General features: G+C 37.7%; 6 protein-coding genes and 1 long non-coding RNA gene across 7 annotated transcripts; 3 read left to right on the top strand and 4 right to left on the bottom strand.

The window, feature by feature from the left end:
* Nucleotides 1-16,124: 16,124 nt before the first annotated feature.
* LOC130986801 (small ubiquitin-related modifier 1-like) lies at nucleotides 16,125-17,215 on the bottom strand. The gene is made up of 3 exons (XM_057910344.1): nucleotides 16,946-17,215; nucleotides 16,620-16,769; nucleotides 16,125-16,346 (listed from the first exon to the last, which is right to left on the bottom strand). Exons 1-3 carry the CDS (start codon nucleotides 17,012-17,014, stop codon nucleotides 16,266-16,268), a joined length of 300 nt encoding a protein of 99 aa, XP_057766327.1. The 5' UTR covers nucleotides 17,015-17,215; the 3' UTR covers nucleotides 16,125-16,265.
* A 2,550-nt stretch (nucleotides 17,216-19,765) lies between these two features.
* Nucleotides 19,766-22,857, bottom strand: LOC130986776 (elongation factor 1-alpha). Its single transcript, XM_057910301.1, has 3 exons — nucleotides 22,661-22,857; nucleotides 21,574-22,062; nucleotides 19,766-20,864 (listed from the first exon to the last, which is right to left on the bottom strand). The coding sequence occupies exons 2-3, from the start codon at nucleotides 22,033-22,035 to the stop codon at nucleotides 19,977-19,979; spliced, it is 1,350 nt and encodes a 449-aa protein (XP_057766284.1). The 5' UTR covers nucleotides 22,036-22,062; nucleotides 22,661-22,857; the 3' UTR covers nucleotides 19,766-19,976.
* Nucleotides 22,858-38,640: 15,783 nt separating this feature from the next.
* Nucleotides 38,641-39,063, top strand: LOC131025676 (uncharacterized). The gene has a single exon (XM_057955472.1). The coding sequence runs from the start codon at nucleotides 38,641-38,643 to the stop codon at nucleotides 39,061-39,063; it is 423 nt and encodes a 140-aa protein (XP_057811455.1).
* Nucleotides 39,064-45,283: 6,220 nt separating this feature from the next.
* On the top strand, nucleotides 45,284-48,633 carry LOC130986828 (uncharacterized). Its single transcript, XR_009089424.1, has 3 exons — nucleotides 45,284-45,832; nucleotides 47,687-47,753; nucleotides 48,357-48,633. It is a non-coding gene; the product is annotated as an uncharacterized LOC130986828 (long non-coding RNA).
* Nucleotides 48,634-52,495: 3,862 nt separating this feature from the next.
* On the bottom strand, nucleotides 52,496-54,832 carry LOC130986789 (cell division control protein 2 homolog C). Its single transcript, XM_057910322.1, has 5 exons — nucleotides 54,168-54,832; nucleotides 53,999-54,092; nucleotides 53,841-53,910; nucleotides 53,098-53,236; nucleotides 52,496-52,841 (listed from the first exon to the last, which is right to left on the bottom strand). The coding sequence occupies exons 1-5, from the start codon at nucleotides 54,684-54,686 to the stop codon at nucleotides 52,749-52,751; spliced, it is 915 nt and encodes a 304-aa protein (XP_057766305.1). The 5' UTR covers nucleotides 54,687-54,832; the 3' UTR covers nucleotides 52,496-52,748.
* An 831-nt stretch (nucleotides 54,833-55,663) lies between these two features.
* Nucleotides 55,664-61,170, bottom strand: LOC130986769 (splicing factor Cactin). The gene is made up of 12 exons (XM_057910286.1): nucleotides 60,928-61,170; nucleotides 60,747-60,844; nucleotides 60,284-60,383; nucleotides 59,384-59,455; nucleotides 59,197-59,259; nucleotides 58,967-59,107; nucleotides 58,700-58,795; nucleotides 58,054-58,338; nucleotides 57,674-57,970; nucleotides 56,900-57,067; nucleotides 56,529-56,795; nucleotides 55,664-56,399 (listed from the first exon to the last, which is right to left on the bottom strand). Exons 1-12 carry the CDS (start codon nucleotides 61,063-61,065, stop codon nucleotides 56,280-56,282), a joined length of 1,845 nt encoding a protein of 614 aa, XP_057766269.1. The 5' UTR covers nucleotides 61,066-61,170; the 3' UTR covers nucleotides 55,664-56,279.
* A 2,128-nt stretch (nucleotides 61,171-63,298) lies between these two features.
* Nucleotides 63,299-64,138, top strand: LOC131025675 (uncharacterized). Its single transcript, XM_057955471.1, has 2 exons — nucleotides 63,299-63,452; nucleotides 63,535-64,138. Exons 1-2 carry the CDS (start codon nucleotides 63,427-63,429, stop codon nucleotides 64,136-64,138), a joined length of 630 nt encoding a protein of 209 aa, XP_057811454.1. The 5' UTR covers nucleotides 63,299-63,426.
* Nucleotides 64,139-70,204: the final 6,066 nt, after the last annotated feature.

Below are 70,204 nucleotides of genomic sequence, written 5' to 3'. Positions count from 1 at the left end.
ATTAGCGAGGAAAGAGAGGCATTTTAGGGAAAGAAGATAGTGACGGCAGCAGTCGAGATACATATGTGGAGCACGTAGGACCGAATCTGGCTGTCGAAGTTTATGTTAGTGCATGTGCTCCGTGTTCATCTGCGCTTGACGGCAGGGACGGAGCCAGGAATTAATTTCGGGGGGGCTGAAACTGAAAATTTTTTTGGGCATTAATTCTGTATATTTAAGGTATTTTTTTATTAAAATACGAGCATAATACTAATAATAAAGAACAATATTTTCATAGATTATATAATTTCAATATATCACAAAACTTTTTTTGGACATTCCGTATATTTAAGACATTTTTTATTAAAAGGCAAGCATAATAATAATAATAATAACAAAAATGTTCATAGATTATATATTTTCTATATATTATAAATTAGTTTCAATAAATTATAATTTTTTTTAGCATTTCATACATATTAGGCATTTTTTATTAAAAGACAAGTATAATAGTAATAATAACAAACAATATTTCATAGATTATATAGTTTTAAATAACGGAATTATCCTTAAATTAAGTATATATATGAGAGAATATAATAACCAAATACTCTTTTATAAAACAAAATTATTTTATAATAGGTATAAACATATATCTATATATATTTAAAAAAAAAAACTCAAAATTTGGGAGGGGGCTCTAGCCCCCCCTCCCCCCCCCCCCCCCCCCGGCTCCGTCCCTGCTTGACGGACCATTTCAAGTTGGTCCATCCGCGACTAAAGCACTACCATTGCAGAAGCCTTGTTCTGGTGTTACGACCTGCATCGTTAGAGAGCATTTTGTTTGCCTTAAAATGGTCCGACTGTAGACTATTGCATTTTGAAAAAGGCAATGATTAGTTCAACAAACATAGATGAATATTGAGAAAGTAGAAAAGAATAGCAATTACTAAGTTATAACCATAGCCGAAAAATACACGAGATTTTTTATTTTCTGATTTATATAATCACATTTTAATTTGACCCTTAAAATACATCAATTTATAATTTATTTGTAACTATCCCACAAATTATAAATTCGCTCAAATCAAATCTGATTTGGCACCCGAAATGTCAACGTGGAAGTCGGAATGCCAACGTGATGGTCAGAAATGCCAAATTACACTATAACAGCCCGACTCCAGACTTGACGGCTATCCCCACAGACCAACATGAGTTTTTTTTTAGCGTGTTTTGTCCTCACTCTCACGATCCCCGAGAAACTTTCCAAGGGGTCACCCATCATGAAATTGCTCGAAGTCAAGCACACTTAACATTTGAGTATCTTCCATGTGGGCACCAAAAAAGAAGATACACCTTGTTGATATGAGTAGCACCTATCAAATCATTTAAGCTCTCCTCAAATATGCAGTCTCATACCTACATATAACAGCCCTTCGCCGGGTAATTAGTGACACATCAGCTTTGATTTCGCCGGAGGGCCTCGTCCTGGGATAATTGCGAATAAATTAAAAACTGATATATTTTAAGGTCAACTAAAATGTGATGATATAAATCAAAAAATGAAAGAATCTTGTGTATTTTTCGGCTATTACCCATTTTTCTAAACCACATGAAGGAAAGAAATTACTCCCTCCGTCCACGAATTAAAGCCCCATTTGAGGGTGGGCACGGAGACTAAGAAAGCTGAAAAATGTGTTGTGGATGAAATATAAGGGTAGTTGACTAATGTGATAAAGTAGTTGACTAAAGTGTTAAAGGTGTTGTGTGGTGGGTCCACTAATAATAAAGTGTAATAGATATATAATATAAAAATGATAAAGTTGTTGTAAGGTGGGTCCATTAGTGGCAAATGGTAGTAAATATATGAAAAGAAGAAGAGTAAAAAGGTACATAAAGCACAATAGGACTTTAATTGGTGGACAAAAATTTAAGTGCAAATAGGGCTTTAATTCGTGGACGGAGGGAGTAGTATGTTTTGAAACTATCTACATATGGTAGTCCGGGACTGCATAATGGAATAGCAGATGATAGTAAATACTCCCTCCGTCCCCAAAATAACTTTCTATATTTCTTTTTTGGGACGTCCTCAAATAACTTTCTATTCATTTTGGGACATTACTCCACCACTAATAATACTTTACTTTTTTTTTAAGCGAATATTTTACTTATTTTTACTTTTCAACTTTTCATCATTCTCAATACTAATTATAACATTTTTTCACCAATTTCAATACTAATTATAACAATTTTTCTCAACTATCAATATATTTAACAACTTTTTCTTAATATTCGTGTTATCCTCTATTAAAAAATTATTTGGGAGACGAAGGGGTATCAATTTTACGCATGTGAGAACGATATTGGAAACAACAAAGTTTCTTATGATTCATTTCTCACATACCTGTAAATAATCCTTATAAGACTAAAGAGCATGATTAACGGTGAACTAGTTGAAAGGTGCCCGTTCAATCCCACAAGTGGACTGTTTTCAGAAATGATATTCTTCAACTACATATACGCAAAGTTTAAACCATTTTTTTTTTCTTTTATCATTATCTTGAATTTAAAAGTGGACCAAGACCCTACACTTTTACTAACCAATATTTATCCGTGTCTGGAACCTCACAAATCAGATAAAATCTCCATTCATTTGGCATGTAATATGACATACATATTCTTTTTTTATCAGAAAAAAGAGAATTCATTAAGAAATAAGCAAAACGGACCACAAGGTACCAAAGGTACCAAGTGTACAATACAGAAAGGAAAACACTTGGGCAAAATAAAAAAACCCCAACCAGAGCAACATTACGTAAAGCTCCAAAACTCGGACAGCCCAATCTCCAAATGGTAATGTGACATACATATTCACTTAGCAGCAATGAATTGCTGGAAAAATGGTATTGATAGTACACGACTTTTGTGGAAGCGAAAATAAGTAGTAATGTGAAAGGCAACTTGCATTAGGAGGAGCGATGATGCTTCTTGTGATTGCATCATCTTGGTACTGAAAAGGGAGCATTACTGTCATAGAAGCACCCACATCATACATAGATACAGTGGCGGAGCCAGGAATTAATTTGGGAGGGAGCTGAACTTACACCGCCCCCGAGAAACTTTTTTGGACATTCCATATATTTAAGGCATTATTTTATTAAAAGACGAGCATAATAGTAATAATAAAGAACAACATTTTAATAGATTATATAATTTAAATATATAACAAATTAGTTTCAATACATTACAAAAAAATTTGGGACATTCTGTATTTTAAAGCATTTTTTATTAAAAGACGAGCATAATAGTAATTATAAAGAACAACATTTTCATATACTATATAGTTTCAATATATTACAAATTAATTTCAATACATTACAAACTTTTTTTTTTGTCATTTCGTACATTTTAGGCATTTTTTATTAATAGACAAGCATAATACTCCCTCCGTCCCGGTAATCTTGTCCCCTTTCTTTTGGGCACGGAGATTAAGGAGTGTTGAGTTAGTGTAGTAAATTGTAAGGTCCCACTTATTTTAGAAAAAGTAAGTATCAACTAATTATCTGTTTATCTTCTTTCTTCTTCACCTCCTCCGGGCAACAGTAGGCGGCAGAGCCACACCTGCGCCACCTCCCTCCCCGGCGTCGGCACAGCCACCGGCCTCATCGCCGCCTCTCTCCATCCGGAGCAGTGAACAGAATCAAGCAAAAGAACAAGAATAAAAATCAAATCTTTAGCCCAAGAACAATTTCTTCAACAAATTTTTTCATCATCTTCATTAACCTCTGTGTGGCGAAGGCAGGAGGACGAAGGCGGGAGGACGAAGGCGGAATCGAAGGGGTGGCGTTTGGATTTGGGGATTTAGGGCTCGGAGGTGGAGAGAGAGGTGGAGACGGAGAAGGGAAGCTTGGGCGGCGCCTCTGTGTGGCGAAGGCGGGAGGGCGGCGGAGGCGAAGAGGTGAGAGGGCGGCGGAGGCGAAGAGGTGAGAGGGCGTTCCGCGCATCAGAAACGCGTCGATTCCGACAGCTCAGTTCGATTTCGCCGAGAATGTGACGAAGCTCCGCTTCTTCTCCAACTGCAGCGATTCGATGTTTAGGGTTGGGGATGGCGCGGACGAGGCGAGGGGGAAGGAGGGAGGCGGCGACGGCGGCGGAACAGAGGAGGAGAGGGAGGCAGAGGCGGCGGCGGCGAGCCCTAATTCATGGGGGAGCGGATTTACAGAGGGGGAAGGGGGGAGGCGGAGGCGGAGGCGGCGGCGGCGGCGGCGCCGGTGGAACAGAGGGGAAGTGAGCGGCGGCGCCGGTGGAGATGATGGAGCGAAGAGGGAGAATGAGGGAGATGGTAGAGAGAGAGAGAGAGAGAGAGGCAGAGGCGAGTGATGTATTTGGAGGGGTAAGTTTAATTAGAATCATGTTTAAGTTAGAGTTAATTAGCCTTAAAATTTACCCAAAAAGGAAATGGGACAAGATTATTGGGACAACTCAAAAAGGAAAGTGGGACAAGATTATTGGGACGGAGGGAGTAGCAATAATAACGAACAATATTTTCATAAATTATATATTTTCAATAAATTATATATTTTCAATAAATTACAAGCTAGAATGAATAATAATAATAATAAAAGACAAGCATAGTAATAATGGCAAACAAATTTTTTTTGGGCATTCCATCCATTTTAGGCATTTTCTATTAAAAGACAAACATAATAGTGATAATAATGTATAATATTTTTATAGATTATATAGTTTTAAATAACCCAATTATCCTTAAATTAATTATAAATGGAAGAATATAACAAGCTAATCAACTTTTGTAAAACAAATTTCTTTTATAATATAAACATATATCTATATATATTATTATTATATAAAAAACTCAAAATTTGGGAGGGGGCTTCAGCCCCCCCCCCCCCCCTCCGGCTACGCCCCTGCATAGATAACAAGACCTCAAAGATGAAGCAATACTTCCTCCGTCCCATTTCAAATTATCTATTTTTTTTTTTTGGGTTGTCCTACTTCAAAGGACCCAACCCAAATTTAGAAATAAAATTAGGCATTTAATCTATGTGTTCAATATTTTTGTATCATTTGAAGCAGAACGGAGGAAGTGTGATTTATGGAAAATATGGATGGATGAGTAACATGAGTTACATCACTCAAGCCAGTAGTGTTGCACGAAGCATGAACCAAAAAGATGTCAATCCTTATTCAAGGCACCAAAACTTCACTATTCCCCAACCTCATTCATTTCCTATTAGAATTATATCTGGTATAAAGGCATTCAAAGAACTTAGGACTAGCTTTGTGGAGAATGGAAATATGTTTTACTATAATTTCTTATATGCATTTGAAAGGTTAGAAGAGCATCCACATCGGCTAATTCAATGGGCTGACTCGAGTCTGTTGATGTGTTGAGTCGATCGATATGCAGGCCTTGTGACTCGAGGCTTGACTCGATCATGAGTCAAGCTCGTTTTCCTCTTAAAAAAAGGTATAATTTTTAATAGCATGCGCCTATTAAAAAAATCAAAATTTGAAATATAAAATTGGCAACGGTTGGAAACAGCTATTTGGCCCAAATTTATTTATTTATTTATTTTCCTTTTTCTTTTCTATTTAATCCTCACACTCACAATTTCTTCACACTTTATTCACCAATTCTTCTTTATTTATCTTCTATTTTAAATTTTAGTAATTTAAATTAATGTAATTTTAATTTAAATAATTGTGTTATTTAAATTTATGTCATTTAAATAAATAAATAAATAATAAAAATCATAACTAATTATATAGAACCAGCAGAATGAGTCAAGTCAATATAGCTCTTGACTCATAAATGATCCCATAATATGGATGAGTCAATATTTGACTTAATCAATATGGATGCTCGTTTTCAACATGGTTTTCATACATGTCTAATTGCTTATCGAAAATGCATTTCTAGTTTTATTGAATTTGAATAATGTTGTATAAATAGATAAACACACAACTTCATCAGGCATATAGCGATTTGGATCATAAACTCAAATAAAACAAACGCTATGGCACTATAAATCTCAATCAAAGTTGAATAACGCTACAAAATAAGAGCCTCAAGTGCACACAAGAAAATGAAGAACAATGTGACAAATTAAGATCATAGTTGCCCTGCTAAGGTCTAGCTCAAGTGGCAAAACTGAAGCACCAAATGACTTTCCTTTATGAGAGGTTTTGAATTCACCCATTTTTGTGTGTAGTATTCTCACTTTTGTATCGGTAGTGGTCCAGTCTGCATACGATTATTTTTTCACTTTGTGTTAATAGGCAAAAATGCCTTTTTCTTATAAACACTTGTAAAAATGCCCTTTTTCATAAGTGAAAAAGGGCATTTTTACAAGTGTTTATAAGAAAAGGGCATTTTTGCAAATGCCTCCTTCACTTTTGTGTGGTGTAGAGGTTCAGCCTATTTACCAGTTGTTTATTTGATTATATTTAAATATTTCTTATAATTCTAATTAAAAAAAAAAATCATAATTGCCCTTAAAAAATGAAACTTCTACCCATTATAGACCTGAGAATGAAAAAAATTACTTTGTAGCTTGAATAAATCGAATCCGGGAATGTAATCAATTGTTCTGCTCGTCTTTGACGGATTGAATCTGGGCTTTCGCTTGGGCAACACTCCTTCGCTCCGACGAAGAAAATCTCGTAGAGAATTTCACTTTAAATGTCTTTTCTATTTTCCCTCATTTTCTATAAAACATAATTTTATCATTTCTCATTCATTTCTTTTTACTCCAAGGAGGGATAATATTTTGAGCGAAATTTTCACGCGCGGATTCTGCAGCCGGCTAGGGTTTCTCAGCGGCTTTTGTGTCCGTTGGCTTCTAATTTTTTTTTTCTTCCACAATATACATAAATATGATTTTTTTTGCCTTCGTATTGATATTTTATAATACACAAACGTACCATAATTTTCTATTTATTTTTTCTAATATATTTTTTGAAATTAAGAAGTACATATGAGAGAATGAGTTTGACAAAATTTGGTTTATTATGGGGTAATAATACTCAATTTATTGAAATTATTTGATTGAACATAAAATAATAGAGCAACACATAAAATAATAGAGTTACACATAAAATAATAGCAAATGTTTGCTAAAAAACTTCTAAAGTCATATGTTATGAAACAATTAAATATTATATATCTTACCACACAAAAGTCGTGCATAATTCTTAGCCGAATGCACAAGCCGCCCACAAGTATTAGGCACGGCTTGTGACGGCGGATAGTGGTTTATGGAAGGCTTATTACGTATTTGGGTTTAGGAATTTTTCCTGCATTATTTGATTATTTATTTTAGGTTTTTCATAAGTCATAACATTCATTTAATAGTTTTGGCTCAAAATTGATAGAAGATTCTCTTCTCACGGCACATCAACTCTTGTAAAAGTAAGTCAAAGGCTGCATTTAAATTCAAATCACACGGCTGATTGGACATAGGCAGAGGCAAATTTTATTCTTCATGGGTTTAGGAGCCGAATTCACGGCCCATGTACTCCTCTTTGACCACACACATTCAAATTGTTTTCGAGAGAGGGAGAGTGTTTGCGGCTCTTGCGAAATTTGTAGCAAAACTTCATGCTTCATTTCATTCCATGACTTCTTGTTCAAACCAAGTATCTTTTTGTTAGAACCGGGTACACGATCGAGTGAATTACAACTGAAAGCAACTTTTACAATTCGAAACTGGACTAAGGAAAAAGATGAATTAAAAGATAACAACGTGACAAGAAACAGAATTACAAAACAAATAAAACAAACTAGATGAATGCGTCGAGTCGAGGTGGAACTCTTCCCGCAAGAAGATTATCGCCCCAGTAGTGCTCACGGTGTAGGCGTATCTTCCCCAAAGGTAAAACGACGACGTCTCGTTGGATGTAGCACCACAATCCGGCGAGCTCCGGCGAACGTAACAGAATCGAGGACTGAGGAGTATGCAGCGAAAGTTTGTGAGCAAAATGCAGAATTTCGTGTGTCTCATGCCATGCTTCTAGTCCTATATTTATAGGCATCTCAACACTCATGAGGGAGATTAAATCCTCCATGAAGAGGATTAACTGTTATGGATGTTACAAAATCAAAAACATTTGAATTTGTTGTTACAAATTGATTCTGCATCAATGGCAGAAATCAAAGACTTTGCAGTTTCGAAACTGTTCAGCTGCTAAGGCTGAAGATTGGGCTCCTGCGGGTTGGGCTTTTACCAATTCCAATCGGGCCGAAAAGTAATAAGTCCAACAAGCCCAAAGGTATTTTGTCCAAAAAATATATAGTTTGGACCCAAACACCACCCAAAGCACCAATTGCCAAGATCCAAGTCCTTGGCCGCGGCCCGTACCCGATCCGACCCGCCCGTCCGGCGGCGTCGTCGTCCGTCCGATCGATCGTCGGCGGCGGCGCGCGTGTGTGTGTGCGCGCGAGGCCAAGGCCTTCATCCAAGCCCACTAGCAAGCCCACAAGTTATTGGCTCCATGAGCATTGCTATTCTTATACAAGAGTATTCTTCCCTTGTTTTCCAATGTGGCACAATAACACTTCACAAGTGTTATTTCCCTTCTCAACATCCAAACTTTGATATACAATATCTCACTCACCGGAAATCGGTTTTGAGACTTCAAGTATACCACGTTCATCTACTCGAGACGTAGATTAACATCCAATAATTATTTCAATTAAATAACAAATATTTAATTAAATAATTAATTCCATAAATGGTCTAAAAACCATATTTCCAACAATCCCCCACATGAGTGAGAAAGCCGTATGCAGATGTATGCAGACACTTAGCTCAGTCCTCTTAAGAAACAACATTGCATTTGGAAAGGTAGCTTGTGGCTTTGAACCTACCATAGTCAATCTTATCGAGTATACCGGCGGCCTAGTGGATATGGTTCCTTGAACTAGTCCTCCTCGGTGTATACTAAGTCAATAATATTGACACAATATTGCTTCAATCCTCATTCGTTCTTACGTTTGTGTCCATTACAGGCCTTGGAACACCCCTTTGGATTCATAAGTGTTCCAATTGAAGCGGCCACACTTCACACTTATATAGGTAACTCTTAACTCAAGCATCCTGCTATACTTGTCCTCATTGAGGAGTTCTAGAGTTATTAAAAGTCAAAGACTTAACCTCACCACATGCAGGTTTTTCGAACACTCACTGTTCTACAAGGAATAGGCAACTCGAGTGTTCAACACACAGATTCTCATAGCTTAGTTGTCCCATTGAACCAAGTTCTTGGGATCCTCCAGTCATCATGGTTAGGTATCCACTATGATCATCTTTAAGATGTGGATTTCAAACCCATTCCCCCTAACAGTCTATACATTTGATCTCGATGGATACTTTTAGTCAACGGATCGGCTATATTATCAATTGATCTTATATAATCAATTGTGATAACACCACTCGTGATCAAATGTCTCACGGTATTATGGCGTCGACGAATATGTCTCGACTTATCGTTATACAAATTATTTTATGCTCGTCCGATAGCAGCTTGACTATCACAATGAATTATTACGGACGACACAGGTTTCGACCAACATGGAATATCCTCGAGGAAATTTCTAAGCCACTCAGCTTCTTCACCAGCTTTATCCAAAGCTATGAATTCGGATTCCATGGTCGATCTAGCAATACAAGTTTGCTTCTTGGATTTCCAAGACACAGCACCACCCCCCACAGTGAATACATAACCGCTCGTTGAGAACGAGTCTTTGGCATCAGATATCCAATTTGCATCACAGTACCCTTCAAGTACAGGGGGCTCCCTAGTATAATGAATTGCATAGTTCTGAGTATATTTCAAATATCTCAAGACCCTTTCAAGAGCTTTCCAATGTTCATTACTAGGATTGGCTGTAAAGCTGCTCAACTTGTTGACCGAGCATGCTATATCGGGACGAGTGCAGTTTGTTAGATACATCAAGCTCCCAATAATCTTAGCATATTCTATCGCATCAACAGGTTCTCCCTTATGTACATTCAAATGTACACTAGGTTCCCATGGAGTCTTAGCTATTGGCTTGTCAAAAGCATTGAACTTCTTTAACACTTTCTCAACATAGTGAGATTGTGTTATAGCAATACCATCAGGCTTTCTTAGAATTTTAATTCCAAGAATTACATCAGCTAAGCCCATATCTTTCATGCTAAAGTTTTTACTTAGCATATTTTTCGTTTCTTGAATCACTCGGGAATTACTCCCCATGATGAGCATGTCATCTACATAAAGACAAACAATAACATAGCCGTTATTAGAATTCTTAATGTAGACGCACTTGTCACACTCATTGATTTTAAATCCATTTGACAACATTACGCCGTCAAATTTCAAATGCCATTGAAGCGGTGCTTGCTTCAATCCATATAAAGACCGTTGGAGTTTGCATACTTTGTGCTCTTGCCCAGGTACTACAAACCCTTCAGGTTGCTTCATATATATTTCATCTTCCAACTCGCCTTACAAGAATGCAGTTTTCACATCCATTTGGTGAATCTCGAGATTGTGCAAAGCAGCAATAGCGAGAAGCATCCTAATAGATGTTAACCTAGTCACAGGCGAATAGGTATCAAAGAAATCATACCCTTCTTTCTGCCTGAAACCTTGAACGACAAGTCGGGCTTTGTACTTATCTATAGTACCATCAGATTTGTACTTCTTCTTTAGGATCCACTTGCATCCTAAAGCTTTACTACCAGGTGGTAGATCCACTAACACCCAAGTATGATTTTGCATAATGGAATCAATTTCAATATCTATGGCTTCTTTCCATAGAGTTGCATCAGAGCCAGATAAAGCTTCTTTGATCGTCACCGGTTCGCCGTCTAACATTAAGACAACATAATCCGGTCCATAGACCTTAGCTTTTCTAACTCGTTCCCCACGTCTTGGTTCTACATCCACATGTTTAGACCTTGGTCTTTTCCTATTAGGTGGTACAGGATTAGAACTCGTGGCATCATCTACTTGTGTAGAACTGCTAGCTACGTCTAAAGGTTTAGAACTTGTAGCTTCACACTCAACTCCATTGTTTGAGTTAGACATACCCTTATCCTTATTGGGATAGATATTTTCAAAAAATATAACATTCCTTGACTCTATCGTTGTCCCAACATGTATATCGGGTATCTCCGATTTGTGCACTAAGAAACGATAGGCACTGCTATTAAGTGCATAACCAATGAAGATACAATCTACCGTTTTAGGTCCAATTGTAACTTGTTTTGGTAAAGGCACTTCAACCTTAGCTAAACACCCCCACACTTTGAGGTATTTATACGAAGGTTTCCTTCCTTTCCATAGCTCATAGGGAGTTACATCTTTCCCTTTGAGTGGAATCTTGTTCAAGATATAGTTAGCAGTTAAGACAGCTTCCCCCCACATGTTTTGGGGTAATCCTGAACTAATCAACAAGGCATTCATCATCTCCTTAAGTGTTCGATTCTTGCGTTCAGCAACGCCGTTAGATTGTCGTGAATAAGGAGCCGTCGTTTGATGGATTATACCACTTTCGTTGCATAATTCAGCAAACGGAGCTACATACTCTCCACCTCTATCACTTCGAACCATCTTAATTTGACATCCAAGTTGATTCTCGGCTTCATTTTTGAAGTTTCTAAAAGCTTCAATCGCCTCATCTTTACTTTTCAATAAGTAAAGGTAACAATATCTTGTACAATCGTCTATAAAAGTGATAAAGTACTTCTTACCACCTCTAGTTTGCACAAACTTTAAATCACAAACATCGGTGTGAATTAGTTCTAATGGTTTAGTGCTCCTTTCAACCGATTTAAACGGTAACTTAGCCATTTTGGCTTCAACACAAACTTCACATTTCTCTTGTGAGTTATATTCATCAATTTTTAGTAAATTCATTTTTACTAATCTTTTTATAGCATTTAGATTAACATGTCCAAGTCTACAATGCCATAAATCGGAACACTCAATCAAGTAAGCAGAAGAAGTAGATTCTTTCTTATTGATAGTTGCCTTGGCAGGCTTACAAGCTCTCACACCAAGTTTGAAAAGCCCTTCGGAGGCATAGCCTTTCCCAAGGAACTTTCCCCACTTGCGAATTACAACATAATCAGCTTTGAAAAACAGTTCAAAGTCTTTCTTAGTGAGCTTAATGCCCGAAATTAAATTCTTTCGGACAGTGGGAACATGTAGCACATCCTTCAAGGTGATCTCCACGCCCGAAGTAAGTTGAAGAACCACATCTCCCATGCCAAGGACTTGAGAAGTCCGCTCGCTAGCCTCCATGATCGTCTTGTTTTCCACTTCTTTATAGTTGTGGAACAACTCACGATTGATGCAAATGTGGACGGTAGCGCCGGTATCCACGAACCAAGCATTTGGGCTATCAACATGATTCACCTCGGAAATCATCGCCGCAAAGTCGTCTTGGTCCCAATCGCCAAAGTCCTTCTCGATGTTGTTGACGTTGTTCTTCGCCTTCTTCCGCTTTGGCTTGCGGCAATCCTTAGCCATGTGACCATGCTTGTCACAATTGAAACACACACCATCGAACTTTGATGGTTGTCCTCCACCTTGCTTCCCTTTGCCCTTGTTGTTGGGGTTAGGGCGACCACGCTTGTTGGAAGGACCGCCTTTCTCAGTGAGATTGGCCTTTGCATCCATCGGCGCTTTGCCCTTTTGATCACGACTCCTCACGTGATCCTCCATTTGAAGCTTTGACACCAAGTTTGCCACGGACATCTCCGAGCGCTCATGCTTCAAAAGGTTTTGAAAGCTCCTCCAACTTGGTGGCAACTTCTCGATGATGATCGCTACAAGTAGCGCATCCGCCAAGGGCATTCCTTCGGCTTGAACTTCATGTGAAAGAGTTTGGAACTCTTCCACTTGGTCCATCACGGAGCGGGAGTCGACCATCTTGTAGTCCAACCACTTGGCGACGACATACTTTGTAGTATTCGTCTTGTCCACTTGATATTTGAGATCAAGTGCCCCCCACACCTCTTTCGCGGTCTTATGGACCTTGAAGACGTTGTAGAGCCGCTCGTCCAAGGACATGAGAACGGTGTTGCGGCACAAGTAGTCGCCTTGGCACCAATTCGCATACCCGGCACGAACCTCGAAGCTCGTCTCCCCTTCACTCGGGGTTGGAGGTGCATCCTCCGTCAAGAAACCGGCAAACCCCACGGTGGTGAGGTAGAACAGCATCTTTTCTTGCCAATACTTGAAGTTCTTGCCCGAGAAAATGGAGGGTTTCTCGGCAAGACCCAACGTCCTCGACGTTTGCAACGGGGCCATGGTGGAAGTGGAACCACCCGTTGAGCCAAAGGATGACCCAAAGAAGGTGGATGAGGTGGAGCCGACAGTGGCGGAGGCGGTGGAGCCAATGGTGGCGGAGGCGGTTGAGCCAATTGTGGCGGAGGCGGTAGAGCCGTTGGTGGCGTTGCCGGCAGCAGGGATGGACGCCATTTCTCCAAGCAAATGTTTTTAGGTTTCGAAAGTTTTAGAGTAAATTAAAGTCTAAGCTCGAACGTGCGGCAGCAGCACAGCAGAATAATCTTCTTGCGATTGTTAGAACCGGGTACACGATCGAGTGAATTACAACTGAAAGCAACTTTTACAATTCGAAACTGGACTAAGGAAAAAGATGAATTAAAAGATAACAACGTGACAAGAAACAGAATTACAAAACAAATAAAACAAACTAGATGAATGCGTCGAGTCGAGGTGGAACTCTTCCCGCAAGAAGATTATCGCCCCGGTAGTGCTCACGGTGTAGGCGTATCTTCCCCAAAGGTAAAACGACGACGTCTCGTTGGATGTAGCACCACAATCCGGCGAGCTCCGGCGAACGTAACGGAATCGAGGACTGAGCAGTATGCAGCGAAAGTTTGTGAGCAAAATGCAGAATTTCGTGTGTCTCATGCCATGCTTCTAGTCCTATATTTATAGGCATCTCAACACTCATGAGGGAGATTAAATCCTCCATGAAGAGGATTAACTGTTATGGATGTTACAAAATCAAAAACATTTGAATTTGTTGTTACAAATTGATTCTGCATCAATGGCAGAAATCAAAGACTTTGCAGTTTCGAAACTGCTGCTTGGAGAAACTGTTCAGCTGCTAAGGCTGAAGATTGGGCTCCTGCGGGTTGGGCTTTTACCAATTCCAATCGGGCCGAAAAGTAATAAGTCCAACAAGCCCAAAGGTATTTTGTCCAAAAAATATATAGTTTGGACCCAAAGCACCAATTGCCAAGATCCAAGTCCTTGGCCGCGGCCCGTACCCGACCCGCCCGTCCGCCGGCGGCGTCGTCCGTCCGATCGATCGTCGGCGGCGGCGCGCGTGTGTGCGCGCGCGAGGCCAAGGCCTTCATCCAAGCCCACTAGCAAGCCCACAAGTTATTGGCTCCATGAGCATTGCTATTCTTATACAAGAGTATTCTTCCCTTGTTTTCCAATGTGGGACAATAACACTTCACAAGTGTTATTTCCCTTCTCAACATCCAAACTTTGATATACAATATCTCACTCACCGAAAATCGGTTTTGAGACTTCAAGTATACCACGTTCATCTACTCGAGACGTAGATTAACATCCAATAATTATTTCAATTAAATAACAAATATTTAATTAAATAATTAATTCCATAAATGGTCTAAAAACCATATTTCCAACACTTTTGTTATCCTTAAAATTAATTTCGTTAGTTTATAGATTAAGCATGTTTTCGTCAGTTTTGAAATTATGAATCTAGTTGCGAATCTATGTTTTGTTGGCGTTGAGCATAATTTTTTTTAAGCATGTTTTATTTTGAATAAATTATATGGATATATAGATTGAATTCGTAGGTTTATGTATAGATTGAATTTGTTGGCGTTAGATTGTGTTGTTCCTTATTCTTGAATATTTGTTGTTTATTTTATGTCTCAATTTGTTAGAAAGTAGATGGAAGTAGCTGTGCATATTTATGGGGATGGAGGGACGAGTATATATTTTGTCTTCTTTCACTTCAAAACTTGCTTTAGTCTTGAGAGATAGCATTCATTTTATGAAATACTCCTTCAAAAGAATCTTTCCAGAAATGTGTTTTCTTCTAAATATGTGTATACTTGCAGGCTTGCAGCAGCTGTCTTGAGTCTTGACAAGGAAACTCATCTCTCATTGCTTTCAAAATTATTACTACTATAATACGATGGTATTTAGTTTTGTTTCTGGCAAATTTGTAGGTGGTGAGCTGGAGGTTCCTATTAAAAGTTAATTTCTCATAATTCTTTGGCAGGTTTTTAATGTTAAAATAAATTTAAAATATGTTCACTTAAAAGAAATGGCTTTATACATTTTTCTCTCATATATAGTTACGCTAAATATTTGAGGATAATCTTTTTTCAGTATTACCCAAAAATTGTAGAATTTTATAAGTGTTGAATTTATTGCATCCTTTTATGTAGGGCTGTCTAATTGGTTATCGAGTTTTGGATAATCCGTTAACCGATCCGAAATTTCCGGGTTTGGGTATCCAATAACCGAATTTTTTGGGTATTGGTTCGGTTTCGGGTATCATTTTTAGAAAAAATTTGGGTATCGGTTAACCCAATAACCATAACGGGTTAACCGAAATAACCGAAAATTATTTAATAAATTATTTAATATAGTATATTATATATTTTTTAATTATTAATTCATTAATTAATTTATTTTTTATTTAAAAATCGAGTCTTAGCTAAAATAAAATTATGATATGTTTAAAGTTTAAGAATAAGCTTTAGTTTAGTGGATAAGTTGTTTTGTGTATTTTCTAGAGACTAATGTTCAAATCTTCTCTATCTAACAAATTATTTGAATTTTAATTTTTTAAAATGGATATTTCGGATACCCAAATAACCGAATCGGGTAACCGAACACCTAAAACGGTTCGGGAACGGTTAGTAAAATATGACAATTTTGGGTTCGGGTAACCGAAAATTCGGGTATGGGTAACCGAACCCGAACCGATCGACGGCCCTACTTTTATTAATCATATCTTTCAACTTTAGTTCATTTTTCTCTTTTTCTGCTGCCATAATATTGCGAACTTTCAAATAAACATTTTCTCCGGAAAAAAAGTTGACCCATTTATGAGTTTGAAATACTAAAATATAATATTGCAAACTTTCAAATAAACATAAGAGTTTGAAGCCTCTAAGAAAATTAGAAAGCTAGCCACGGTTGTTAATAGAGCTCCACTACATAAATGTAGTATTTTTACAACAAAATTAGGTAGTAGAAGCCATTGGGTTGCCACCTCCACCTTGATGTTTCATTGCATCTATCTCGTCTCCATCTTCTATGCCAAGCTACCAATTTAAATGCAAAAACACCAAGTTACTATATATCCAAATAGGCTAATGAAATACTAACATAGATTATACTTATTAATTATAGAGAAATATTCAATTAATATTTGGATGTTGTCTCATAATTAATTTCGTATCCAATTAATAGAATTTAGCGATTAAATTCATTATTTTAAGACACATCGAACAATTATCAATCTACAAAAATTTCATTTTGAAGTAACATAGTCATTTAAATCACAATCTTGAAACAAAAGGATAATGAGATGTTACCTCAAAGACAGTCTTTGTCCTTGGGATTCGATTTCCCTCGTGAATAAAGGACATCTCACTATATTTGAAATTTTTCTGTTGACAGTAAACTTTAAGCATATCTTGTATACTCTTGTGCCGAGAAACCCGAAAAAAGATTGTGTCACCATCCTATAAATCACATATATAAAGATAGATTATTATTATTAAGTTGTAAATAATTTACACAATCACTTTGTGCTATAAATTAGACATCATAATTATGAAGTGTAAGCATTGGCATTCAACAAGAAACACTGAGACGCACAAGTTACATGAAGTATTTATATATAGAGAATGAGAGGAACCTGAGACTTGATGGAAACATTAATTTTGTTGGCATTGGTAGTGCCTCCTCCTCCCACTTTCTTCACCATCTGTTTTTATAATGAACCGAAATGGGACTTTTTTTGGTATATTAATTTGCTTTAAATTCAAATAAATTTTTGTAGACTAGAAGAGTTGACACAAACATTTTTTGTAGACAAGAGAGAGAAATGGAGAAGGAAAGAAATGTGTTAGGGGCCTTACCTTACCTGCTGTTCAACGGAGAAGACTAAAATTGAAGAGAGAGAGAGAGAGAGTGAGAGAGGCAGAGTGGGTTGGCGTATAAATAAAGATGATCAAGTAAGAAGCAATAATGGGTATTGAGTAGGTCCAACAAAACAAACAACCTCCAAAATGGAAACAATAACGCTAGCTAGTCTATCTGTATCTGTATCCATTTTAAAGCAGAACCAGTTTCCATTCTCGTATTCCCGCCTTAATTTTCTATTAGGATGTGTTTCCTTTGGTTGTAAATTTATCATGGAAAAATTAAGGATAAACAAAATTTCACCCTTTAAATCCTTCCTTTCTTTTTCTACATTTCCTACTTGACTCTTACTCATTCCTCATTTACGCTACAAAGGAGGAATAATATTATCACACTAAAAATAGTGTGATAATATTATTCCTCCTTTGTAGTGTAAATGAGGAATGAATAAGGGTCAAGTAGGAAATGTAGGAAAAGAAATGAAGGATTTAAAGGGTGAAATTTTGTTTCTACTTCTTTTTCGCATGATAAATTTATAACCAAAGAGAACGCACCCTTATCCACATTTATGATTTCTAATGTTTCTCTGCTCTCTCTCTCTTACTATTTTCTTTTATTCTATCTTCTTATTTTTCTCTTTGTTTATTTTTAAAGAAAAGCATATACTTTATTGAGCTCGGCTATTTTCTAGTCAACCCTATCGAGTTGTCGATGAAAATTTCAGCCCTAAACTTCTTAAATTATTGGTCTATTCAAGTTAATCCATTGATTTCGGGGGTCATTGATACCCCTATTTGAAAGTGCAAACAAAAAGTTATTGGTGAGGTATATGTAATTTTCAATTCTACCGTGCTGACGTGTGTGTGGAGGCATTGGACAAAATTTTACATATTTCTGGTGTGATCGAAATCGATCAGAATTTAAATATTTTGTATCTCATGATAAAAGTCCTTGAAGAATAGAGTGAAATTGGCTTGTCGAGAAGAAGCCTAAGATTGTAATTAACTCGTATGGACAATGATAAATTTGAAGGCGTAGAGACGTAGAGTTTGGGATGAAATAATCCGTATGATAAATATTGATGAAGCTCAGAACTTTATTTCACAATTCCCATCTGATGAAAGGATTTGTGTGAAAATGACAAATGAAAGCTGAAGCCAAGATTCTTCAACTTGCTTTGGCCCTAAAAGAAACCTATTTATCCACAAAAGCTGAAAGACGCGTATCACTACATATTTTCTTTTCTCTTTTTTCTTCCTCTTTTAATTCGTTAATAAGTTGCGTGTTATTTGCCCACAACAATATCTCCCAATAACTTTTACATTCAAAATCATTTAGAGGGTCTTTGACCAAACTTATTCTAAAGAGTTTATAAGATATTTCAAGAACTGATAAGATGTACTCCCTCCGTCCCGATCAAAGTGGTGCACTTTTTTTGGGCACGGGATTTAAGGAAAATAAGATTGTAGTGTAAAAGATGTGTAAATGTGTGTGGGGCCATATTGTTTGTAGTGTAAAATTATTACCAAAAAAAGAAATGCACCACTTTCGGTGGGACAGCCCAAAAAAGAATACGCATCACTTTCGGTGGGACGGAGGGAGTAGTTTTTTTAAGAGCTTATAAGTTATTAAAGTGTTTGAGTAATTGAGCTTATAAATTAGAGAGAGAATTTTTAGTTCATGAGTGAAAATATTTGTTAAAGAGAAAATCGAATAAAAATGAAATTAAAATAATATATGATGAAAATAAAAAATTATAGTTGAGTTATTTTTGTAAAAAATGAGTATTGCTTATAAGATAATGAGAAAATAAGTTGGGTAGATGAACTTATTTTCTGAAAGCTTATTTTTACATCTTATAAATTGTTTAAGAGTTTAATTTACCAAACACTTTGAAAGAGCTTATAAACTCTTTAAAACATTCAGTTTTAAAAAATAAAAAGCTTATAAGCTCACCCAAACACCCTCAGTCTAATTCTTTTAATGAATCCTTTTAACGTCGTGAAGCAATAACAATCAATATGAATGTTAACGGCGATACACTCAACTTAATAAAAACTTAATAGGTATTGATTAATATATTTCATTATTTCTGAATATAAACCGTTAGATTAATTTTATCTTTATGATATACTCCATAATTACCAATTTAATTTACTCACTAAAAAAGTATAAATTTGTACACCAATCAATTTAATTTATAGTCATATTTGATCCAAATCCAATTATTGAAGCCCAATAAATCAGTTAAAACTCTTCAACCCAACAGAAATATTTTGGCGGAATAATTTTTTTGAGTTGGGGGAGTTGGCAGAATAATGGTCCACATAAGGGTTCATCATGAATTTTTCTCAAAAAAAGGGTTCATTTTTCATTCATTAAAACCATAAAAACTAAGGCGTTTAATTACTTAAAAGATTCGGCTCCTATATCATCTAATAATATCCAAGTATGGTGGTTACGTAAATTAATGTTGTTGAAGTAAACTAGTTGCATTAACTGACGAAATTATAAAAACGTAATACAAGTGACGAAAACCAGTATGCATTTCCAGATTATCAACATAAGCAAAATTATAAAAACGTAATAAAAGTGACGAAAAACTCAATATCATAAAAGTAACAATAGAAACAGAGTCATATTAACTGACGCCATCGGCGATCCAGCACCCAATTCTGGGAGCCAAAATCGCACGACAAATACCAACAGACACAAAGAAAACGACAAAAAGTTGCAAGACCAACATTAAATAAGAGTTTCTTGAAGTAAATAAAGCGAGAGATAGTATGTGTAGAGAACACAGTTCACTTGGCACCCTTCTTGGCTGCTGCCTTGGTCACCTTGGCTCCTGATGGATCCTTCTTCTCCACACTCTTGATCACACCAACAGCAACAGTCTGGCGCATGTCCCTCACTGCAAACCTTCCCAGCGGTGGGTACTGCGAGAAAGTCTCCACCACCATCGGCTTGGTCGGAATCATCTTCACCATACCGGCATCACCATTCTTCAAAAACTTGGGCTCCTTCTCCAGCTCCTTGCCCGAACGTCTATCAATCTTGGTCATGAGCTCAGCAAACTTGACTGCAATGTGTGAAGTGTGGCAGTCGAGGACGGGGGCGTAACCGTTTCCAATCTGACCAGGGTGGTTCATGATGATGACCTGGGAAGTGAAGTTTGCAGCTTCTTTGGCAGGGTCGTCTTTTGAGTTTGATGCAACAAAACCACGCTTGAGATCCTTAACAGCAACATTCTTGACATTGAAGCCAACATTGTCACCAGGGAGGGCTTCTTGGAGTGCCTCATGATGCATTTCAACAGATTTAACTTCAGTTGTCAGCCCAGTTGGACCAAAGGTGACAACCATACCAGGCTTGATGACACCAGTTTCAACCCTTCCAACTGGCACAGTTCCAATACCTCCAATCTTGTAGACATCCTGAAGCGGGAGACGAAGGGGTTTGTCCGAGGGCCTCTTGGGCTCAGAGACAGCATCAAGAGCCTCAAGGAGAGTAGGACCCTTGTACCAGTCAAGGTTGGTCGACCTCTCAATCATATTGTCACCCTCAAATCCAGAAATAGGCACAAACGGGATCTTCTCAGGATTGTAACCAACCTTCTTCAGGTAGGAAGACACCTCCTTAATGATTTCATCATACCTCGCCTTGGAGTATTTGGGTGTGGTAGCATCCATCTAACAAAAAATAAACAAAAAATGTGAATTAACAGCAGTGCAGGACTCAGTACCAAAAGATTTACACGAAAACTGAACCAATTGATAAGAACTTAGGTTGTGGGTATTAAGTTGACTAAAAAGATAATAACCTAAAAAGAAACCACTTCACAAATAGGAGAATAACAAATTTTTTGCTTAAAAGACAATTAGAGCATAAAAACAAAATCCAAATTCAATGGTTCTCAATAATCGAGCAAATTAACAATCTTAAGATTCTTAAATTTTGAAAAACAGACTTTAATTTTTTCATCAGAACACGGAAACCCCAAAATACATAACCACCGAGCCAAAAAAAACATGTCACAAGTTATAATTATAAAGCCACATTAGAATCAGAAAAAAAATTCTTGTATAACATATAAAAGCAGAAAAACATAATACAAATATCAGGACTGACGGGATTCGAACCCGTAGCTTCCACCAAAATCAGGTGGGCTCTCACCAATTGAACTACAGCCCTGAATAAGCACAATCAACTGTCCATAATGAAGGATTGCCCCTCATTTCAATTTACCAAAACATCCATCACACAGGAAAGGTAAATCGAGGAGCATCACATTCATATATGAAAGACAGGCAGTGAAATAGTAAACATACAACATTCATCGTACAAATCATATATAAATAAAGAAATATATTGAACAAATGAATTTCGACCACAATTTACCTTGTTACAGCAGCAGATCATTTGCTTCACACCAAGAGTGAAAGCCAGAAGAGCATGCTCACGGGTCTGACCATCCTTAGAGATACCAGCCTCAAATCCACCAGTAGTGGAATCAATGATAAGTACAGCACAATCAGCCTGAGATGTACCAGTAATCATGTTCTTGATGAAGTCACGATGTCCAGGAGCATCAATAACAGTGCAGTAGTACTTGGTGGTCTCAAACTTCCAGAGGGCAATATCAATAGTGATACCACGTTCACGTTCAGCTTTGAGCTTGTCAAGAACCCAGGCGTACTTGAATGACCTCTTGTTCATCTCAGCAGCTTCCTTCTCAAACCTCTCAATGACACGCTTGTCAATACCACCAAGCTTGTAGATGAGATGCCCAGTGGTGGTCGACTTCCCAGAGTCGACATGGCCAATGACCACAATGCTGATATGAATCTTTTCCTTGCCCATATTTCAACTGTTAAGAGATAAATAAACCTGCAACAAATAAGAATCAAACAATGATGTTATAACATAACATGAAGCTTATCATACGACTCATAGCTTCTTTAGCAAAAGATATGAAAATCTAAATTATAGATCTAGGAAAATAAAAAAAGTAAAAAACTTAAAGTCATTAATTCGCAAAGTATCATATACATCTCAAACAGCTTGAGAAACGGGACGAATACCTTATATAAATATACGAATGACCAATGAAACTAGACAAATCGTTTCAGAGCATGCCGATACAACTACACTACCATTAAAGTTATACAGAGACTCACTCAAACATGCTTAACCACGAATACGATTCATCAACTAAGTAAATCAGACCTCAACCGACCAGAGAGCAAAACAATAATACATTAATCATATGCTCCAACAGAGATTTAAGGATCGTAAAAATTCATTGGGAGTGAGCTATTAATTCATAAACAAGCAGATAGATCTGAAAATTCAATGAAATTTTTCCACAAACAAAGCGCTTAACATAAATCAAATCGACAAAAATATAACAACAAATCAACAGCTACAAAATCCTACGAGTACAAGAAAAATCGAAGCATATTAGAAAGGGTAGAGCAATTTTTACCTTCAAAGAACAAACAAGATGTAATTGGGGAAGGAGAGCGGAGGTGCAGAGTGTTTAGAGAGGTGGGGAGTGCACGTATTTATACTAAGCAGCTAGGGTTTAGGGAGATATATTTTCATCGGATTGACTGTTATACCCCTGTGAGAGTCTGCCTGTGCAGTCCTTCTTTGACTTGGGATCCAAGTATATAGAAAGTCCACGCTTCTTTTAATTAGGGCAACGATTAACAATATATCCTTCTCGATAAAATTGATTAAAACAATAGTACTCCCCCGTCCACCAAAGATATGCCACAATTTCCTTTTTCGTCCGTCCACAAAAAATATGTCACATCCATTTTTAGTTTTAGTAGTAGGGTCCACATCATTCCACTCATATTTAAAGTGGGACCCTTACTGGACCAACTTCACTCACATTTTATTAAAGAGTAGTGATAAACGGACACCAGGTGTACTGAACACCTAGTAAAAAATCGATTTTTTTGGTGGGTAGAGAGTGGGCCGGTTTTAGGGATTTATTGGTTTTACTGTTTTATCCCTTGATTTTTTCCATGTATATATATCTGAAATTAGTCTCTTTCCCTTGATTTTTTCGTCCATTTTCTTTCCTTATTTTTCGTCCATTTTCTTTCCTTTTTTTTTCGGTTAATTTGTTTCTAATTTTCACAAAATCTTCCATTTTGTTTCCTTAATTTTTGAAGACTTTGTTTCCTTATTTTTATGTTTTTATTTCAGAAAATTTTATAAATTATATAATTCGAATATTTTTTTTTTCGGTTTTGTTATTGATTTATTTGTTTTTAAATTTTATTATTGATTTGTTACCAATAATTTAGTGTTCCTTGTTATAATAATTCTAGATTTGTTTCCGAATATTTTTTTTCTAAATTAATATTATTTATTTATTTTTCAAAAATTATTACTCCTAAATTTTGTGTTTATTTGTTTTTTTATTAATTTGTTTCAACTGATTTTGTGTTTCTCCTTAAAAAAATAAGTACTAGATTTGTTTTCGGATATTATTTTTTAATTTTTTGAAAATTAGATTTTTTTATAAGATAAAAATAAATTTTTATCTAATATTAAATTATGTTATTATTTTGGATATTTATATTGCTAAAATTTTGTTATTTTTATTTGTTTCCACTAATTATCCGTTGATAAATATACTCAATATATTGTTTCCAATATATTTGGTGATTCTTCTAAAAATAATCATAGATTTGTTTTCACTAATTTAGATATTCTCATTCTCCACAAAAAAATGTAACACATTCAAAAAATATATATGTTATACAGTTTTTTCACACGATTTCCCTACGTATGAATCACTGAGTAATTGTATTTCTACTTTGCTATTCACACTAATTTATTTCAATTATATTATGCAACTTGATTACATTGAGTATAGTTATACGAGTTCATTAGACACACTATAGTAGTTCTCCGAGCAAAATTTCATCGTATGATTCATGAATATTAATTTTTATTTCAAAGTCACTACATTATTTCATTTAATTAATTCAACTTTATTTCATTGAGTTTTACTTATTTCTTATTATTATATCGGGTTTAATTAATAATATAATTTTTTTATTATTTCAATTATATAATTAAACTTGATGAATGTTGAGTTTAATTATTTCGACTATAATACTATATGAGTATAATATATGGTCTTTAAGTATATTGTTATATAATTTCAACTAATCAATTAAATTTGATTTCATTGAATATAATAATTTCGACTTCGTTACTCAGACAATTGTGGTTCATTTTGCTATTACCACATCGATTACAATACTTGCTTATATTATATTCAAATAAAGAATATGCTATATAGGTTTACGATCAAAATCCATGCATATGGTTTATCTTATTTAATTTTTTTCTCATTACTCACCCTATAGTATTTCATTTTCTTATTATTATATCGCTTTTAATAAAGTATACGTTATATATACTTTTTTCGAGCAAAATCCCATCATATGATTCATTCTTTTTTATTACAAATTCACTAATTAATTTCAACTATCAATTAAACTTGTTTGCATTGAGTTTAATTATTTTGACTTCGTTACTCACACAATCGTAGTTCATTTTTTTTTTTTTTTACGATTAAGCAAGACATATAAGCTTATTTTTTTATGATTCATGGTTGATTTTATTTAATTTTTAATTTCCAAATTAACTAATTTATTTCAATTAATTAATTCAACTTTATTACATTGAGTATAATTATTCATTATTATTATATCGCGTTTCATACTAAATTATAATTCAAGTATATGATTCTTTGAGATTAACTATTTGGACTTTTCTATTCACACTGTCACTACGGTAGTCAATTTTCTTGTTATTGTATCAATTACAATACTATAACATACTACTTTGTCTTCAAGTGTATGTTATAAAGTTTACCGCGCAACCTCCCTATTTTTTCTTTTCTTTCAAAATCACTAATTCTTTAAACTTTATTTCATTGCGTATACTTTATTTTTAAAAAATTCAAAACTTTATTTTAATTATATTATTCAACTTTATTACATTGTATATAGCTATTACATTGCAAAAAATTATTATTATATCGTGCTTAATACTATATTATAATACATTGTCTTCAAATATTTGTTATATAGTTCTCCGACCAAAATACCACCGTATGATTCATTTTTATTTTTATTTTTTCAAATTCACTAATTTATTTCAATTAATTAATACAACTAAATTTCATTTACTATAATTATTTCTTATTATTTTATCTCATTTAATACTATATTATAATTCATTGTATTCAACTATATGTTATATAGATTCCAATAAAAATCTTTGCATACGATTGACTATACTTTAATTTTGATTCCAACTTTAATAATATTTCAATTATATAATTAAATTTGATGAATGTTGAGTTTAATTATTTCGACTTTAATATTATATTATAATTTATGGTCTTCAAGTATATTGTTATATAATTTCACCTAATTAATTATTTTTTTTTCATTGAGTATAACTATTTCGACTTCGTTACTCACACGATCGTGGTTCAATTTGTTATCATCATATTGATTACAATACTTTATTATAATATAAAGTATATGTAATATAGTTTTATTTTTTTTTTCAAATTCACTAATTTGTTTCAATTAATTAATTCAACTCTATTTCATTGAGTATAATTATTTGTTATTATTATATCGCGTTTAATACTATATTATAATACATTGTCTAAAATGTATATAGTTTTCCAACCAAAATCACATCGTATTCACATTTTTTTTCCAACCTTCACTAATTTATTTCTATTAATTAATTAAAATTTATTTCCTATTATTATATCGCGTTTACTGCATTATTATAATACATTTAATCCAAGTATTTGTTATTTTTTTTTTCGACCGATGCCCCATTATATTGTTTCCAAACTGAACAAATGTATATTTGTACATACAATTCAAAAAATACAAAATAATTATCGAAAAATAAAATATATGTTGAAAGGATTATTTTTAGGAGAATCTCTAAATTAGGTAATCAAATCTAGGATTAGTTTTGGGAGAATTAGAATCCCTAAATTAGTGGAAACAAATCTACGATTAATTATAGTAGAATTAGAATACCTAAATTAGTGGAAACAAATCTATGATTAATTATAGGCTTATAGCAGAATTAGAATCTCTAAATTAGTGGAAACAAATTTAAGATTAGTTTTAGCGGAATACACAAATTAGTGGAAACAAATAAAAGAAAATTAGCAATATAAATATCCGAAATAATAACATAATTTAATACATTATTTATTTTTATCTTATAAAAAAATCTAATTTTTGAAAAAATTTAAAAATAATATCCGAAAACAAATCTAGTATTATTTTAAGGAGAAACACAAAATTAGTTGAAACAAATTAATAAAAAACAAATAAACACAAAATTTAGGAGTAATAATTTTCGGGAAAAAAATAAATAATATTAATTTAGAAAAAAAATAGCTGGAAACAAATCTAGAATTATTATAACAAGAAACACTAAATTATTGGTAACAAATCAATAATAAAATTTAAAAACAAAAAAATCAAAAACAAAACCGAAAAAAAAATATATTCGAATTATATAATTTATAAATTTTTTTGAAATAAAAACATAAAAATAAGGAAACAAAGTCTTTGAAAAATAAGGAAACAAAACGGAAGATTTTGTGAAAATTGGAAACAAATTAGCCGGAAAAAAAAAAAAGGAAAGAAAATGGACGAAAAAATCAAGGGAGCGAGTAGGGCTGGGAATTTCGGGTTCGGGTAATCGGGTACCCGATACCCGACCCGAAAAAATCGGGTATAGGGTACCCGATACCCGATTTTTTCGGGATCGGGTACGGGTTCGGGTAGTTCGGGGACAAAATAATCGGGTATCGGGTATACCCGATCGGGTATCGGGTATACCCGAATTACCCGATTATTTTTAATTAATAAATTTAAAATTATTTAATTAAATTAATTATTAAATATGAATTCTAAATTTCTAATTTCTAAGTCTAAAACTCGCCCAGCCCTAAAATTTTCGGATCCTCCCTCCCGCCCCCTGTTCCCAAAGGATTCATCCCTCCCAAACCCAATTCCCAACTCGCCCCTGGTCCCAGCCCGCCGGCGCCGGCCCTAACATCTCGGCCGCCCCACTCGCCCCTCGCCAGCCCGGCGTCGGATCCATTCGCCCCTGCAAGCCCCTCGCCCCTGCAAGCCCCTCGCCCCTGCAGCCGTGCAGCAGCCGTTCGCCGTCGCAGGTGCAGCAGCCGTTCGCCGCCGCAGGTGCAGGTGCAGCCTCCGAGCTCCGACGACAGCGTTGACAGACAGGTGAGCTTCTTCTTCTTCTTCTTCTTTTTTTTTTGTTTTTTTAATGCAAATTTTGAATTTATTTCCAGATTTGAGATTTCTTTGTCATTGATGTTAATGTGGTTAGAGAGACTTGTTAGTTGTTAGAATTCATTGTCATTTTCAGAGAATGTAGTTGTTAGAATTGTGGATTATGAATGATTTTCATATATGGCAGTTTATATGGCATTGAGATTTCTTTGTCATTGATGTTAATGTGGTTAGAGAGACTTGTTAGTTGTTAGAATTCAATTCATTGTCATTTTCAGAGAGAATGTAGTTGTTAGAATTGTGCATTATGAATGATTTTCATATATGGCAGTTTATGGCAGTTTATTAATATGGCCTTGAGATTTCTTTGTCATTGATGTTAATGTGGTTAGAGAGGACTTGTTAGTTGTTAGAATTCATTGTCATTTTCAGAGAATGTAGTTGTTAGAATTGTGCATTATGAATGATTTTCATATATGGCAGTTTATGGCAGTTTTACAGTTTATATGGCATTATGCATATATGGCAGTTTATACTTTATATTATGCATATATTGGTGATTTTCAGTTTATAAATTCTTTCTTGTTGTTTTGTTTTGTAGTTTGCTAATTGCTACATTGTCATGGATTCTTCGCGCAATAGTAATAGAGTTGAGGAGGATGATATTGATATGAATGATGATATGGATGATGATGGCTTAGAGGATATTCCTATTGGCGAAGACGGGGAAGAGACAATACAAACTGGAGCTCAAAGTGGAGCATCAAAGAAAAGGAAAGGAGGAAGTGCACGTTCAGATCATTGGAAAGCATTCACACTTTTATGGGTTGAAGAAGGTGATCCTCCGGAGAAGACGCGAAAGGGGAAGTGCAAGACATGTGGAGCTATAATTAGCGCCGATTCATACCGTAATGGGACGAATGGCCTCAAAAATCACACTACCTCATGCTCTAGAAAGCATAAAAATGCAACAGGTGGTCAATCTGTATTGCATTTCACACCTGCCGGCACGGATGGGACCAGCGCGTTGTCATCTTGGAAATTCGACCAAAAGTTTGTTCGTCTCACTCTGGTTGAGATGATTATCCTTGATGAGCTCCCATTCATACATGTGGAAAAAGAGGGCTTCAAAAAATTCGTTGCTGCTGCTTGCCCAATGTTCCATATTCTATACTCATGGTGATCCGAGGACGGCACAGAGTCAGACGGATCAAAGTGGAAGTCGTGCAACGGAGACGGATTAGTAGTTATGGCCCATGAACATCATTTTGTGATTGTGATGTATTTGAGTATTTGACTTGACATTTGTTTATGTTAACAACGTACTTGGATACTTTAGAAGTTCGTTTAATTTTAAATTTTAGACTTGGGAGCTGAGATTTGTGCTTGTTGATTTTTTATTTGTTGTTATATATTATTTGTTACTACAGGGAATTAAAAACGTAAGAAATTGTATAGGGCAAAGGCTGAAAAATAGGGGTTACATTTTCAATTTTTTTTTTAAAAAAATAGGGTATTTTTCGGGTATTAGGGTACCCTAATATCAAATCGGGTAATTCGGGTACCCTAATACCCGAAATACCCGATTGACTTGGAAGAGCTCATTTTGACCGGGTAATTTCGGGTACCCGAATACCCGAATCGGGTACCCGAGTCGGGTATTCGGGTACCCGCTTTCAAATTCGGGTTCGAGTTCGGGTAGCAAGTTTAGGGTATTTTCGGGTTCGGGTACCCGATTTTTTCGGGTAGGGTACCCGAACCCGACCCGATTCCCAGCCCTAGGAGCGAGAGTGAGACTAATTTCGGATATATATACATAGAAAAAAAATCAAGGGATAAAACAGTAAAAATAATAAACCCCTAAAACCGACCCACTCTCTATCCACTAAAAAATCGGTTTCTTACCAGGTGTTCAGTACACCCTGGTGTTCAAATGTCATTATTGATCTTTGAATTAGTCAGTCGGAAGCGTCGACTGAGCTCAGAATACTGATAAAATAAATGTGGAAATAAATCTAGGATTATTTTAGGAGAATCTCTAAATTAGTGGAATCAAATCAAAGATTATTTATTGGAGAATGAAAATGAAACAAATTCATGATTATTTTAGGAGAATATCTAAATTAATGGAAACAAATCTAGGACTATTTTTAGAAGAATATCCAAATTAGTGGAAACAAATAAAAAAAACATAATTTTCGAAAAAATAAAAAATTTAAAAAAAAATCGAATCAATAAAAATAATAATATGTGGAAACAAAAATAGGATTATTTTTAAGAGAATCATAAAATTAGTGGAAACAAATAAATAAAACATAATTTTCGAATAAAAATAAATAATTTAATAATCAATAAAACTAAATAATATTATTTTCGAAAAAAAAACTGGAAACAAAAAAACCAAAAAATAAGGAACTATCTATAAATTTCGAGAATTAAAAAACAGAAAATACAATACAATAACAATAGGAAACTTAATGAGGGATAAATAAGTAAATACACAAATCAATTAAAACCGGCTCATTTTGGCTAATTCAAAAAAGCTCGGTTTTGACCGAGTGTATTGGACACTCGGTGTTCAAATCACATTTCCGTTTATTAAAATCCGTGCCGAAAGTAAAGCGGCATATCTTTGGTGGACGGAGGGAGTAGTATATATCTTTTTTTTAGAAGGTCCCTTTTTTTAAGAGTAGTAACAGTATCTTTTAATAGCTTATGATAATTTTTATTATGGGGTGATTGTTATCTAAGTAATAAGAGCATTGTTAAAAATTTCAAGTCCATTATAAATTTCATGGTGTATATTAGTATTTGAGAATCTTTGTTCAATTATGAATGAGAATCCCTATTTCAACAGACTTCAGATTTTCTGAATTACTTCGAGCACTATGGTTAATAATCCAACCTCAAGGGCGACTTTTTTAAATTTGTCATGTAAACAATATTCATACATTTGATGATATATGCAATAATGCAAATACACAAAGACATATATGCATTCATATTCATACATATCCTTAATCTTTTTTTGTTATAATTATTTTTTCCAATTGAGTCCTAAGTTACTTGTGTTGTTACACTTATCCCGAAAGCAAAATCGTGTTGGCTTAGCTGAAGCTCAAAAATATACTACTAGCACTGATTTTTAAAATAGTTACAGTTGGTGCATCAAAAAAAAAAAAAAAGTTACAGTTGGATCGAGATGGAACCTGAAATTTGTTGGGCTTATTAGATGAGTGAGTTGGGCCAGCAAATTTTAGAATTTTGAAGAATTTAACATGTTTAAGGCTGTAAACGAGTCTAACCAAATCAAATACTAGTAGGTTTATGTTCGACTTGTTTAAATATTTGGATATTCGAGCTCAAACGAACCTCGATTCGAACTTTTATCTTGTTGATAGAGCTCGACTCGTTACCCACTTACCGAGCTCGAGCTCCAGCTCGGGTGATGCTCAATAATATTAAATTCGAGTGTGGCTCGTTAATCATTAAAAATTTAGGATTTTTTTTATTAATATGTTATTTGAGGGGGTTATTGCCAGATAATACATATACTTTGTCAATTTTCTGGTTTATATCATGACTTTATAATTTGGCCAGAAAATACATCAATTTTCAATTTAATTGCAATTATAACATGACTTTATAGTCTGGCCAGAAAATACACCAAATTTCAATTTATTCTCAATTATAACATGACCTTATTTAGATTATTTTTCATCATAGATTTATTAATATTTATTGTATTTATATTAAATTTTTATGTATAAAATATTTTTAATTGATTGATTAATTTTTATAAAAATTAAGTTAGATGATTAATTATTTCATAACAATTATTTCATAACAATTATTTCATAATATATATATATATATATGTATGTATTTTTAAGCCATCAATATAATATCTTGTTATATATATATATATATATAAATTTGATTTTAATATTCTATTAATATATTATATATATAATAAGTATTTATTTATTTAAATTGTGAAATTATAAAATATTAGGACCAATTAAAAAAATTACGTACATATATAATAGAAACTATGTTAAAAAGTAAATAATATTATATATTATTTACATATAGATGTATATTTATCAAATATATATGTATTTATATATACTAGTATATTGTGAGATGAAAAGAAAATTTAAAATATTTAATGTATTAAACTTGATATTATTATACTAAATTAATTACAAGGTCATGTTATAATTGAGAATAAATTGAAACTTGATGTATTTTTTGGCCAAACTATAAAGTCATGTTATAATTGCAATTAAATTGAAAATTGATGTATTTTCTGGCCAAATTATAAGGTCATGATATAAACCAGAAAATTGACAAAGTATATGTATTTTCTGGCAATAACCCCTTATTTGAGCTTGAACTCGACTCGTTTAAGCCTCGTTTACTAACTCGATTGAAGGCTCGACTGAAGGTTCGTGAATAGGCTCGCAAACATGTTCGCGAACAATCGAATCTGAACATGTTCGTGAGCTCAAGGAGCCGAGTGCTGTCAGGCTCGAGCTCAGCTCGACAGAATTGTCGAGCTTGAATCAGGCTCGAGTTTGGCTCGTGTCCTATCAAATCGAACCCCGAACGAGCTTTTTCGAGTCGAATCTCGAATAGCTTACGAGTAGCTCTGACATTTGCAGTCCTAAACATGATACACATACACATGGAGTTTATACATTTTTTTAAGGCGAATTTAAGAGAAGTAATTTAAGATATCATTATATAAAATGGTTTGAAATTTAGGGGGGTATATTCAATTCAGATTCTATAAGATTTTTTTGTATATCAATTGTTTATAGGTATTGATGAGGACAAAAATATGCATCCCTTGAAGACCAGAAGATTAATGCAAATCCAACTGAATTGCGCCGCTGCAACCATGTTTTCCCGTGATTTGACTCTATCTTGAAGACTATCAAATGCTCGATAAAGAAAGAGATAATCACGAAGATATGGATAAACATGAAAAATTATAGCAATATTATAAGTATAAAATGAGTCATATTCCTACTATAATTATTAGTATTTTAGCCTATTAATTTGGGCATATATTCATTATTCATGATACAATCCTGTAATTGTAAACTCCAACAACAAATATTGAATCTTCTCACGTGACTCTCCGTGGATGTAGATCTTTACAATCGAACCACGTAAATTCTTGTGTTCTTTGAACTTTTCCTTGAACCTGTTATTATTAGGCACAATATGTATTTAATTCAGATTTTAGAAAGTCGTTAAAAATTTGTTGCTATTCAATTATGTCTTTTAAATATCCATCTAAATCTAATCTATAAATCTAATGGTATTGAAACTTCCAGGATTCTAAAATGTCATGGATTTTGGGGGATTTTAGTGCCCTAATATAATACAAAATCTCTACACAAATCTTACCTCCCAATAAGAGATTTTCAACTATTGTCTCTCTCCCTTGCGATACCTACGTCTTCCAAATCTCACGCTTCGTTCGCTGCCACACCTGCAGTGCTGGAGAATGCTCTCACCAAGGCATTCCAGCTGCTGTGACCCTTGTTAGTCTAAAAATGTTGCGTAAGCTTAGAAAAGATTAGAGTACTTTTCCATTCATTGGCAATAGGTTTCCTAAACATGCTTACCAAGTTGCCTTCTGCTTCAGAAGTGAATTTCCAAAAATTCAAGATTTTTTTTGCTATGATTCATAAAGTTAAATAAGTTGGGCCTTATTTCAATAACCAGCAACTGCAAATGCTTAATATAGTTACCAACAAGTTCCCTTTATTTAGACATAATAAGATGAGAGACTGAAAATACTTAACCCGAGTGCACAAGTGCAATAGGAAATATTGAGAACTATCAGCTATTCTCTCTATTTTCATCCCGAAACATGTGATAAATGTAAAGAAATCTTCAAAGCAGACGAATAGTAAAACTTTGGAAATATTGAGAACTATCAGCTATTCTCTCTATTTTCATCCTGAAACATGTGATAAATGTAAAGAAATCTTCAAAGCAGAAGGATAGTAAAACCTTTTAATGTTAGATATTCTTACCAATCTAGGGTTTTCTCACGTTGTAGTGGACTTTGACGATGGAGAACCCTTACTGGTGTTTTCAGCAAATTAATTAGCATCAATTTGGTAGAGTTACAATCCACCTACTAATACTTCCTCTATTTCTTGAATTCCACAGGGCAGTGAGCCTTGCTTTATTTGGGGTGAAAGATCGGCCAATGTTGGGTCCCGGAGGGTCACTGAACTGGTGTAGGGGGAATACACCAGTAGGCTATTTTTCAAAATTTCTTTTGGTATGACTGAAGGAGTATCGACTGATACTGAAGAATTTGAATTGAAGTCAACAGTCAAATAAATTTTCAGTTGAAAAGGGGTTGTAGACTAATACTGAAATAATTTCAGTATTTTGATTTCAGTTAAGCTCAAAGTTTTAGCTGATAATTCACGTACAGTCTAGATTTTGAAAACAGAGAAGTGTTATAAATATTGCTGATTATCCAAAGATTTATCATTTAGACTAATAACACCAGCAGCGAAAAATAAACTTAGGAAATAGCCTTTGTGATTAACACATTGTCATATTAAATTTTCATTTTGCGATTTATCATTTTTAGTTCAGTAAGAGGTTTGTGCACCGATAAAAAAAGTTAAAACTGAAAGCGATAAACAACAAGGGATTTTTACGTGGTTCGGAACAAGTTCATACGTCCACGATCAGTTAAACACACTAACAATCACTATGGGCTTGTGCTTACGGGTGCACAGCAAACATTCAACTGAAACAAGGTTTCAATGCCAATACATTGGATTGAACTTCTCGTCTCCTTCTTAACTCGCAGTTGCAAGGACTACACTTGTCTTGCTTGCGGAGGCTAAGAACTCTGGAGTCCAAACCACGGTCTCGAGCTCTCTATCTCAAACTCTCTTTTCGCTCAGTTTAAAAGGATTCGAAATACCAACTAGATTACAGAGAACATGCTCTCTGTAATCGGGGACTTAGGCTTTGAATATTATAAAGGATTTGCCTAAGGAAATAAGAGAATGTATGTAATAAGTGAACTGATTTTGGGTTTGAGTAGTCTCTTCTTCGATTCAAACTTTGAAGGCAGTGAAGAATGCTGAGTTGCAATTTTGGCAGAGGTTCAGCTTGAACATTTGAATCGGTAAAGATTGTAGATGATCCTCGAGCTCTATTTACAGGCAAAGTCTTGAATAGATCCGTTGGCAAGATGGTCTTCAAGAATTCGACCGTTGTGAGAGAGATTTGAATTAGGCTGGGGTTTCAATCTTCGAGGTTCCTGAATTTAGTGAGGAACGGCGTCTCTAGGTGTAGGAGCATGGTGCTTCTGAAAAGTTTGCACCAAAAAGGAATGCTCTGCAGAAAATGACGATCTTCAATATCTCTGCATTTAATGCGGATGTACTTCGAGTGTTCGTGGCTTCCTTTTAACTTAAAATCTTCAGTTCGAGGAAGAATATCAACTGATACTTGACTTAAGTATCAGTCCGCTAATTCCACGTCGCCAACATTAGTTATTCGGTTAGAACTGAATCTTCAGTGAGATCTTCATTCATTTAATACATTATACATCAGTATTTGACTTTGGTCTTTCCACATGATATCTTCAGTCGAGTGGTCTTCAGTCTTTAGTCTTCAGTCGAGCGGCCTTTAGTCTTTAGTTTTCAGCTGAGCAGCCTTTAGTCAGTAGAACTTCAAACTAACTAGAAAACATGAACTCTAACACTTGAGTTCGAAAAGTTATAGTCTATTACAAAGAAAAACTAAGAGTTTTGGTATCATCAAAACTAGGGCTAGGATATTTCATTAATTTCCCAACATCTACACAGAGGCTGTTGACCGACATACGGCGTGGAAGTAAAAAAAAAAATTTAAAAATTATTTTAAAAATTCTTCCTAATATCATATGCATCATCATCATTACACACATATATGTGTGTGTGTGTGTGCGCGCGCGCGCGCTCTCTCTCTCTCTCAAATTTTTTTGTACATAAAAATGAGCAAAAATAAAGACAAGGATAATGTGGTTGTTTTTTGTTGAGCGACAGTGATATACCAACTTTTATTGAGTTGGTGTGTTTCCTGTACAATGATTGATGTCATGTTGATAAGGATAATTTGATTTTTTTTATAGACATTTTTTATTATAATAATCAATAGACTTATAAAGTCTATGAAAATAGATGTAAATTAATCTAACAGAATTTGTTAAACTCTACATAAAATTTAGATAATCCATGGAATTAGTAGAATCCACAGATTCTACATAAAATTATGAATATTTCTAAAAGCGGGTGGTTGTCCACTGTAGTGGGTAAAATCCGACTGACCAGAGGAGTCAGCAAAATCCTCGCCAGAGGAGTCAACGAAGTCCTCGCCAGAGGAATCAGCGAAGTCCTCGCCAGAGAAATCAGCGAAGTCCTCGCCAGAGGAATCATCGAAACCCTCGCCAGAGGAATCAGCGAAATCCTCGCCAGAGGAGTCAGCGATCCCTCTGCTCTGGCAGCGATATGATCCCTCTGCTCTGGCAGCGACATGATCCCTCTGCTCCGGCAGAGGCGCGATCCCTCTGCTCCGGCAGAGACACGATCCCTCTGCTCCGACAGAGGCGCGATTCCTCTGCTCTGGCAGCGATATGATCCCTCTGCTCTGGCAGAGGCGCGATCCCTCTACTTCGGCAGAGGCGCGATCCCTCTGCTCCGGCAGAGGCACGATCCCTCTGCTCTGGCAGCGATATGATCCCTCTGCTCTGGCAGAGGCGCGATCCCTCTGCTTTAGCAGCAGCGCCATAGTAAACATTTCAACACGAGATTATACAAACTGGATTATAAGCTTACGAAAACCTAGTCAACGTGGCTGACTAGGTCAAACGAAGGTTACGGCAAGTGGACTCCGAAGAAGTCGGAACCGTTAGGGTTTCAAGGAACATTCCAACAAACCCTAACCCTAGTCATCCCTCCGCAGGCCCATAACCTATATATACTACCTCACTAACCCAATCGTGGACGCCGTCACTGACATTCAATCTTAAACTTATGAACTCTCAATCTGGTGCTCACCCGCTCTCCCGTTCCGTCTCCACGCTCACCACTCTCAAAGGTTCCGATCGTTCGACTAGCCCCGCTAGCCTGGACGTCCATCGTCCCTTAGTCCACACCGCTCGTTAGCTTCCGATTCAACTTCCGGGACGTCCCGGTCTTCCGGATACATCACTTATTACTACCATTTATTTATTTCGTTACGTTATTTACGCTTAGTATTTCTATCAGTTTACTGACTTGAGCGTCGGAGGCCCTTCCATCGACACCCCCACCGGTGCTCTTCGGAGGGCTCTAACGTTGCTTGTGGTTTCAGGTTGCTAGTGCCCATCGATCCAGACGTTACTGACGTCGCTTCCGTAATTATCGGATTCATCCCCAACAATTTGGCGCCCACCGTGGGGCCCTAGCAATCAAGCGAATCAGCGCACTTTCCACAGATCTCTACGAGCATCAATCATGTCTGACGGTCGTGACGGATCCGAAACTCACGACACTCCCCACGTGACTGCTCAGGCTGACCTAGCCGCCCAGATCGCCGCCCTGACTGAACAGATGAATCAGGAGTGAGAGAGGTGCAAAAAGTTGAAAAGGGAGAACGCCAACTTGTATGACCGTCTCTAAGCTATGGAGCCTATCGAGATCATCGAACCTCTCGGCTTCCGAGCCCAAGTGTCTTCCATGCAGCCTCTGGGAGATACACCGATCACTCGCAAGGACGGATCCAACCACCTCGTGACGGATCCGTCATCTTCGGTGAGAAACCGTAAGGTAGTTGGTAACCAGACTGACCCTGGTCGTGTGACTTTGAATGCAGGTATTGACATGACAACATCCGCGTTGGAGCAAGTGCGGGAACTTGGGCAACCCAACCCGGACGCCAGAACGCCAGGAACACTCCGACAAGATGGAGCAACCATCACCGGAGGACAACATGCTCGAACCATCTTCACCACGCCGGGCGTAACAATGAGCAATGCCGCCGTTGGAGGCGCACAACCTGCCATACTAGGGCTAAATCAGACGGCCACGCCGCCAACCCAGGTTAACCAACAGCCTGACGGACACGGTCCAAGGGAGTTCACCCAAGACCAACCGCTCACCAATGAATTCACTCAAGCAGCCACAACCGGCCCATACGCAATCAGAGATGAAGAATTGGCGAGAAAGCTGGCAGAAATGGAGGTCTTGATCCAGCGAATTCCCGGTGTCCCGGCACCCATCCACAAAAGTTCAGAGAACTGCTATGCCGACTCGCCATTTGTGGATGAAATTGCCTTGGTGGAAATGCCCATCAAGTTTAGCTTTCCGAGCATGCAAATGTTCGACGGCACGACGGATCCGACCGACCACATCGCTCAGTACAAGCAAAGGATGTTCACTGCCGCAATTCCTCGTGAATTGAGGTAGGCCTGCATGTGTAAGGGGTTCGGTTCTAGTCTGACAGGACCGGCCCTCCAGTGGTACACTAACCTTCCAAATTATTCTATTTCAAGTTTTGCTCAACTAACAGATATATTTGTGCAGCAATATGCTAGTAGCAGGAAACTTGAAAAGATATCAAAGGATCTTTACGCCGTGGTGCAACAGCGTGGCGAGTCTCTTCGAGACTATATCAGCCGATTCAATAAAGAAAAGGTGTCCATCACCAATTACAACACCCAAACAGCAGTCACCGCCTTCCGAAAGGGTCTTCTACCCGACTCAGACCTCTACAAAGACCTCACCAAATACTCTTGTAGAACAATGGATGACGTCCTTGCTAAGGCATGGGCACAAATCAAATGGGAGGAAGATCAATACAGCCACCACCGATCTTCACCAAGCAGAAACACTAGAAGAGACTCCAGGGTGGATAGAAGGACAAATGATAGGCGGTCTGAGCCTTACCCATCTTCACGACAAGATCATACAGAAGGAGACAGTATGACCAACCTTCCGAGACGCGACCACGTGAAAGGGCCAAGATACCAGAGTACAACTTATCTATCTCGCCAGCCGAGGCGGTCTTAGCTCTCAAGAATCTAGGCAACAAAGTCAAATGGCCAGAAAGGATGAGGGCCCCAGCCGACCAGAGGGACAAGTCCAAGTGGTGTGAGTTCCATGCAGACCATGGGCATCGGACAGAGGATTGCATCGCCCTCAGATTGGAAGTGGCCCACCTACTAAACCAAGGCCACCTCACCGATTACCTAACCGAAAAGGGCAAGCTTACCCTACAACAAGGAAGGGATAGACAAGAGAAACACAGGGACGACAGCCCACCAGACCTGCCACACCATGAGAGAACTGTGAACGTGATATCCGGAGGCTCCGAAGTCAGCGGAATCACCCACTCAGCCTCCAAGAGACACGCCAGACAGGCTAGATCAAGCAAAACAGGGGCTCCGCCTTCCGGCAAAGCTGGACCAACGGATCCAACCCTAACAATCAGCTTTGCAACATCCGAATCAGACAAGCTTCTACCCCCATCATGATGCTTTAGTTATTTCCATTTATATTGCTAACTGTTTAACAAAGCGTGTGCTAATAGACAATGGTAGCTCTGCCAATATTTTGTTTTGCAGTGCATACAGGGAGATGGGTTTGGACGAATCCAAACTAATCAAGAAAGCGGCCGTACTCGTTGGCTTCAGTGGCGAGAGTACGACTACTGTAGGGGAGATCGATCTTCCCGTCTACGCAGAGGGAGTCAACCTTTCCACTAGGTTTCTCGTGGTAGACGCCCCGTCAGCATACAACGTCATCTTAGGCCATCCATGGACCCATGGAATGGAAGCAGTACCATCCACCTATCATCAAGTCATACGATTCCCAACCAAGTGGGGAATTAAGGAGATCAAGGGAGAGCAGAAGGACTCCAGGGCATGCTACCAAACCACTATGAAAGCGAAAAGTCCGTCTTTATAGCAATTACAGCAAGAAGCTCCGTCCCATTCAAAGCACATGGGAGAACAGGAACACCCAAATCATACCCTGCAGTGCACTCAAGACATGAGTCAACACACGGAGCTGCAGAGAAATCGAAATCTGCAGAGCAGAGAAATCAAAATCTGCAGAGCAGAGAAGTCGAAATCTGCAAAGAAGAGAAATCGAAGTCTGCAGAGCAGCGAAGTCGAAGATTCTTGGCAGCGTAGCGAAGTCGACGAGCTGCCAGAGCAGAGGAGTCGAAGCTGCCAGAGCAGTGAAATCGACAAAGGCCAGCGCAACGAAGTCACCGGGGTGCCAGAGAGAAAGTCGAAATCTGTAAGGCGCCAGAGCAAAGAAGTCGAAATCTGCGGAGCAGAGAAATCAAAGTCTGCAGAGCAGAGAAATCAACAGACGGAGCACTATAATCGAGCTGCACAAGCAAAGAGACCACGCAGCCTGATCGAGGAGGAGATGGTGGAGATAGATGAAATTCAAATTAATGCGAGCTTTCCAAACCACAAAGTTCGGATCGGAGCACAACTCGAACCAGAGCTCAGAGATAAGCTTATCAATTTCCTATCTGATTACTACGATTGTTTCGCCTGGTCCCACGAGGATATGACAGGGATTGACCCTAGTATTATTGTTCACAGGTTACAGGTCACCCCGGGCTACCCACCGAGGAAACAGAAACGTAGAAAGTTCGCACCGGAGAGGAACCAAGTAGTGAATGATGAAGTCACAAAGCTCCTCAAGAATGGATTCATTCGAGAGGTCCACTATCCCGAATGGCTCGCAAATGTGGTGGTGGTCAAGAAAAAGAATGACAAATGGCGGGTCTGCATCGATTTCACTGACCTCAACAAGGCGTGCCCGAAAGACTCGTTCCCACTGCCACACATCGACATGCTCGTGGATGCGACAGCAGGCCATGAACTGATGAGTTTCATGGATGCATATTCGGGATACCATCAGATACGGATGCACCCTGACGACGAGGAGAAGACGGCCTTCATGACCAACGTAGCATTATATTGCTACAAGTATATGCCATTCGGGTTGAAGAACGCGAGAGCAACCTATCAGCGCCTGGTCAATCGGATGTTTGCAAGTTTGTTGGGGCAAACAATGGAAGTCTACATCGACGACATGTTGGTCAAGTCCATCTACGCGAAGGACCACATTGATCACTTGAGGGAGACGTTCGAAATTCTTAGAAAACACAATATGAAACTAAACCCTACTAAATGTTCTTTTGGTGTCAATTAGGGGTGGGAAGATAGGGTATCGGGTATCGGGTACCCGACTACCTGACCCGAAAAAATCGGGTATAGGGTACCCGATACCCGAAAAATTAGGGTATCGGGTCGGGTTCGGGTATTAGGGTGGTCTAAAAATCGGGTATCGGGTATACCCGAATACCCGAATTTTTTATTATTATATATATTTTTTATTTAATCAATTATATTATTTAAAGTTAATTGACTATTCAACTCTCTCTCTCTCTATTGACTAATTCCCTTCGCCAGTTCGCTACTCCGCCCATTTTCGCCCAAATTCCACCAAATTCCCTATTTCTCTTCCTTTCCCAAATTCGCCCAAATTCCAGAGTATCCGACGCTCCGTCTCCGCCTCCCGCCCTGCTGTACCAGAGAATCTCCGGCCTCCCACCCAGCGCCCCTCGCCCGCCCGCCGTTCCCGTCTCCTCGACGTCGCGACCCTCGCCAATCGCCCCCAGATCCGAGACCCTTGCTCGCCCAGCCGTTTCCGATACCCTCGCCAGTCGTTCCCGTCGTTCCGCCGCCGCCTACGACTTCGCCCCGCAGCAGCCGGCCGCACCGCCTCCGAGCTCCAACAGGCGTTGCTGCTTCTTCTTCTTCCTCTTATTTTTTTAAAAATAAACAGATATGCTTTTGTTTGTCTTGGTTTGAGAATTGAGCAAAAAAATGAAATTCTGTACAACTCGGGCAATTTTGGTGGAACTTCGATGGAATTTCGTTGTGAATTTTGGTGGAATAAACGGTGGGGGTTGAATTTTTGGTGGAATTTCGTTGTGAATTTTGGTGGAACTTCGATGGAAACTGGAAACGGGAAACTGAGTTGACTCGGGTAATTTAGGGTACCCGGATACCCGACTCGGGTACCCGAGTCGGGTATTAGGGTACCCGATTTCAATTTCGGGGTCGGGGTCGGGTATAGGGTTTAGGGGATTTTCGGGTTCGGGTACCCGATTTTTTCGGGTAGGGTACCCGAACCCGACCCGATTCCCAGCCCTAGTGTCAATGAAGGAAAGTTCCTAGGTTACATGGTTACTCAGCGAGGAATAGAGGCAAACCCGGCTCAAATCGAGTCGATCCAGAGAATCCCTTCCTCCACTTGCGTGAAAGACGTCCAAAAACTAGCGGGGAGAATAGCCGCTTTAAGCCGTTTTATTTCAAGATCGTCCGAAAAATGCCACCTCTTCTTCAACACTTTGAGGAAATCAAAAACGTTCGAGTGGACTGAGGAGTGCGAGGAAGCCCTAAAGCAACTCAAGCAGTACTTGACTAGCCCGCCATTACTCGCAAAACCAAGGAATCACGAGACTTTGTTGGTGTATCTGGCCGTCTCTGATACAGCCGTCAGCGCCGTGTTGGTCAGAGAGGAAGAGGGAAAGCAGTCACCAATCTACTACGTGAGCAAGTCACTACTTGGTGCAGAGACCCGATACAGCCAGCTAGAGAAACTGGCCCTTGCATTGGTCCATGCAGCGAGAAAGTTACGTCCATACTTCCAATGCCATCCGATCATAGTCGCCACCACGTATCCCTTAAAGGCCATACTCCATAAGCCGGAACTATCCGGTCGATTGACAAAGTGGGCAGTGGAGTTGAGTGAATACGACATCACATATAAACCACGGACCGCCCTTAAGTCTCAGGTACTAGCAGATTTCATTGTTGATTTCACTCCTGACCTTACCATGCAGGCCGACAAGGAACTATGTTGCATGACCGAAGAACCCGATCAAACGGGGATTTGGAAACTTTATGTTGATGGATCTAGCAACGTACGAGGGAGTGGACTTGGAGTCGTCCTCTCATCACCACGAGGAGACAACATTGAGCAGTCAATCTGATGTGATTTCAAAACAACCAACAATGAGGCTGAATATGAAGCCATGATAGCTGGACTCGTACTAGCTAAAGAAATTGGGGTAAAACGCATTAACGTATTTAGTGATTCTCAACTTGTAGTTAACCAGATGCAGGGCACATTTCAAGCCAAAGATACGAAAATGACGGCTTACCTGGGCAAGACGAAAGAACTCCAATCGTGCTTTGAGGAATTCACCATCAATCAAGTGCCGAGGGGGGAAAATGGCCACGCTGATGCTTTGGCCAACCTAGGGTCAGCAATTCAGACTGCACAACCTAAAACCATAACTATCACTTGCCTTCAATATCCAGCAATCCAAAAAGGTGAGGCCGAAGAGCAGGTGACCGAAGTATCGGTCGAACGAACATGGATTACCCCTATAATGGAATATCTCGAGAGATATATACTCCCAGATGATCGGAACGAAGCACGTCGGCTCAAAGCTCAAGCAGCACGGTTCTGCATCATTCGAGGTAAACTGTACAAACGTTCATTTATTGGCCTCTATTTGAAGTGCATTAACCCTGCAGAAGTAAGATACGTCTTGTCCGAATTACACGAAGGTGAATGTGGCAACCACTCGGGAGGCAGAAGCCTCGCACACCGCGCCTTAACCAATGGTTACTACTGGCCCACAATGAAAGCAGATGCAGCTGAGTACGCCAAAAAATGCGATAAGTGCCAACGATTCGCCCAAATATCACATCTGCCCCCGGAACCCCTGACTGCTATCACTTCGCCATGGCCATTCATGAAATGGGGGATGGACATTGTAGGCAAACTGCCCATTGCGCCTGGACAGAAGGTATACATGTTGGCAGTGACCGATTATTTTAGCAAATGGATAGAAGCAGAGTCTTTCCACCAAGTTCGCGACAAAGAGGTCAAGGGGTTCATATGGAAGAACGTGATCTGCCGGTATGGGGTGCCCAAGGAGATCGTCACGGACAACGGGTCCCAATTTATAAGCGCAGACTTTCAAGACTTTTGCAGGTTTTGGAACATCAAGCTAAGCTTCTCAACGCCAAGGTACCCCCAAGCCAACGGGCAAGCGGAATCTTCCAACAAAACCATCATGAACACATTGAAGAAACGACTCGAGAAGGCCAAGGGAAGGTGGGCAGATGAATTGCCAGGCGTACTATGGTCCTACCGAACAACTACAAGAACATCGACAGGGGAAACACCATTCTCCCTTGCCTATGGGATGGAGGCAGTAATCCCAACAGAAAGCGAAGTACCCACCGCCAGACATGAGCTCACGACAGACGACGGGAATCAAGAGGCCATGTGCCACGAGTTAGACCTCCTCGATGAGAAACGAAACAAAGCAAATATCCGACTAGCTTCCTACCAACAAAGCATCGCCAGACATTACGACAAACACATCCGCACCCGCACATTTAAGCCGGGCGATTGGGTGTTACGAAAAGTGTTCCAGAACACCAAGGAAACAGGGGCTGGCAAGCTAGCCCCGAATTGGGAAGGACCCTACTTGGTCACCAAGGTGATCGGACATGGAGCCTATAGGCTCCAAGCATCAGACGGGCGTGAAATCAACAACAGTTGGAACGCCCTACATCTCAAGCAGTACCACGCCTGATCTTAAACTCTACAAATTTCACTTTATTTCAATAAGGTCTTCCGAGACCCATATAATCTACTACACGTTTACTGACCTTTGCATGCAGGTCAGAACTACATTCGGGCTTGATCCCTTAATTGGGTATGTAGGCAGCTCTAAGGAGCGCAGCCCCCCTCCCCCTCTCCCTCCACACCTCGCCAGATAAATGACCCTCGCCAGGGAAATGGCCCTCGCCAGATAAATGACCCTCGCCAGAGAAATGGCCCTCGCCTGAGAAATGGCCCTCGCCAGATAAATGACCCTCGCCAGAGAAATGGTCTTCGCCAGAGAAATGGTCTTCGCCAGAAAAATGGCACTCGCTAGAGAAATACCTCCACACCCAGGGGGAAAAACTTTAAATGTAAAAGGCGCAAGCCCGTATCGCCCCGAACACACTGCATCTAGCCTTAAGTTTAAACAACTAAGTCTAAATGGGGGGGATAAAATTTTTATGTCAAAGGCTCACGCCCATCTCACCTCGAACTTCTTGAATTTAGACTTCAATTTAAACAATTAAGTCTAAATGGGGGCAAGAAAACTTCATTTAAAAGACGCAAGCCCGTCCCACCCCGAACGTCCTGAATTTAGACTTAAGTTTCAACAACTAAGTCTAAATGGGGGGAAGAACTTACATATACAAGGCACAAGCCCGTTTTACGCAAAACCTGAAATAAAGACCCGTCGTGTCCATCAGCGCAAAGCGCGTGTAATACCCGGGCTTTTGATGACGTGTTTAATTGCTTGAGTTTGAGTAATTAGGGTTTAGATCCCTTGTTTGATTTACTTTGTAAATAGATGAGGAGTTATATGAAGTTTTCTTGTTATTTTTTTTAAGATGTTGAGATGTTCTTTTGATGATGTGAGGATGATGTGTGATTTTATATCCGTAATTGAGTTTGAGTATTTGAATAATTCGAGATAATTATTTGAATGAGAACGGTGAACTCGGAAGTGAGATCTGAGTCCGTTAAGACGTTTTTGAAAATTTTGACTTTTTTGATGATGAATAGTAAAATACTGCTATTTCGTCTTTTTGTCGACTTTCAAAATCTTACGTGCACGTCGTCGAGAAATATTCTTAGTTTTTCGATACAAGTCCAATAATGAAAGTTTTTATTTTTGGACGACGAGTGAATAGTAAATCGGGATTTCTCGATAAACGAACCGAGCTCGTTTATCAGAATTTTGAGAACGAGCTTGCGTTTTCTATATTTATATAGAATTACGAGTGCAATGAAAGTGAGTAGAGGTTGAGAGGGCGAGTAACAAAGAGTATGGGTTGTTAGTTGTTAAAACGAGACGAGACGAGATATTTAACGACTAACGGGTTAATATCCTAAATATCTAACCTACCCTACCCCTAACCACCCCCAAACCTCCCAAAACCCCTTTCCCCTCACTAACTCACGCTATATCAGCCCACACCACACACACAACTCACATATTCACACACACAACACCTAAAACACACACTACACACGCCATTTTCCATTTAAGCTTGGACGGAGCTTTTGACCTCCGATTTGAGCACCGAGACGAGCGCCGATCATCTTTTCGATCACGTATCTAAGTAGGTAAGATCTTTACCTACGTTTTGATGGTTTTATTTTCGATTTTCGTCGACGTCGAAAAACGTCGATTCTCGACTTTATTTTGAAACGACGTCGGATCGTCGTGAAATTTTAGTGTGTTGTTCTTGGGTAAATGTTGAGCATGTTTAATGAAGGGAGTAAGAACGGAACGAACCGTAGCTATGAAACCCATGAGGGCAGCCCCGTTTTTCACATATTAGCTTGTCTTTCGATTTTTGTTTGATCGTTTTGACTTGATATTTGTGCTTAGGGGTATGCTAGAATCGATATATATTAAATTCGTATTTTTCCAAGCACGAAAATTGTATAAATTTTTAGAGTATGATTATTTAAATTCGTGAAGTTTGAGACGTTGCATAATGAATATTATTGCGTATATGTGTTCTACGATATCACATGAGCATGCTAATTGATTTACAATTTATGGATGATAATTGTTGAACGAAATTAAAACTGGAATTCTGTCAAAATTTTACAGCAGTTTCAAGCTTATGTTTCGATGAGTTTTCATTGCTTGATGGCTCTGAAATTTTAGTATGTTTATCTATGATATGTGTATTTCGTTGCTGCAAAATTTCATGTCTTTTGGATGATGTTTGCTATTTTAAAGATATTTTGAAAAATCCTTGACAGAATCTGTCAACTATTGGTAGACTTCACAAAAACGTTTATATCTATTAATCCATGAATGATTTTGCATCACCGTTTTTTTTTAAACGAAACTAGACTTCAATACTTTTCTAAAAACATAAGATTTCGATTTTTATGACCTCTGAAACAGAGCAGTTTATTATTTCAAAAATGCCCTGTTCTGCTGTCATATTTGTCCAACAGTAAAAGTGTATGAGTTTCATTGTTTATTTGGCAGATCATATGAACGTTTTCTCTTGTGAAATTTTAACCAAATCTTCAAGGATACCTTTAGTTTTGGATGATTAAATTTGATGGAATTTTATTAAGGTTTGCCTTGGTTTCTAATGGCCTAAACAAAATTGGCAGAAACTGTCAATCTTTGACAGCCTGCACTAAAAGAGCAATATCTGCAAAAATCTTTAACCTTTTTGGTTAACTACCATTTTTAGAGTGAACTACACTTCATGAAGTTTTTGAGATCAATTGGTATGAGAGTTTATGATGATTGAGTTGGTTGTTATGAATTTTTAAAGATGACACAAAAATAGCAAAACTTTCTAGAAAACAACTTGATTATATTTGTTTTGATGGATGATACGATATGACTAAATGGTGTGAGTTGTGAGAGTTATGATTAACGCGCATAAATGTTGGTATCTGACACTCGAACAATTGGTGTCGAGTATAAATGATAGTTTACTGATAAAGAGTTTTGATGATTTTGAATTGTTTGGTTTGCGTTGAAAAGATGTCAAGATGTTAAGTTTTGAGTCGAGAGACGAGTTCACGTAGTGAGATTCACGCGTTGAAATCTCGTGGCTGACATTATATATGAATAGGTCATGCCGAAATTTTTAGTGAAATTAGAATTTGAGCATAGTCAATTCTTGTTGACCCGTGACTCAAATACATGCCTAATGGAAAGTTTAACTTTCTAATCGGTTAATTAGACGAGATGAGAGCGAATAGATCTGCTAAGAAAGTGGACTTTTCGATGTGTTAAATATTTCTTTTAATTGAAGCGCTGCTAATTATAACATAAGGATGTTATAATTAATGAGTAATGACGAGAGATAATAATTGTTATATTGATTAACAATCAAGAGAGATGAACATTAGAGATACTAATGTTTCATAAAAGAGATTAGATTATTAATAGAGGTTTCTTTTATAACTTCTCACCAATTCTTCATAACGATGAAGGTCCTTTTGGGAAGTAACGACTTGAGGGAGAGAGTGACGTTACTCATTGATACAGAGACACAACGAGGTGGGCATTACTTTTACTATACGTATATAGAGATCCCCTGCTTGTCGTAGGCCTCTTATACGAATGAATGCATGAGATGATTTAACTGTTAATTTCAGTTTTATATATCTATCAAACGAGTTTAATGCTACCTTTGAGCAAGTTATTTCATGACAAAATCTTTGAGTTAAAGTTATTTCAAGTATTGTCTTGCCATAAAATGTTTAAATTTTAGTATGATATCTATCTGCTTTGGCTTTGCCAATGATGCAATCGAATTCGGGTCCTGAGCAGTTGATAGCTATCCTGCCAGGACTAGTGTACATCAGTGACCGTGAGTCATCTAGCGGGTTGGCCGGTCAAGTGACCGTGAGAGGTGGCCACCTCTCCGGCACACAGTTTCAGATATGATAGATTACAAAAGAACTTAGTCTGATCAGACGAACTTTAAGAATCACAAATGAACTTAGTAAGCTTGGGCCTTTTTAGCGAAAAACTCCCTTGCTGTACTGATTATGATGGCATGACAATTTATAGTTTTGAAGCATGTATTTTTATACCTAGGCATACGTGCCCACTGAGTGCTTTTGTACTGAGCCCTGCATATGTTTTCTAAATGTGCAGGTTGAGCTGATGTGATGATGGTGCTGCAATGAGCGGAGTCTCCAGGGTTGTTAATAAATAGTTAACCTGTCTAGAATATGTCTTCATACATATGTCTAGCTACTTTCCGCTGCAAGATGTTGTTGATGTTATAGTATGTTATGTCATACTTTGAGTCTTAAGAGAATGGTTGCATATGATGTATAACTTGATTAATGATATTAATTAACTTTTATGCAGTCTTTCATAGACTGTTTTCAATTGAGTATTAATGAATAAAAATGACGAGTTTAATTAAGATGAGTAAGTTTTACGGCTATAAATGACGCCCCTTTTCTTCCCCTTCTTCTTTAACCCCATCCCTAGTCGTGGATCACTCGGCCTAACTATCCCTAGTTAGGGCGGGCTGTGACAGCGCGCCCTTCCCAAACTGAAAAATTTTCGCTTCGCCAGAGAAATGACTCTTGCCAGAGAAATGACCTTCACCAGAGAAATGGCTCTTGCCAGAGAAATCACATTCGCCAGACAAATGGCTCTTGCCAGAGAAATGGCCTTCGCCAGAGAAATGGCTCTTGCTAGAGAAATCACATTCGCCAGACAAATGGCTCTTGCCAGAGAAATGGCCTTCGCCAGAGAAATGACTCTCGCCAGAGAAATCGCACTCGCCAGAGGAATGGCTCGCGTCAGAGAAACGGCCTTCGCCGAAAAAATCACCAAAAGAGCGGGAAAATCTCCCGCCTAGGGGCAAATTCACTCTTATGCCCTCGACCACACGAGGCTCATGTTTTAGCAACGAATTTACTATTTTACCCCCAGCATGGGTTTATAAATAGCCATGTACGCGTAATCTGAAACCTACGCTATCTTTGCTTGCAACACTACAGCAATTTACTCTCGTGCTCTCAACAATCCAATTACCTTTTTTCACCTTTCCAATCAAACACTAGGTGCAATTCGCCGATTAATTCTATATCTATTCATTTATAATTCATCACCACCGCAACATCCAACGCCATTAGATACATTTTGGGCCTCTGAAAGTGCCGCAGGTCTAGGACGCCCATTGTTATGTCGCCATCGACCATTTAATTCCACGTTTTTCCGGCTCACCTGTTTCACGCGAACTGCCGGGAATCAAAGAAAAAGGCAACGCCCTGCTCACTATGCGCACCTTATACAAGTTAAATTGCACTCCCTAGTTGAAAAAATTCCAACTATGAGTGGGGGACCAACTGTAGTGGGTAAAATCCGACTGACCAGAGGAGTCAGCAAAATCCTCGCCAGAGGAGTCAACGAAGTCCTCGCCAGAGGAATCAGCGAAGTCCTCGCCAGAGGAATCATCGAAACCCTCGCCAGAGGAATCAGCGAAATCCTCGCCAGAGGAGTCAGCGATCCCTCTGCTCTGGCAGCGATATGATCCATCTGCTCCGGCAGCGACATGATCCCTCTGCTCCGGCAGAGGCGCGATCCATCTACTCCGGCAGAGGCGCGATCCCTCTGCTCCGGCAGAGGCGCGATTCCTCTGCTTCGGTAGAGGCGCGATCCCTCTGCTCTGGCAGCGATATGATCCCTCTGCTCTGGCAGAGGCGCGATCCCTCTGCTTTAGCAGCAGCACCATAGTAAACATTTCAACACGAGATTATACAAACTGGATTATAAGCTTACGAAAACCTAGTCAACGTGGCTGACTAGGTCAAACGAAGGTTACGGCAAGTGGACTCCGAAGAAGTCGGAACCGTTAGGGTTTCAAGGAACATTCCAACAAACTCTAACCCTAGTCATCCCTCCGCAGGCCCATAACCTATATATACTACCTCACTAACACAATCGTGGACGCCGTCACTGACATTCATTCTTAAACTTACGAACTCTCAATCTGGTGCTCACCCGCTCTCCCGTTCCGTCTCCACGCTCACCACTCTCAAAAGTTCCGATCGTTCGACTAGCCCCGCTAGCCTGGACGTCCATCGTCCCTTAGTCCACACCGCTCGTTAGCTTCCGATTCAACTTCCGGGACGTCCCGGTTTTTCGGATACATCACTTATTACTACCATTTATTTATTTCGTTACGTTATTTATGCTTAGTATTTCTATCAGTTTACTGACTTGAGCGTCGGAGGCCCTTCCATCGACACCCCCACCGATGCTCTTCGGAGGGCTCTAACGTTGCTTGTGGTTTCAGGTTGCTAGTGTCCATCGATCCAGACGTTACTGACGTCGCTTCCGTAATTGTTGGATTCATCCCCAACATCCACCATGATAAGCTTCAAAGCCATGAAATCATGAGCCGGAATGCTGCGGGCTTGCCCGCTTTCTGTGCAACTTTGGACGCATAAGTGGGTGGCATAGGGTTAGGGTTCGACGGCGGCGGCAGAACCCTAGAATTCTCTAGGTGAGGGTCATTGTTTTGCATCATCGGAACCCTAATTCTAACCTCACAAGACTTCCTATTACATTGTTTAGATTATTCATGATATTTTATTTTATTGGATGAAACAATTAAATTATATTTTTGAAAATTTCGTAGCACTAAGTTAGTCAATATTTTTATGTGAAATTTTTATTATTTATTAAACTTTTATTATTTATAGTTTATTTAATTTAATTTGATCAAATTAGTCATCCCTAAATGGATCTTATAACATTATGTTATACAATATATACCATTATGAGATAAAATTTGAAAAATATGACCTCAAATAGGAGTGTGAATTCCTAAAAAATATATATAGATTATCTAATTTTTAAAAAATGTAATTCTTATTTATACACAATTGTTTACACGCACAAAAAAACTAATTTTAATTACAACATCTATTTTTTTCAATTACTTAAATTTTTATCGCGTGACTAAATTTTTGCATTACATAGATGATCAAGGCCACCAAAAATCATAAATCACTTGGACATTTTTACCACTTAAATCACCAGAATTTTAAAATAAAATATATTTGCTTAATATTTCAAGAAAATTGTGTTTACATTACAAACTCCGTAATAGCAAAAAAATGATTATAGACATTAGGTTTATCGAAATCGAAATAGGTCGACCTATACGACATTGAAATAAATATATACTAGTATTTATTTTTATTATTATTATTATTATTATTATTATTATTATTATTATTATTATTTACGTGTATGTTTTCCTTTTACGCTTATTATTTGATATTTTTTGTTCTATTTATTTTATTGAATGATATAGCATCACAAAATTCCTAAATAACTTTATCGATCTTCCTTTTTTTAAAAAAAGTTGTAATCTCAGCTTAATAAAAATTCATTTGAGCTCCTTTATTGAAACTCATTCTAATAAGTCAAGATTAAACTTAACACTACTCAAATAGATTAAAAATATGAAATTGTTAACTTGATGTAAATTATTAATTTATTCTTGTATATTTTGATTTGCAACAAGGATACTAAATGAATGGTTTTGTGTAGTTTTGTGTGAATGGTTTTGTGTATTTATTTTGACTAAATGAATGGTTTTGTATATTTATTTTGATTTGTTAACAAGGATATTATGTAGTTTTGTGTGAATGGTTGGAAGTACTTTTCCAGCTCCCAACATTAGCTTAAGTAGTTTTGTGTGAATGGTTGGAAGTACTTTTCCATGTATATGATATGATTTGGTAGCTTCTCTTTTCTTCTTTTGTTGTCCACTTTACAGATATAATCAAACTCCTGTATGCTAATTCGCAATGAAACCGCTATCTTCTTTTAAAATCAGTTTAATTTTCGGTTAGTATTTCAATCGTTAATGTTATACCACACATATTAGCAATACTCAAACTCGACTAAGCTCAATTCAATTACATCCTTACTAGGGGTGGGGCCCTTGTACCAATCGAGGTTGGTGTTGTGAACCTTGAGTCGGACATATAGGCACAAAATGGATCTTCTCACCTTCTTCAGGTGGGAAGACATTTTTTTTTAAACTACAGATAACAACAACTTCAAGCATCTCAATTCATTAGCCACATAAGTACCATACAATAAAATAACTTCAAACATGGAAATTTAAAGTATAGCAAAAGAAAAGGAATCAAACTTCTTATAAGCATAGCATTATTCGTCCAAATCTTTTAGGGTTGTGGTAATGCAACAGGGGTATTGAGTTAGGTGATGTAAACTAGACCATGTAAATATAGATCTTCAACAAACAAAACACACTTACATTACTTCATCTATAATGTGCCAACACAAATAGTAAACAGAGTGGCATGTTCAGGTAGAACATGCTTGATATGATATGATACATTATGTAGAAGAAGTTGATAATGAATGAATGCTACACAACAAAGTTGCTCACACCACCAAGATGATGATATATCCTCCCAACAATACCTCAGCTCTTCCTTAGAAATCGGGTTGAGTAGCGTCCATTTTCAGCACGATAAGTAAGTTTTAGAACTGACATTTATCCAAACTGTCAAAGTAGGGATGATCCATAGCAGCTTTTGCTGAAATTCTATCAGCTGGATCATATTTAAGCATCTTCTGCATAAACCAAAAGGGTTCTATAAACAAATATTCCATCAAGAAAGGGACTACATTACAAGGGCTCTAATCATTCATCTCCACATTGTCAGCAGTCAACAGTAATAGTGTTTGAACAAGTGATGCATAGGCTGTCATCATCTTTATCAGACTTTCAAGCGGATAAAATAACATGTAGGTAGATTTTACATCAGGCAAGTAATAAGGTGACAAGAAATTTAAACAAACAGAGAATGTGAGGCAAAGGAATCCTCACCGATAGAAGGTCAACACCATCAGGTCCCAGAGATGGAACAGCACGCGCAAAGTTTTGAGGTTCCCACTGGGGATACACATGCCAATCTCGCAGAGAACTAACCCCCGGCCACTCCTTCTCAGTAGGCGTTCCCAGCAACCTGCAATCATCAAACAGTTGAAGTGAATTGCTTGGAACACTTGAATATCTGATGGCCGAAATCAGTGATCACAAGTGTTAGTCAATACCAACTTAACTTCCTCAGAAAAATATCTTATATGGATATCAATTGAAAAGGTTGCCATTTCCCAACAACAAAACAGACTTTTGATTTTTTTCAAAAGCATGTTTCTTTTGTGATACTACAATTTTGCTTGTATACAGCAGAGATCTTAATTGGATTAAGGAACTTCTACAAGAAGGCTAACTCAAAAAGTGAAATGTCGAGCAAAGAACTTGATCGATAGGAAATAAGCATTTTATAATAATAACCAGCCCTGTTACAAGCATACATAAAAGAAGCAGTAAATCAATTCAATCGTTCAAAATCTCAGGTCAGATACATCAATCTTCTCTTATTTCCCAAATTTAGATGTTATTGAAAAATGTGTTTTTGCTTCTATCTTGATGAAAACTAATCTTGGTTGCAACAAACAAGATACAGTTAATTGGTAAGAGTAAGAAACACCGCAGCATGAAACAGCAACATAGAAATGAAGAAATAAATCATAACAAAAACAACATAAAAAAAGGGCAGAATGTACCTAAAAATGTGGAGAAGCTGCTGAAACTCAGAATCTCCAGGAAACAAGGCTTGCCTTCTCACCATTTCCGCTGCACAAAAACACAAAAATCAATTTCAATTCTTTCCCCAATCAATAACAATTTGCCCCATAAATCGGCAGAGCGAATAATTTCTCACCAAAAATACAGCCCACAGACCACATATCAACTGCGGTCGAGTAATGAGTCGATCCGAGAAGAACCTCAGGAGCTCTGTACCAGAGAGTGACGATCTGCACATTTCCAGAAAATCACACCGCTTCATCTTCAACGCCAAATGTAAAATTAGAGTAAATTGACGAGAATACCTCGTGCGTGTAGCTCTTGAGAGGGACGGTAAAGGCCCTCCCGAGGCCGAGATCAGCGATCTTAAGTATCCCCTTCTCCTTATCGAGCAACAGATTCTGAGGCTTGAGATCGCGGTGGAGAACGCCGTGGCTGTGGCAGTGCGCGACCCCCTTGCAGAGCTGGTAGAGGAAGCTCTGGATGAGCTGCTGGGGCAGGGGCCTAGGGTTGGGGCCCTTGCGGTGGGAATCGATGTATTTCTTGAGATCGGTGTCGAGATACTCGAAGACGAGGTAGAGGAGTGGCTTGCCGTTCTTGTTGTCGACGTGCTCGACGCGGAGAAGGCGAACGACGTAGAGCGACTGAGAGAGCATCTGGAGGAGGGAGACCTCGCGCAGCGCCGTGGGGGGCACGCCCTCCTCGTCCATCTCGAGGCGGGTTTTCTTGAGCGCCACCACCTGGCCGGTGGATATCTCCTTGGCTTTGTAGACTTTGCCGTAGGTTCCCTCACCGACCTTCTCGAGCTTCTCGTACTTGTCCATTGATGGAAGGTATTTCTCTCTCTCTCTCTCTCACTAGACTCTGAAAATGTGCTGTTTTAAATGGTTGCTTTGAATTTTGAATTGTTGGGAGCCCGCCCGCCTATTCCTAACGAATACTTCAATAATCAATAAACTACTCTATGTTGGGCCGGCTATCAAATTCTATTTCCCAAAGCTAATTCCATACATAAATTAATTATTGTAAATATATAAATTTTGGGTGTTTTCTAACTACAGATGACTTTTTTTATTAACTTAAATATACCAACACTCAATTTGTCTGAATTTTTTCATGAATTAGAATTTCTCCCAATTCAATTCTGAATTGGCAAAATTATAATTACATTGCAATCAAAACGATCATTTTTAATTGTATAAAAGAATTTAAAAGTAAAAAATGGAATGAAATAACACCTAGGAAACCTACCCCTTCTCTCTCTATGTGTGTAACAGGAAAAAGATCCCCTCTTGTGCACAGCAGGGTGATGTGCATTCAAATAGGAAGAAAATTAAATAAAATTTTGAAAAAAAAATATATATATAAAAAATACCAACTCACCTTATTTTTGTGCACAGCACACTAGAGGATCCTAACCCGAGTGTAACAACATCACTTTTCAAATCCTTCTTTCTTTCTTTCTCTGTTGCAATTATGTTATGTGCGTGTATTTCAAGATAAAGAAGATTATTCAGGAATTGATTTTTAAAAAAAATGATTTTTGTGGCACTCATAGTTTGACATGTTATTATGCATCCTTGTTGTATTTACTGAAAAAAAAAAATTAAACCAATCGAAAATATATGTATTTACATACAATTATTTCCTTTAACGAATAAGGAAATATTTGCTCTTTTATAATTTATGCATCTAAAAATTAACCCAAAAGGAATATGAACCCCTTCTATCTTCAAAAAGAAAAAGCATCTAATATAAAATATGAACAGAGTTTTCCAGTTGTAACACTACGACCCAAAAATTATAGTCTATCTTAGGTCAAATTTACTCGCAACAAACATAATCGATGACAAAAAGAAGTCTGGGTTGATGTTTGCAGAACTTTGAAGCATATAAATATAAGATGTACAACTACATGTATACAATTCACAAGGGAAAAGTCTAGTACAACCACATGATTACTCCAACGAAGTTGAGTCATATTCCTTTTTTGATCGTCCCAACAAAGTCTCACATTTTCATGTTGTCTCTCTCAAGTCTCTACTCTGAAATCTTAGACTAAATGTTGCCTCATCCGCCATGGCGATGGGGTGAAGTTCAGTGAGAGGATTCAAGTTGTTTCAGATCTGGTGTGGCGTCCCAACAAATGAAGGAGGACTTGTGAAATCATGTTTTGGGGTGGGGTTCTGTGACATGTTGATGGTGTTTTAGGGTGCGGTTGAGGTGGAAGTGGAGATTAGATATACTTAGGGGGGACATTTAGAATACCTACAACTTCAAAATTTCTTGATAGATCAACGGCCACTTACAAAGATTTTGTCACAAAGAAACATAAAATTTCACAGATGCCAGCTTCCACTAACGCTTTTTGCAGACTAAAGACCTTCCAAATAACAGCAACCCTCGTTTTGTGAAGATCAACGACGATAGCGGTATCTTTTGAAGTTGAAGTAGACATGCAAAATTCCTCGTTCGAACGTGCATTTGAATCCTTTCTTGTGCGAATACTCCCATTCCTTATTCACAATTCGAAATGCCTGCACACATCACAAACAAGGGTAAGTGGATTTTGCAGGAAGTTTCTACTTTTATTTTTAGATTGGTCGTTGATGGAAAACAAAATTTGCATATAAAAAATTAAAAAGAAGAGACTGCAGGTAACTTACAATGTCTTCATAAGGCGGCCCTGCATGAAACCTGATGATGCAGGTCTCGGCACTATCTCCATCCCTCTCAATGGTGTAGATCGGCGCCTTCTGTTTGTCAACCAGGTCCGGGTAGAAGATGTTGAATTTGTATCCTTGCACTATTTTTGGGGGAGGATTGTCATGGTCATAGTGTGTCTGGTTGTATTTGTTCCACTCATAACCCGTATGCACACGGTTAAAGTACTTTGGCTTTCTAGGGCGGTACTTATCATGCCACCAGTACACCTGTAATCACAGTTATCAGTGTAAAATCATGTCAGAGATCAAAGAAATTCCTGAAATATCAAGATGGCTCAAAGAAATAAAAGTTCAGTTAACTGTAAGCGTACCTGAGAATCGAGGTTGATTTCATCACTAGAGCCAAATACAACATCACCTTCTTCCATTGCTCCCATGGTTTTCATGGCACTTCTCTCAAAGTTATCCTCTGGCGGATTCTGTCTTGAAGAGATTTCTTGGATGCGGCGGTCTTCTTTTACAGCAATACGCTTCCTCTCCTGCACACAAATGCAAACATGTTCAGCTTATATGTCAAGTACAGCCAGGTAGCCCGAGAATGTATATCTAATTATTGGACTCAGATATGATCAGAAATCCCAACAAAAAAAGACCCAGTGAAACTCACAAGGAAGTTCAGCTACAAAAATAAGTCAGAGAAATTTAAAATAAGAATTAAAAGAACTCTGAATGACGATTGAGCTTTAGAATCCAATCTCAAAGAACCTACCAAACTCTCAGCAACAAACTCTGAAGTTACAAATAAGACACAATCCTGCTAATATCTGGTCACAACTGCATAGGGTTCGGGGTGATTACTGATGAGAAACAGATTCTAAACTATCTCCCAGAAATATAACATGTGGTGCCAATTTCAATCAATCTATAAGCATTTGATAAAAATCTTAGGTGATAACTTAACAGAAGCACTACAAACATTGTTGATAAGTCTACTTTATATTTTTTCTGATAATAATAAGGAAGCGTGATGAGCACACATGATTAGGGGCTTGATGTTCTGAATGGATCCAAGCATTAAGGGGTTTCCACACATCTTTATAACTCATCCAAGCATAAAATATACAAATAAAATAGAGCCGACTTACCAAAATAGCCTTGTCCTCTTCAGGGTCAATTGCATCTTCTTCTTCATCTTCATCACCATGCAATAGTTGTGGTGAATATGATCCGGCTGGTTCTTCTTCATCTGGGGCCTCCACTTCCATTACAGGTGTTGGAGAGGCCCTAGCACCTGCATACTCCATAACCTCCATTTCATGATCAGACTCCGGCTCGTCAAGTTCTTGAGCCGGTTCTGTCTTAATATTTTCACCCTCAGATGGGGTCTCTAGGCGTTCCAAATGCCTGCGCAGCATGTTGGTATGGATTTCCTTCAAACAAGCCTGCCATTCACAGTAAGATGTCAAGGCTAACTGAGATTTCACTTGATTTCCCAAATACCAGAAGCCTAGGATTAAAAGATCACCTTTGCTTTGTAAATATGGAGTCGTTTAAGAATAGCTTCCCAGTATTCAACCACTTTCGCAGTCCCAGATCGCATTTGCGATTCAATCTGAGATTGCAGGGCTTCTAGTTCACTATAGGTTTTGCCTTGTAACAGGCTTTTAACATCAGCTTCAATGCTCATGTGCAAACCTCGTTCTTCACCTATCATCTCTGGAGGTAATTGCTCTCCTCGCACTCTTGCACGATCTAATGCATCCTTTTTCCTGGCTTCAGCTAGTTCCCACTCAGAAACCACCAAAAGTGCCTGTTATCCATTTACATGAGGATGTAAAAAATCTCTTCACGTTATAATATTTGAGAGGAAAAAATAAATAGAAACCCCCCTAAGTTTCGCATGAACTAAGGTCAACCCTCATAATTTGTTATTGGGTAGCTAAGAGTGCCAATAATTGTTAACTGGGAACAAAATTAATGTTCAACAAATAGTAGAGCAGATTCAACTAGGAAAATGTGGGCACAAGAGAAAAAATCGGGTTGCATAGCCCTAATATTCACATGCTAAAATGAGATGGCACATGATTATAAGAAGTAAATCACACACTAAACTAACATACAAGTAAGCGAAAGAGTCTATTTATGAATATAGAGAAAGAAAGTTATAGTACCTCCCAATATCCTATATGTGTAGGAGTTGCTCTGTCTAAATCAAGGTGCATCTTTATGTCATTATGAAGCTCTTCCATTTCTTTAACAGTCAAACCCTTAACAAATAAACAAAATGTCTCTGTCAAAACATCATAACTGCCAAGAGAAAGTCCAAGAAAAACGATTTTCCCTTTAAAAGTGTACAAGAATTTGCAGGAAGTTTATTGAACATCAGGAGAAAAAATAGCGACAAAGAACAGAAACTTGAGAATATTATAATTGTTTACCTTGAAGACCATGTATGGTTCATTTATATCTATCTCAAAGTCATCAGAAGGATCTAAATGTTTAGTGAGAATGTCAATCGGCTTCATACGACCTTCACGTAATCGAATCTCTGATCTGATTTTGCTTTGATCAAAATGAAACTGCAAATAAAAGAGATTACAAATCAAAATTTAGTTAAATTTTGAAAAAGAACCAGAAAAGTGCACTGGAATAGAATTTAATGATTTACCTCTTCTTCTTTCTTCTCCCAATCCTGGAACTCAGCTCGCGCACGCTCCCTAGCCAGTAAAGCCTATAAATAGGAAAGAAACCGAAAGTAATATTGGTGAAAAAAATATATAGATGAGCCAGTCAACTAAGTCCAGTATGTCAAATAACATTAACAGCACATGTATAAGTAAAGACCAGTATCTCACCATCTCTTCCTCGCGTTGTGCTTTCTCAATGGCCCTTTCTTCTCTTCTCTTTTTAACTTTTTCAATCTCAGCCTACAGAAGAAGAGAACACAGGTAAATACTGTCTACCTCGATAGCAATGCATGGATTAAAATGCAACACTATCAAGGGTGTAAAATAGTATCAAAATAAGAGAGTACTAAGACTGCAAGAGGAAGGAATTGTGGGAGGCATACAACTAGTTGCCAATTCATCTGATTATAGTTGAGCATTTCAAAACATATGAAAACTCTGTAATCCTATTATATTACAGCATCAAATTGTCAGCCAAAGAATGAAAACAAACAGAAGTAAACAGGACTCGGATCAGGATTTCCCAAAACACATCATAGGAGGCTTCAACGTCAAGGACAAAGGAACACGGGGGCACCAAATGCATACAAATATGAAAACTCTTTAACTTCTGGTTTAAACGTGTAATTAAACATGTCATAAGTTCAAATAGAAAAAGCATGGTAAAATTCAAAACAGATGTATTACAATTTACACAAATGATTCTATGGCTTCTCGTTGGCATCATGCCCGACACAAAATATTAGTACATCATTTCAAAGTATAGTTATGCCATCCTACAAATGATTTGATGATAGCTACATTATCAAACTATTATTCTTTAGATAAAATGATTACATTATTTTCTACTCTTCTTTAAGTTGTTTCCACCATATACAGTATTAACCCACCAACAATACCTAAGCAAACATAGACATAAACTTATTCAACTTCAAGAGAAGGACCCTCACAGCAAGGGTATCCATGTTCATAATATAAATGCCTAAAAGAACCTGTCATTTTAGAATGTATTTTACTACATCAAGACTCCAAAAATAAAAAAGTACATGATAGAAGTGAAAATCCTACCTTTCTTTCCCTCTGCCTCTTCTTTTCTGCTTTTAGAGAGAACTCGTCAAGTGGCACACCCTGGGACACATCCTTCTCAATCTTCTTTCTCCACACAAATCTGAAATTCAAAACAATTTAAATATAAAATCTGGGAAACTGTGAAGCCATCTAAATTGCACCTTTCACTACTACGCCAAATCAAATACAATTTCAGCCTTTTTAAGTTATACAAGGTACTACGCTATATGGCAAGATAAAATCAAACCCATATTATGGACGAGTGAAGTAATGGCATACATCAGCAGTACAATAATTGATGTTACGAGGGTGAGTTACATTCCGATTACTTCTACACTTAAGCGTCCAAACTATCCCTATGCAGACTTAACTCCAAAAAAGGCGTCCAATCCAGCAATGGAAGAAACTTCAGAAGCAACTGAAACTATGAAATTAATAATAAAGCAAAGAAATCGGGACTCACTTTTCATTCAAATTAGAATCACCAAAGGGATTCGAATCGTTGGAATAACCGGATACGTCTTTGCTCTGCAACTTCAATTTCTTCGCAACTTTCATAGCCTGCACTACCAAGAGATCAGAAGACAATAACCTTACATACAATAATTGCAAAAAAGAAAATCAGGAAAACAAAAATAATGCACCTTCTTCTGAGCCTTCTTAGCGAGATACTCAGTAATCTCATCCTCGGTAATCTTCCGCCTAGATGGCTCCTCCGAATCAGAGTGGCGGCGTCGCCGCTTATGCTTTCGGTCAGAATCGGAAGGTGATCGCCGAGGCATCTCCTCCTAGTCGAGAGAATAGGGTTTACTGATTAGGAGATGGTTGGTATGCAGGAACTCCTAATCGAGAGAATAGGGTTTACTAATCGAGAGAATAGGGTTTACTGATTAGGGTTTACTGATTAGGAGATGGTTGGTATGCAGGAACTCCTAATCGAGAGAATAGGGTTTACTGATTAGGAGATGGTTGGTACGAGTGAATGGATTTTGGAATGGAATGATAATGGGAATTGAATGGAATGGAATGAAATCTAGGATTCTCATGGTTGGTATTTATAAGGAATGAATGGATCGAATGAATGGATCGGAATGAAATAAAATTAACATAATAATAATAATAATTATAATAATAATAATAATAAAATATGAAATACTAAATTAATATTATTAAACATACTGATAAATAATAATAAAATTAACAATAACAAATATGAATTAATATTACTATACTTATTCTTCTTATATCTATTTATTATTATTTACATTATTTTTATAATTATTATTTGTTAGAGAGTTTTAAATTATTATTATTTATTATTTATTTATTTTATTATATATATTATTATTAAAAATTATATTATTATTTATTATTGCATAATCTAAAAATAACATAATAATAATAATAATAACAATAATATAATAAATAAACAATACTTATATGTATTATTTTTTACAATTATTATTATTTATTATTTTTTACATTTTATTATTATATTATTACTATTATTATGATTATTTATATTTTATTATATTATGTTATTAATTATTTTACTACTTTATTATTATTTTTATTATATTTATTATATTATTTAATATATTAATAAAATTAATTTTTTTATTATTATTTATTATTATTATTTAATTAAAAATAAATAAATTTTTATTTTTTAGTAATATCATATCCGTGGAAATACACAATACCATGGGGGAGGAGAGGGGAGGAATGACTAATCTCATATGCATGGGAATAGGCATTCCATCGCAGGAATCACCATTCCATTCTCATTCCATTCCTGCATACCAGCCATGCCCTAAAGTGTACATAAAGTGTTACTAACGTGTAACCCCTCGCGCTGCCTCCCATATAAATACTAGTGTTGCTCTCGTACACGGTAATAGTTATTTAACTAAATTATTTAAAATTATAAGTAATCTATACTTTTTAATGTTGAATGTCTTTTTATATTATAGGGTTAATGTTGTTAAAATACACCAACTTTCATTCAATTTTGAATTTAAACATAAACTTTCAATTTGTTACCAAAATACATGAACTTTCAGAATCCTTCCAATTTTAACATGCCAATTCTTAATAATTAAAATTCTATCCCTGCATTGATCACAAATACACAAATTCCCCCAAATGACTTTTCTTTAGACTAAATAATCCATATGAGTTTTCTAAAATTATAAAACAACGATAAAACCAAATAAAGGCCCAACATGCTTCCGTAATAATACAAATAATTCTAAACATAAATCAACATTATACCATCCGTCGAATGGTCATCTTCCGGAGTCAGTTACTAGTGTGTAACCCCTCGAAATACGAAGGAAAATACGGTTTACTGCGATTATATTAAAGTGTACATATTATTAGTGTTACTAGTGTGTAACCCCTCGAAATACGAAGGAAAATCACTTTACATTACAAATATCATTGTATATTTGTTTATATTCAGAGCATATAAAATTATATTTATACAAGTAATTTTTTAATTAATTTTATTAGATCAAAATTAATTAATGATTCAGTTAAAATTATAATAATCTCAATAATTTTCATTAATTATATATTAATTTTTTATTGAGAGCTACAATAGATTGCCTTTTATGTAAATTTTTATTTGATAAATTTTCATAAAAAGTTGGTGTAAGATTAAAGATTTTGAAAAAGTAATAAAAATTACCTGTAAATTGCCTGTAAATTCCTAACGTTTATATTGGAGTATATGTTAATTTAACATAGGATATATAGAAAAAAGGGGTAATTGCCTGTAAATTCCTAACGTTTACTCGAAATTGGTTTTTGCTCCCATTTTTGAAGGTCTTGCGTCTAATTACGTAACCTTTTTTTTGTCTGATTTAGCACCCGTCGTCGATTTTCCCCAAATTTAAAATGACGTGTCACCGGGAAATGACAGCGTGGCGCCGGATTTTGCACAGTTGGAAGCCGAAATGAAAAAAAGAAACGACATCGTTTCGCCATCCATTAACACTCAGATTTCGAATTAAGCCCTGATTATTCGAATTTCCCCAAATCTCTTCTCAATATTCCCGTCTAGGGTTCTTCGAAGAACACCATCAGACGCGCGCGAGCTGTTGATTTCTCCATAGCTTCGGTCGGCGATAGCTTCAAGCATGGCTGACGATGAAGTAGTGAACCCGTAAGTCTATTTTGTTTGCGCTTTCTTTGTAGTTGAACTGGAACAAGTGTTCATGAAATTCGCATGTCTATTTTATTTGCAGTGATACATTTGCATTATTTATACATCATGGAGGTCACTTTGAGGATTATGGGGGGTTTCCGGTTTATGCTAAGGGTTTTTACTTGGGGCTTTTCGACTTGGTACCTAGTACCTTTGATTATGCCAAACTTTGTCGTGCTGTAAAGTATGTAGGATATGGGTCATGGACTAACCTGTTTTTTAGGTATCCTAGAACAAATACTTTTGTTAAGATTGTAGGGGATAGTGAAGTTAAGCAAATGTTGAATCTTTTGAATGAGGGGATATCTGTGGTTAGTGTGTATGTGGAAGGGGGCATTGATAGTGGCTCTAGTAGATTGCAAAATAATATAGGGAACATTGATGTAACACACAATGCAGTGTTTACTGATCCAAGAGAAAGAAATGAGCAAGTAAACAATGACTTTGTTGAGGGTAGTTTAATACAGTCAGTGATGATAGAGCCTGAAATTGAGCTAACCCAGGTTGGGGATGGGGAATTAATACAATTAGAAAATCCAGTCCACAATGAAGATGAAGGGATGGTTAGTGATGTTGATAACTTAGATGACATATTGGATTCTGTTGAACAAGAGTATATTGAGAAGGAGGGAGTGGAAAAATAGGAGAGAATGAGGGCAGAAGAGGGTAGGCAGAGGGTAGAAAATGAGAGACATAGGGCAGAAGAGGAGAGACAGGGGCTTGAAGAGGGTAGAGTGGAGGATGAAGACAGGGGCTGAGAAATTATTTTCTATGTTAGAAATTTTATTTCCCACATTTGTCTCCATTCCAGTCATCTTCATGAGCATCTGCTTCATCATGTCCTCCATTGAATCTTTCTTTGGCTCATTGATGACTCCCCCACTAGAAACAGAAAATCCTGGTAGAGGTTGCACAACATTCTTTGGGTTGCCATAAGAAAGATTCGGATGCGGGCGTCCTCCTGGCTGGAACTGTTGCTGATATTGCTGACCTCTGTTATATACTCCTGGCTGTCCTTGCTGAAAATTCCCATAATTTCTGTCATTGATATAATTGACGTTTTCCACGCCTGATGGATCTATCACAGCTTGCTCAGGACGTCCAACATTCAACTCACCAAGTTTTGTAGTCAGCTCTGCCAATTGTGTAGCCATCGCTGCTTGTTGAGTAACCATTGCTGTCTGTTGTGTAGCCATCGCTGCTTGTTGAGTAACCATTGCTGCCATAGGATCAGAACTGGACGCAGCTGCCACCTTTTTCAATTGTACTCTCTCGGATGGCCATTGAAAACTCGTAGCAGCCATATTCTCTATGATGTTCCAAGCCTCTGAACTGCCTTTCTGAAGCAGCGAACCTCCTGAAGCTGTGTCCAAATGCATTCTTGTACGCTCTCCACAAGCATTGTAGAACATGATAATGAGCGTGCCTTCATCAAATCCGTGGCTCGGACACTTTCTCAACTTCTCTTGATACCTCTCCCATGTATCTGCCAGCTTTTCTCCCTCAAACTGCTGGAACTGCACAATGTCCATCTTTAATTTCAGGGTCAGGCCAGGAGGATGGAACTTGCGTAGGAAAGCTTGAACTAAATCATCCCACATGGTATTCTCTCCCAGCTGTAGTGTATGATACCACGACTTCGCCTTATCCCGCAGCGAGAAAGGGAAAAGACGAAGACGGATAATGTCATCGGGAACACCATTCATCTTTACGGTGCTGCATAGCTCCAGAAAATGCGCCAGGTGCGCATTAGGGTCCTCTATCACGTGCCCTCCATACTGGTTCTGTTGGACCATTGTAATTAAACCAGTCTTCAGCTCAAAATTATTGACATTGACTCGTGGAGGTTCCTGGTAAATATACTGAGGAACGAACATCTCTACAATCGGAGGCTGATTCTGAGCTTCTTTAGCAGCTTGAGCGTCCTGTAGAGCACGAATTTATTCATCAGTATCCATCGTATGCAGTGCCTGAAAAAAAAACGAGAATTAGAAGAAAAAAATAAAAATAAAAATAAAAGCCTGAAGTACTACTAAGTCCTATCGGAGATATTAAAGGAACTTCTAATCAGTCCCTGGCAACGGCGCCAAAAAGTTGATCACTAATTTCTTAGCAACAAAAATGACTGCAACTAACACAGGTAATTGTAGCAAGCAACAAGTAATCGAGTATTGTATCCTCAGGGACTGACACAACGAAATAACTCTAGCTATCTCCTAAACAAACTATAACAGTAGACAGGCAAACGAAAGTAAAGAAGGTTTGATTAACTTATATTAAAACGCAAATAACAATAAATCAAAACACGTAGAAAAATCAAATATTAAAGACAACTGATCCTAGGGCAGTAAATTCATTAACTAAATCTATGCAATTAATCTATTAATCCTATGTACCAGTTTAATCCAGCTATGATGAGAGATCACTTAATTAATCAATTACTCTCGCTAGAGCAGCAACGATCGTGGATTAGTAAATTATCTATCTCCGTTAGGTCTCAAGAAAATCTACTAACTCCCAATAGCCCCTAAGAATAGCCCCCTATGATCCACATATCTCCGCTAGGTCTCAAGGTTAAAATCATATCATACATTCCTGAATCCATTAAACAGTTATCTCCGCTAGGTCTCAAACCGAATAGCTAAACATGCAAATTATTGGCCAGATAATCCACAAGAAATTAAGCACCAGGAATTATGAATCATAAACTGGAAGGCACAAAGGTATTAACAAATAAATCACATAAATTCAATCAACTATTTACAAACCCTAGAATCAGCTAAAGGAAACTAGCCAAACATAATAAAAGAAAGCAAAACCATAATTAATGAGAACGCAATTGAAAGAACTGAATTAAATAAAACTCTGAATAAATAATTGTAGCGGCTTGAATCTTCAATCTTGATCCAAGCCTTGAAAACTGGAAAGCTAAAATATTCTAAAACTATAAAACTGAAATATGAATGCTAGGGTTTTCGGTATATCTCTAGATAGGTCAAAAGAGGACCTATTTATAGTTTTCAGATTTCCTTCGATCACCATGAAAGTTGCCATGCAAAGTAGAATTCTAAAGGTAATAGAATCGTGTAAAATAAGGCAACTCTCCAGCTGGATGCGCGCTCTGGAGAACACGCCTACTCTTGCCGACTTCGCAGCTCTCGCCAGAGGAACGGCTGTCGTCAGGGAAACGGACCTCGCCAGAGGAATAGATGATTTCTCTGACCTCGCCAGAGAAATGGGTCGCCAGCGGAATGGTTGCCAGCGGAATGGTGATTTCTCTGCTATCGCCAGAGGAACGATGATTTCTCTGGCTTCTCGATTCCGCTGTAATGGACTTTGCGATTCCGCTGTAATGGCTTCTCTCTCCTCTGCTCTGACTCTCACTTGGCTGCTCTGACTATTGACTCCTCTGGTGATGACTTCGCTGGCTCCAGAGAAATGGTAATTTCTCTGACTCCAGAGAAATGGTGATTTCTGACTCATCCAAAAACACCTAACGGATGGACTCGAATTTATACGAGGTCGTCCTAGGGTGGTAAGGTGACTCAAGTCGTCTCACAAGGAAGACTTAGCAGGGCTCTAATCGTATTGCTCACAAGAAACTTAAAAGAAATCTAAACACTCTAATCGGGTAATTGGGTCTGACACTTTCTCTCCGATTAACTAATGCGTAATTAAAATAAAGCATATAAAGTTAACTAGGCAAAAGATAGGAAGCCAATAAGAACGCAAGAAGGTAAACAAAGCTAAGGTTCTAAACTAGCAATCTAGAAAGCAATCATCAATTCAACACCATAAACAACGATTATCTAGGCGAAATAACATATTAACATTTAATCAAATGAATGTTAAGCAAACACACACAATCAAAGAGAATTCCGCAAGTAACTCAGCGACGAACTAACTAGAACATGGCATTTGAACATTAACGAAATCAACTAGAGTTTCCAACTCCAACACTAAACCAAACGATCATAAACTTGTAAACATCAAAGATTAATAACTACCTAGGCAAGAAACTCAATCAAGCATAAGATTCTAATGCAAAGAAAATCTTAATCTCCATAAAAAGAAATATCTAAACCTTCAACAACAAAAAGGGAAAAACGTAAGCAATAGCAACGAACTACGAATCACGTAGATTATCTAAACTCAACGACAATAATCTCCAATCATCACATCCATCAAAAGTATAAAACAACGATTCAATTAACCAAAGGATTCATATAATCCAAAATTATCTAAACTCAACAATAATAATCTCCAATCATCACATTCATCAAAGCATAAAACACAAAACTTAATTAACCAAAAGATTCATATAACCAAGAGAATATAGAATCAACAACAATGATCTTCAATCATCATAATCATCAAAGACAAGAAACAAAAGATTCAATAACCAAAGGATTCATAAAACAAAGAGAATCAAAAGGAGTTCTTACAAAACGTAGCAATTCAAGGAAATCCAATCCGATGAAATGTTAATTGACATCCAAAGCAATCCAATGAATCCACAATCGAAAGTAATTGTTTTGAAACTCTAAAAACCCAAAGAAAATGGTGGAAATCGCCCCTAGAGGTTGCTGGAGACGAGAATGATAAAGTAAAACCCTAGAAAGGGGTTTTTAATCGAAAAAACGTACTGTCGGATCTGCACAGAGGCGGCCGCCGCCGTGTAACGGCGCCGCCGTGAGGGCCTTTCGCAGAATGGGCACGGCGGCCGCCGTCCCACGGCGCCCGCCGTCTACTGCAATGCGCAGCGGTTTTGTTTTGGCCTGTTCTCCCTCGTTTCAAGTCGGATTTTGGATCCGTTTTCGCCTACGAACTCGTATCGAGACAAACTTCGATTCTTATTCAAACCAATCAACTAAATTCTGACTTTATTTTTGTCCACATATCAATCAATTTGAGCACAAAATCCTGAGACCACAAAATTAGCACAAAAGCTCAAATCATTCAACTCTTAAGTGAAAGAGACCAAAATAAAAGTCAATATAAGACGTAAATACCCAGAGATTCATCACAAAATAGGGCTAAACAACCCCCCCACACTTGATCCTTTGCTTGTCCTCAAGCAAAGTCACGACACCAAAAGATAGTTCACAAGAAAACTTCCTCACCATTCACATCTCCAACCAATCTAAGTCTCTTAGCCATTCACATTCCTCACGAGATGTTCATTGTTAAGATTTTAAGAAGCAACAACCACATGATACAATTCAATCCGATCAGACCCAATTCTCCGCTAGAGGTGAATTCCCTAATGTGATTGCCTTTATAATCAAATCCCATTTTCCTTGAAGATGATAAACATTCAAACCAAAAATAATTTTATACATCTTTCTTTTAAAGGTGATGTTATTCCATTCTCAATAGATGGGCCAACTTTCGTGAGATCAACACTTTTGGAGGTAATCCAAAATGTTCTCACGTGGTTTTCCATGCTCATAACACTACCGTCAGAGGAGCAGAGACCCAGAGCTATAGAAAACTTCACAACAAACCAACATTCAAACTCAAGGGATAAGATCGTAGGCTATCACAATGAAAACACTCCCTCTAGCATCTACCGGACAAATCACGTCAAGAATAGCTCATAAGGGTGTTGCATCCAAAACATTAAACAACTTACATCAAGAGAGGAATATGCATAGCCTGAGAGACAAAGATAGCAACCAAGCCAACACAAAGCATGAAATTTACTTGTGAACAAATCATCAAAGTGTGCATTATTACTTGAAGCCAAACAACAATCAAGATAAAGGAGACCATTTGCCCCACACAAGAAAGCCCAAAAACACAACAAAAAGGCACCCATAGGATCACAACTACCAACAAACACCCTCCCCCCCACACACTTAAACTCTGGCACTGTCCTCAGTGCAAACAAAAAGAGGGGTGAAGGAGGAAACTTCCCTAAATTCCGATCCAGTGGTGAGTCTGTAGTGTCCCACGATGTTTGCCTCTCTCTCATCCAAAGAACAAGCAGTCTCCAACGCAACAACCTGCACCAAACAACAGATGCAACAAATCACAACACAAACAAAACGACAGAAAAATGAAACCAGAAAAAGCAAGAAAACATGGGTTGCCTCCCATGCAGCGCTAGTTTTTAAGTCGCCAGCCCGACTAAGAAGGTCCCTTAACCAAAATCCGATTGGAGCTCCAGCTGTCTTAGCGCCCTTGTAAACACATCTTTTTGAATTGCAGCTGCGGGTCCTCCAAATGAGCGTTCCATGCTCATATCATGAGATGCTCCTCTATCCACCCATCCAAGGAGATTGAGTGACATAACCTCATCGAGCTTCTCTTCCAGTGGCAAGGCAGACAGGAAGCCTTGCTCTATGTCATATTCCTCGTGCAGCTTATCCAGAGATTCATGCTCAATGTCAGCCTCATCCTGCAGGTTAGCAAGGAATTCCTCCACGATCTCGTCCTCCTCTTGCAGCTGATTAAGGAATTCCTGCACAATATAGTTCTCATCCAAAGCATCAAATGCTTCAACATAAGAGCAGGTTTGAATTAAGCGAGTGGGGGTAGTAGGTTTTTGATCAAAAACAGAGAATGTTACCGCTCTACCCGCCCCTACCATACTTACAGTTCCCGTACCCACATCGATGCGAGTACGGGTGGTAGCCATAAAGGGTCGGCCAAGTAGCACGAGATGCCCATTCTCGCCTCTAATCCCTTTTCCCTCATCAAGTACA

This window comes from Salvia miltiorrhiza, chromosome 5, assembly GCF_028751815.1.
Source record: "Salvia miltiorrhiza cultivar Shanhuang (shh) chromosome 5, IMPLAD_Smil_shh, whole genome shotgun sequence".
Taxonomy (NCBI): Eukaryota; Viridiplantae; Streptophyta; class Magnoliopsida; order Lamiales; family Lamiaceae; genus Salvia; species Salvia miltiorrhiza.
This window is presented reverse-complemented; position numbering and strand designations above follow the sequence as displayed.

Excerpts from the sequence above, each read along its gene's own strand:
- LOC130986801 (XM_057910344.1), bottom strand. The coding sequence starts at position 17,014 with ATGGTGAAGAAAGTGGGAGGAGGAGGCACTACCAATGCCAACAAAATT. Across the intron at positions 16,770-16,945 it reads ATGTTTCCATCAAGTCTCAG|GATGGTGACACAATCTTTTT; the intron begins GTTCCTCTCATT and ends TGTGATTTATAG. Across the intron at positions 16,347-16,619 it reads GGACAAAGACTGTCTTTGAG|CTTGGCATAGAAGATGGAGA; the intron begins GTAACATCTCAT and ends TTAAATTGGTAG.
- LOC130986776 (XM_057910301.1), bottom strand. The coding sequence starts at position 22,035 with ATGGGCAAGGAAAAGATTCATATCAGCATTGTGGTCATTGGCCATGTC. Across the intron at positions 20,865-21,573 it reads TGATCTGCTGCTGTAACAAG|ATGGATGCTACCACACCCAA; the intron begins GTAAATTGTGGT and ends ATTTTTTGTTAG.
- LOC131025676 (XM_057955472.1), top strand. The coding sequence starts at position 38,641 with ATGAGGGCCCCAGCCGACCAGAGGGACAAGTCCAAGTGGTGTGAGTTC.
- LOC130986789 (XM_057910322.1), bottom strand. The coding sequence starts at position 54,686 with ATGGACAAGTACGAGAAGCTCGAGAAGGTCGGTGAGGGAACCTACGGC. Across the intron at positions 54,093-54,167 it reads TCAAGAGCTACACGCACGAG|ATCGTCACTCTCTGGTACAG; the intron begins GTATTCTCGTCA and ends GGAAATGTGCAG. Across the intron at positions 53,237-53,840 it reads CAGCTTCTCCACATTTTTAG|GTTGCTGGGAACGCCTACTG; the intron begins GTACATTCTGCC and ends TGATGATTGCAG.
- LOC130986769 (XM_057910286.1), bottom strand. The coding sequence starts at position 61,065 with ATGCCTCGGCGATCACCTTCCGATTCTGACCGAAAGCATAAGCGGCGA. Across the intron at positions 60,384-60,746 it reads GATTCTAATTTGAATGAAAA|ATTTGTGTGGAGAAAGAAGA; the intron begins GTGAGTCCCGAT and ends TTTGAATTTCAG. Across the intron at positions 58,796-58,966 it reads AACCATACATGGTCTTCAAG|GGTTTGACTGTTAAAGAAAT; the intron begins GTAAACAATTAT and ends TTATTTGTTAAG.
- LOC131025675 (XM_057955471.1), top strand. The coding sequence starts at position 63,427 with ATGGCTGACGATGAAGTAGTGAACCC. Across the intron at positions 63,453-63,534 it reads GACGATGAAGTAGTGAACCC|TGATACATTTGCATTATTTA; the intron begins GTAAGTCTATTT and ends TTTTATTTGCAG.